This window comes from Macrobrachium nipponense, chromosome 13 (genome assembly GCF_015104395.2).
Source record: "Macrobrachium nipponense isolate FS-2020 chromosome 13, ASM1510439v2, whole genome shotgun sequence".
Lineage (NCBI taxonomy): Eukaryota > Metazoa > Arthropoda > Malacostraca > Decapoda > Palaemonidae > Macrobrachium > Macrobrachium nipponense.
The window spans coordinates 60604782-60659781 of NC_087206.1; the positions used below are offsets into that span (position 1 = coordinate 60604782).

The 55000-nt window shown below is 40.2% G+C and overlaps 2 protein-coding genes and 1 long non-coding RNA gene across 4 annotated transcripts in view; 1 reads left to right on the forward strand and 2 right to left on the reverse strand.

The window, feature by feature from the left end:
* Positions 1–8420: 8420 nt before the first annotated feature.
* LOC135225831 (uncharacterized) lies at positions 8421–34881 on the reverse strand. Of its 2 annotated transcripts, none has more exons than XM_064265360.1 (3): positions 34546–34881; positions 10787–11600; positions 8421–9056 (listed from the first exon to the last, which is right to left on the reverse strand). In XM_064265360.1, coding segments are annotated over exons 1-3 (1266 nt in total). In that variant the 5' UTR covers positions 34547–34881; the 3' UTR covers positions 8421–8605. The 2 variants fall into 2 exon arrangements, with proteins under 2 accessions (XP_064121430.1, XP_064121431.1); XM_064265361.1 differs by lacking the exon at positions 34546–34881 and adding an exon at positions 34316–34515.
* On the forward strand, positions 29174–30427 carry LOC135225830 (uncharacterized). The gene is made up of 2 exons (XR_010317096.1): positions 29174–29318; positions 30055–30427. It is a non-coding gene; the product is annotated as an uncharacterized LOC135225830 (long non-coding RNA).
* Positions 34882–41870: 6989 nt separating the features above from the next.
* Positions 41871–55000, reverse strand: part of LOC135225347 (uncharacterized) — a 65580-nt gene continuing 52450 nt past the window's right edge. The window contains exons 9-10 of the mRNA XM_064264680.1: positions 48744–49557; positions 41871–43075 (exon numbers count right to left, since the gene is read on the reverse strand). Of these exons, the coding sequence (XP_064120750.1) occupies positions 42625–43075; positions 48744–49557 (1265 nt within the window). The 3' untranslated portion in view covers positions 41871–42624. The remainder of the gene's footprint in view (positions 43076–48743; positions 49558–55000) is intronic.

The following is a 55000-nucleotide window of genomic DNA, read 5'->3' on the forward strand; positions in this document are numbered from 1 at the left end:
ACATTTATTCACTTTCAACCATTCCATCGCATTCTCCTGAACATACTGTCGCATACTAGAGGACCCACCCAATTGAATCCCCTTAACACCTAGTTTCCCGAATTCCCAGCCAAACTCATCCTCTTCCACCTACACACACTCACTACATGACCTTCCATTCCACATTCAGCACACTTCGCACACTGTTCTTTACACATCCTAGCATAATGCCCATTCTTTCCACAGTTGCCGCAAACCACGTTTATATGGGTGCCCTGACATCCACTAGCTACGTATATGCCCTACCTGTCCACACCTGTAACATTTAATATCCCTATCTTTCTTACTCACTCACTAAATGGTCCATTTGCCCACACCCAAAGCATGCTCCTAATGCCCACCAGTATTCATTCTTCTCATAGCCTGATTTCCCACATCTATAACACTTCTGCTCTTGCTTACAGCTAACTAACCCTAACCTTCCGACACTTACACCTCTATCTCTCTTAGGTTTCACCACACATACATTACTTGCTCTAATGCTCCTATCAGCCACTCACGCTGCCATTCGCCTTGGCCCTTCTAAAACTGCCTCCCTATAGCTCTTAAACTCGGGCATACCCTCATCCACTTCGGTCCTGACACTGACACTTCTGCTCTCTTTCATACACTTACCTAGCTCCTAATCCCCAACTATCTCTAAAATGTCATTCCACAATTACCTCATATTCGTCCATCTAAATTTTTCCTTACGTTTCAGATTTATAAACTCACATACACTCTCAGGCACATCCAGTAATAACTTCCTCACTAACTCCTTACACTCATTCATTCCTTCACCTCTAAACTTTTTCCTTGCTAATTTCTTCAACCGGCATACATACATACACAATGACTCACCAACATTTATTCTTGCCTCCTCAAAATCATTCTTGCTCCTATACCTAACACTATTCTTTGACCTCCTAGCCTGTTCCATAATCCTAGTTTTAACACTTTCATATGACACATCTCCCACACTCATCATTATCCCATACATACTCAACAAAAATCTCATCAAAAACCAACCTAACTCTCTTGCTCAAACTCTCTTGTTATCCCCATACTTAACCACACAATACTTCTCATACTCTAAAAAAAAGTCCCCTATGTCGCTACTATCATATTCCTCATACTTCTTACATCAGGGTACCTCTCTCATATACACCACCTTTCGCACTTCCTGCTCACTCTCACTCTCACTTTTGCTACTTCCATTCTGACCTTTCTTACCCTCTTCCGAATAAAACGAATCTACTTCCATACTCACATCCACACTTTTAGTCATACCTTTTTTACCTTTCTTCTTCCTACCTACTAATTCCCACTTACCACTATCTAAATCACTCTTATTCTGTTCCTTACTCTCTTCCTTTTTCCCCAACATTCTCAATTCCTTTCCCATCCTGTCTATCATCCTTACTAACTTTCTTTCCCTTATTCTTCTTCTTCTCAAGCCCTTTCTTATCCTTATCCTCCTTCCTATCCTTATCCTGTCTCCTCAGTTTCTTATCCTTACTTACTACAATCATATCACCTTCATCACTTGCACTCTCATCCACTCGCTCTTCCACTTTCTATACCACCCCTGGCCTGTCACAAGACCCAAAAGACCTACCTCCGACAGCTCCCTCTCCAAAAAACCCTGTCATTATTTCCTTCATCATTTCTTGCCCATTACTCATCATCAATCCCAACTTTTCATCCACTTTCTCAACCATCCACTGCTTGGCCTCTTTCACTTCCTCTTTCATTCCCTCTTCCACACTCCTCATCGCTCCTCTCAACCCTTCCAGTTCTCTCTTATACTCCTCATTCTCAATCCTAATCCTTTCGTATATACTCTTCTTCCACTCTTTCCTTACCTTCCTTCAACAACCACAACTCCTCCTTCAGCCTCTCCACTTCAGTCAAACCTTCCATACTTACTTTCCTCACCAATCACTCAACTCACTACATAATCCGTCCTGCAGCTGCCACACCATCAATCCCTGTACAGGCGTCAAAAAAAAATGTGGCGGGATCACAAGCAAAGCAAAGCAAGCATCAAGATCTCCCCACATTTACTTAATCGAACACGGTTGACAAATAGTTCCCCCAGCCACACTTTCCCCTTTATGTTACTAATTATGCAGGACAATTGGCTTAACAAGACACAGAACACAAAAAACACAAACACATTTACTCACCTTAGACTCAAGACACTCAGGGCAAGACGCTGTGCCGTCCATTGGATACAGTTGGCGAGACTACAGCAACTCAGAAACACAACAACTCACTGCACAACAACACCAGCGACATCAAAGGTAACTCGCCAAATCAGTACACAAACAACCGCCAACACTGTATCCAACAAATAACTCACAAACATCAAAACACAAAATCATACACAACAGACACTCTTTACCTCAACAACAACAAGACAGACATGCACAACAACTACACAACATCAAAATCAATCAAATCACACAACAACAACTGACTATCAACAGACTCTGCCTTATCTCTGTCCTCTTCGATTGCTCATCACAGACTGACTCACTGACTGACTCGGCAACCACGCCAGCAGACAACCCAAAGCAATCACCCAGCAAGCAAACCATTGCTAACTATCCATCCACTACTTACGCTTTCTCTCTCTCTCTCTCACATATGCACTTCACTACCATACAGCAACAACAAACACGAACACAACATATCAAACATACGAAAACATTTAAACTCTCAATTATTCCCGACAACTATAAACAACGCAATGACGCTCTCTCTCTCTCTCTCTCTCTCTCTCTCTCTCTCTCTCTCTCTCTCTCTCTCTCTCATGCAACCCTCAAAGACGTTGTCAAATGTAACTACCACATCACTCCTCAATAGAAGAACACCACTACTTATGAGTTTGCTAAGTGGAGTCACAAAATGACACAGTTTGTTGCATGCCCTGAAGATATCAGGAGCAAGAGGATACGTTTCTCCAAAGTTCAACAGAGCAAAGGACAATGTGGACAGGGACGCAGGTCTCTTGGAAATAGCACCTTTTAGATAACACATTGGGAATCCAAATTATTTAGTTATAGGTTTCATAAAAATTAGGAAATTAATATATTTTCAGAAATTTTAGTGGAAGCATAAGTTATGTCAAAATGATTACATTTTGAAAGATTTCAAAGCCCACTTCTCTTTGATTGTATTATGCCCAAATGATAGATCTTCAATAAAAACAAGAACTTTTCTTATTTTGTGTGACACGAAAATGAGAACCTAATTACAATTATTCATGTCTAAATTTTGTCCTTATCTAATAATGAAAAACTGCTTCATGCATTTTTAAAACTTCTCCATATCTGCATTCAACCAATCCAATCTACATTCAGTTTTTCTGCAGGATACGTCAAGAGTAAAATCTATTAATACTGATCAATATTTTGTACTGGAAAGCGTTTCCAAAGATGCTAATTTTAATTTTTATTGAGCGCGGTCAGCGTTTTAGTCTATATAGCTAAATGATGAAATAAGTAATGAAATATGAATATGTAGCATTTAGACTACTGAGCTCTTGTTATTTTGCTGGTACCATAAAAGAAGAAATTGAATAGCTTTAGGAGCAAATTTGTTTAAGGCAATAAAAGTCAAAACCTTTATCATTATCTCTTATATAGGTCACCTGTGTTGCTTTTTGCCCTCCATGACTTTCGTGTGGAGATGTTCGCATTTTCTTCCAATAAATCTTGTGTTATATTCCGCTAAGATTTTAGGGTGCAAAGATTTTCAGCCCAATGGTCTGCGATAGTCTTCAGTGTAATTAGTTTTGAAAATCATGCTTAAATTTTGCTCGTATGAATACATTTGGTCAAGGTAAGAAGAGGAAGAGTAACTATAACAAGTAAAAAATGCACTGAAGTTTCTTCAGAGCGATTGAGTTTTCTGTACAGCGTATAATCAAGGCCACCGAAAATAGATATATTTTTCGATGATCTCGGTATAATGATGTATGAGCCGCACAATCCGGTGGTGGCCTGTCCTATAGCATTGCTAGACCGCGATTATGGCTAACTTTAACCTTATAAAAAAAACCTTAAAAATCAACCACTGAGGCTAGAGGGCTACAATTTGATATGTGTAATAATTATCAACATACCAATTTGCAGCACTCTAGCTTCGCTAGTTTTTAAGATTTAAGGGCAGAAAGAAAATGTGCGGACTGACAGACAAACCCATCCTAATAGATTTCTTTAACACAAAACTAAAATCCCCCAAAAACTATAATATTCTTCTTACATATCACAAACTTGCTCGTCACAGAACTGAGTGTGATGGTTTTTCGTGTTTCTCCAATTTCATACTTTCACAATTTGCTGTAAGACATCTAAGAATTTGCTGTCTCATTGACCTCAAGGACAAGGGAGGGTAAGTGAAAAGACAGGAAGCAGATGTGGAGGCGGTGTAAACAAAGTAAAATGCTGAGACCTTGAATTCATCTCAATTTCCAACACAGTGATGCCCAAGGTCTCATTCTGAATGCATGCTGATGACGCACTCGCAGAGGGACAGTGGCTTCTTGGCTTGTTACTAATCATTCCTGTCCCTTAGTCCGAAACGACAGACTACCAAGAAGTCTGATTATAATCAAAACTATGCATTTTTTCCAACAATAGATTATTTAATTCACTTTTTTATCCTTTTTTGCCTAAGAGCCTCAGTCAAAGATGATAAAAATGTATAAAGGAGAATGTATGCTCAGGCCCGTTCCGAGAGTTTTTTATTGACAGAATAACAGATAAAACTATCATGACCAAAATAAAGCAAAGTCTGATACTTCTTGGAAAATTATTTGAAGACTTCGAATTTTGAAAAAACCTCTAACACCAAAAGCTATTGATAGGTTACCTATCTCATTGCATGGCTTCGGTAAGATGGAATGGTTGTTACTTTCACATTTAGAACCACCAGATGTTACACTGAAACTAACATTTGTCGTTGTTATTGCACCTTACTAGTTGAATGTTCCCTCCATCAGCAAGGTAAACCAGGCCAGCTAAAGAGTAGTGTCTCAGTTTCCGCCTGGATAGATTTAGAACCACATTACTTCACGAGTGAAAACTCAAGGCTTCCCACTAAAAGTATAGCTGAAATGAGCGAGGGAGATTCAGACTCACAAAGGTAAACTCAATCTGCCATTTATCCTATGCTTTTAAAGGAAATACAGCTTATCCATAGGGCTAGCAGCACAAAAGAGAACACATCGGCTGTGAATGGTACATGGTTTAGAGCACCCCTGCAGAGCCAACTTTGTTTCCAATGACGGAAGCTGTTTAGAGTTGCATTGGAAGCCCTCCGACTAATTCAAACTGAACAAGTCAAAACAATATGATAATACCCAAAAATTTAAATTAAAATACAGTTTGTGCAAAGATACCTGAAAGTGTATAATTAGCCCAAATAACCGTAAGCCATGAAATAAGATACTGTCTAGAATTACGAGCAGTGTGCTCATGTTTTCACAACTCATCAAGAATCCTGAAATACTGATATCTATGGAGGGCTGGAAAAACAATTAATTAAATAGTACCAACAGGAAATTCAACAAAAAAGGGTCTCCTGTATCTATATGTTTGTTGTCAAATTACAAGTACGCTCCATCAATCCTGATTGTTCATAGTGTGAAAGCCAGTTAGGACTCTTGGGAACCCCTCCCTCTCCAGTCTTCTTTTATTTTAGATTGTTACAGGTAACCTTTTATAGCAAGGGCACAAAAGAAACAGTAATACTTTTCTCTTTTCTCATTGTATTTCTCCGCACACTATTTTCTTTATCTCAGCTGATCCCAATCTTTGACCAACCTAGGTATATAGTTCTTCATCTAAACTAAGATCCAAGGATAGACTCGAACCTAGTGAGCAAAATATGTGACAAGCTTTAAACAATTCGCAATTTAATTCGAAAGTCCTATTTCTGATCCACTCCTTTCTGTGCAAGGTTTTCGAAAACTAACGTCAGCACTATAAATTGTGCATGCCTCTCATCATTTCTAAGGTTGTCACCGTGTACAACCACGTAACAGCCAGGGAAAACATATCATTAACTGTATCACAGTGGTTAAGCTTAGAATGCAAATAAATGTCTCTCCTATCGTCAAATACTTAATATAACAAGCAGGTAACACAATCTTGCAGAAATACTATTTCACGATGTTTAAAAGTTTAGGCGATTTTTTCTTTCTTTTTTTCCAATGTTATAAACGTTCCTTTTCCACTTAACTCCTTATCAGAACTTTTCACAAGGTCTTTAGAACACGAAATGAATAATAGTAGAGATTTATTACACAATATGTATGCGTGTGAGTGTGTATGTGTGTAATTATTTGTAATTTTAATTTTCTTCACTATGCCATTCTGTAACATAAGTTTATGATAAAGGAACAGGCACGAGACTTGGCTTCCCTCTTTCTCTGTGAGTTTCCGATTCACATCCTCCTTTGTTTTCTTTCTGCTGCTTCTCTCGTTCTTTACAGAAAACAATCCATCGGCCCTAAAATCCAAAAATCGCCGGAGAAAAAAAAACAAAGCTGATAAAAGCAGGCAACTGGAGAGACTCCGCCTCACTCAGTCTCCAGCAGTCAGGTCCGACGCACTCCTCCAGAAGTCCAAGCCGTTCCCTTTGTCGTGCCTTGTGTTCCCACATGACGGCCCACCCTGGACTTAACCTGACGAATTTGGACGAAGTTCCCTCCTCCATTGGTGCCCTTGGGAAGCGGAATTCAGCGACCAAAGTTGCGGTAAAGTACAGATTTAGTTGGCAGTCATCTTTTATCTTTTTCTGTATTTCTTTCTGTTATTTTCCTGTGTCTGTGCTTGTGCCGTTCATAGTTACCCCATGTCAATCCCCACACACCTGTGTTCCCTTCTACTATCAGCAATTTAACTGATGTGGCTGGTTCCCTTTGGATGTGATTTAATATTGCCCAATACTTGATGACTTCCCGGTATTAGCAAATGCTAGGAGATTTTTACTAATGGAAATAACGTAATTCGGTGTCTGTGTTTCACACCTTCCCATTTATTACAATGATGTTCTGTGTAGTACTCCATTCATTCCTTGCCCCACTGAGGAAATTTTAAAAATGTAAGATTTACAACAAGTAAGTATGAGTATTTGGCGGCATCACCGCATGAGTCCAACCCTTCGTGTGTCGTACACGAGTTTATAGAGCATACTGTGTTACAAATATCTTGCCGCATCCATCCCTGCTGTGTGAGGTGGACCGTATAGTCTCACTGCCAAACCTTCTTATGTGTTGACCACCCGAACACGTGTCCCAGTGCTACAAGCAGCTGTTTCCAGTATTAAGTTGGGTCTTGAGGTTCATTAGCACCTTTGCTGGCGCCTTGAATATATAGAGTAATTAGAGTGTGAATAAATCCTCTTTAAATTTGATCCTTAAAGTTTTCCTTACACATTACCCTTGAAATTTAATCTTGGCCCTCAGCCGCAAACTCTTTATAAACCAATCAGTCAGATGCATTTTAATCCCTGGCGAAGCCCCTCGAGCCTCAGATTTATAGAATTGTATATTTATGTCAGAAAAAGAGAAAAAGGCAAAACCATGTAGAAAGTAGAACGCTCAAGTCAAGAACATTACCTGGTAGAAGATTTTTATCGGGATAAAAGTATTCTTCTGTGGTTATTAGATTTACTGATGTTTTGACATTATTTTTATCAGTAAATCTTAGCGTTTAGTTATTTCCACACCCGAAGCTCATTCCGACTTGAGATATTTTTATGAAAATACTACTTTTAATTAGATAATGTATGCTTTATCTTACTTGAATGGCCACCTTAGCTGAGGAATATCAGGTTCCGCTAAGAAATATACTCCGAAGGGAATTAGTACCGTCAGTGCACCTCATGCGGTGCAATGTAGGCATTACTTAAGGTTCTTTGCAGCGTTCCTTCGGTCTCTAGCTGCAACCCATTTCATTCCTTTTACTATACTTCCTTTCATATTCTCTGTCCTCCATCTTACTTTCCACCCTCTCACAGTTCATTCATAGTGCAAATGCGAGGTTTTCCTCCTGTTACACATTTCAAACCTTTTACTGGCCTTTCCTGTTTCAGTACTGTATGACCTCATAGGTCCCAGTGCTTTTCTTTTGGCCTATATTCTATATTAAATTCCATTCAGTTAAGAAATATAGTCGTAAACATAAAATAGTATTAAAATTTAGCCCAGTTTAAAAGGTTGACCAGTGGGGTGAGGGAATCTGTCATTGATACTCACCTCATTTGAAGAATGTAACCCCTGGACAATACCAAAAGTATTTTCAAACAAATAGTATAGTATTTGTCTACGCCCGAATAGGCGCTGTAGTCACGAGTGGGGATATCAGCGTATTCAAAAATTCTCCTGATGGAGGTGATATAGCCCATTTATTCATTCTTCTGGAAAATTCCACAAAAGAGAATTTCTCTTAAAGTATCTTATATATAGTTAGTTAATATTCAAGTATTTATAAGCTCAGCTACTCATATAAAATACAAATAAACAAAAGAAATTAATATTTTGACATTTTAGTCCCAAATGACCTCATATTAGCTAAGAGATCAATCCAATTTCCATAAACTCATCAAATATTGACAGATAACGAGGTTTGCACAAAGGATGCGTGTTGAGCTTATTCAAAGTTATCATCCTAAGTTCTTGCATGAGTTCGTTCAAATCTCTCTCTGAAAGTTCTGGAACATCGTCGGGCTCCATCAGTAAAGCCGGAATGACAGTCAAGGCAAAGGCCAAGCCAGTCTTATTTTTGCCTCGGAATTCTTCCAAGAGCTCCTCTTGGTTGAAGTACATCGGCAGGCCACCCGCTTCCAGCACCCCTTTGTAAGTCGAATGGTAGATGGACATGAAATGGTCGATGTTCGGTCTCCTGACATCCCCAGTCACGCTGGTATACAGGAAGTAATTCAAGTCACAGGCGAGAGATACCTCACGGCATATCTGGAGGTCTACCAGCATGAGATCTACCGGACGCCCTTCGTCGTCATATCTGTAAGAAAGAGCAGCTGTGACAACCCGTTTCTGTACTTGATTAAACATATAATGATATTATCCCACCTGACAAGAGGGTCTGCAGTGATTGCCTGTGCACTCTTGTGAAGATACTTTTATCAGAGGCGGGCACTAAACAAAACTTGGGAACGTATTCTAAACATCTGCACAATGAATGCTGGGTATCAAAGTCTCATCAGTAAATCGTTAACTGTATCAGCAATGATAACGACGCTATATATTTTTGGGAAAAGATAGCAGCAGTGTACTTTACAGAATCTGGAACTAAAACACTCAAATCCCAATGATACTTGTAGATAGATCTTTTGTACTTCCCCTAAATAATTAAGTCAAGGGGAGAGTTGTGGATAAGATTTTTTTGCAATATTGGTAAAGGAAATGAAGTTAAACGATTGAAATATATATATCCTAAAAACAATATATCAGAAACATTAAGACACGTGGGACCATTAACATATTGTTTAATAGAGCCAAGATCCATCAATAATATTGGAAAACGTACTTTCCAGCACGTCACTTAAAATACGTGAAAACTTAAAATTTACGAATAAATTCAATACATATCTGTTCAAAAACAGTTGTGACGCAAAAGAACCCATTATCATAACTATGACGTGTAAAAGACGGATAACGACCCAGTAATCAACTTAGGTAGGGATGATGTGATGATAACTGTACCGGTAAAAGCAGTTTAGCTTTGCATATATCTAGCGTTTCCCTAATATGGTTTCTACTTGACCAGTGAAAGCTTCATGTTTTTACGTTGTTTGTCATTTATCATCTAACGCAAAGACACGTAGCTGCCTTCTTCTACAGTACTTAAACTAAAAATACATTTGATTGCAAGGGGTCAACACTGGAGGTTTTTCACCATCCGTAATGAATCATCTTTAATATCAAACAGATGCCTTGATACTCTATCGCTGAATACGATTTGACAATTAAATGCGAACAAAAGTGGCAGGCAACAGATTTATTTCATTTATTTACAGGACCTCCATTTCAGGGAAAATGACGCCACCGATGACCTTTGCCGTGTCATACACGTTTGTTCGAAAATCATTGATCAGGGAAAGTAGAGTAATGGGCACTTTACCGTTTCATTTGGTTTGGAAACTTTTTCATAAGTATATTAATACTATAACTGAATTTTCTTCTCTTTCGATGGACAGCCTTTCTTCAACTTGTGACGTTATTGCAAATTGATTTCCTTCAATCCTGTTTCACTCCAATTAATTTTTACCATTTTCATTGCCGCTTTTCCCAAGATGTAAATCTTTATTTTTCTCTTTATATATATATATATATATATATATATATATATATATATATATATATATATATATAAAATAATCAAGCGGCACATCTCTCTCTCTCTCTCTCTCTCTCTCTCTCTCTCTCTCTCTCTCTCTCTCTCTCTCTCAAAAGTTGACGCTGAAAGTGGTGAGAGATATGAGTATTTTGTTTATGCTTCCAAGAAAATAGAAAATTTGGGTGCTTTCTTTATATATCCTGCCTTAGGCAGTTTCTTATTGTCCCTTCATCAAGCAGCATTCTTGTGGTACAGACGTGATCATCTTTACAAACAGCAGTTAAAACAAGCACAGAGATTAATACTGAGACTAGAAATTATTATCCCTCAGAATGTTTGGCAAATACGAGATTTGATAAACAGTAAAATAGTAATGCTGATATTCCCAAACTCACTTAAAAAGAATGTTGTTGTTCCAGCAGTCTCCATGGCATATAGTGCTATACCTCTCGCTTTGCATGCCAGTAGAAAAAGCATCTTCTAACTCCATCTTGAAGGGTTTCAGCCATTCAATGGCCTTCTCGTAGCCACCAACTTTTTCCAGCATCATGATACCAGTGTCGACATTAGCTTCAAACAATGGTAGAAACACGTCCTTGGCGTTAGGAAAAAAGTTGAACAAATCTAGAGCAAGGAAGTCATATTTCTCAGAAGCAGGCCTCCCTTCCAAAAACTTATTCCTGAGGAGGTAAGATGCCCCGTGCAGTCTAGCAAGCTCTGCCAAAACAAGAGCGCAGTGGTCCTTGCTCATGCCTTTCCTCCTGTCAAACATCTTGAAACCTCTCGCTCTTAAGTCTTCGAAATAAATCTGCTCTTTCCCTTCTTCCAGTAGGACAAGAAAACACCTGGGAAAGCGTAGACGTTTTTGACCTGCAGCAGTTAGTGCTTCGTTCAACACGGGAACAAGTTGTTCATAAAATTTCCCTTCCTTTGTGAACAGGAATGGTGTCATGTCTGGGAACCCTTCCATCTTCCTTTGTGCATTGAGCTTCACTATGTAAGTCACTTCGCAATCCTCTCCATTCCCTTTAGAAAACTTGACTTCGACGCTTGTCACGAAACAGGCATAGTTGTCTCCTGGTTTGGTGAAGTCAACTACCTTCCAAGATTTCAAGAGGACATCGCTTCCCTTGTCCGTCTCAAGGACTTTCTTCACGCTTTCTTCAGCTATCAGGCTCTGTGGTACGACAGTCTTGTCACTGGCCGCCACTGGAAAATTATCAAGAAAATCATAACTAAAAAAAATAGGCATAATTATATGGGCACAAATTAAGGACTGCACAAATTATGATTTGCTTAAATATTTGCCTTTTTTATTAGCATTACTCACTAATTCTTGTGATATTCTTTATTTCCTACCTAAACTTTACTTATAACCACACCTGATTTCGAGAATTACTTAATTGCAGTACATTAATTAATTTCATTTTACCGTTTAGTGTTTAATGGTACTCTAAACTATCAAAATAAGACCAAAAAAAGTACATATTATATGTTATTATATCAAAATTTGCTCTCAGGTTAAAACTAGACACAAGAAAATATTTTTAGTGATCATTTCATTCTACAAAACAATGGTAAGTAAGAAACGGCCAAAACTAGATTTAATATCGGACCATTATAAACAAAACAAAAGAAGTATAGGTACGCTTAGTACGAAACAACGACTGAACATTATCTTAGAAGTTATTTAGGCAAAGGCCAGTAGATCATTGTTCCTAGTGGATGAGAAGTCGAAGATAAAGTCGTTGGTGATTGTGTTCACCTGTAATGTAATACTGTATTTACGAGTATAATATTCTGTAGGCATCGGTTCGAGATAACCATCTGTTGATGAATGCAGATGATTATGAATCCCCTTTGCTTTCGCCATTTAACTATATATCCATTAAAGTGCAAGCCCCACAGAATCTCCTACTCTCTCTCTCTCTCTCTCTCTCTCATACGCTTCCCACGCATTCTCTTGTTTTCTTCTCTTGTGCTGCCCTCTTCCATATTTTGCAGATAATAAAACGAGTCGACACGCGCAATTCCTCCTCACACATGCACAGCGGGCTGCTCCCCCTTGCTAACGGGCCCACGTGCCCCACGTGGCCAGCATTGGACCCTTACCTGACGCCCTTGGAGAAGTACCTTCCTTCGTCTACGCATTTATGAAGCCATATCTTTCCCCCCTTTCTCGTTACCGTAGCATTTGAGTCGTAATTCATTCATTCTTTGCCCTCTGAGGAATCTTAAGAAAGTAGGATTTATGTTAAGCTCATATCCAACCCCTTGGTGTATCGCACACGTCTGTGTTGCAGGTATATTTTCAGATCCGTGCTGTGAGGTGGATTTTTCCTATCCTTGATAGCTCTGGGCCTATAGGTGTGTTGAAAATCAACCCACGTGTTCCTGAACACGTGTTCATTGCTCCAAGCAATTGGGTCATTAGCACCATTGCTGGTGCCCTGAATTAGCATATTAACATTAGGTGTAAATATTTCCCCTTTGAATTCATCTCTTAAGGTTTCCTTATGATTTTCCCTTGAATGTTATCTAGCCCTCAGCTAACATCTTGTTTTCTATTTGTGATTAAGCACTCGACTGGGCTTCTTCTTTGTAGTAGCCAGAGTAAATAAGCCCGTTGCTCAGCCCATCGAGTCTTAATTTACAAAAGTGGCGACTTTTACCAGAATTTTATCAGTAAAATATCAATACTAGAGTTGATTTCATGAGAGAAAAACGAACCTGAAATCCCAGCGCCATGAGCCCATCAGAGCAAAAGGAAGGAAGAGAAACCCCACAACAAGGTAAGAGTATCTTTTTCAAGTTTAGGTATTTAAGGCCCGGTCACACCGCCCGAACGTTGCTGGAGCGTTCCTTGAATGGTAGGGAGGTGGACCAAATGCTCATCACCGCTCACAAAATGGAAAAAAAAAATCGAAAACACGGGCGATGACCTAGCGGACCCAAGCGTCCACGAACTTGCGTCAAGTGGTGCCAAACTTTCATTGGGCATTGGTGGAGCGGGGGTGAACTTTGCCGGGGCGGAAAATTGTCCCCTTCTCACCGCTCGCAATATTTTGTGCAGCTCAAAACTTTCAGAGCGGTAAGGCCCGGTCACACCGCCCGAACGTTGCTGGAGCGTCCCTGGAGCGGTGAAAATAATTCATCACCGCTTGTAACCGTTCACCGCCGTTAAACATAAGTTAGCCCCGTTAAAGCAAAGCTGTGTATGCTCGGCCACCGCTGATGTTTCTTGAGGGGCCCTCCTACTGCTCCGAAAGTTTTGAGCTGCACAAAATATTGCGAGCGGTGAGAAGGGGAAAATTTTCCGCCCCGGCAAAGTTCACCCCCGCTCCACCAACGCCCAATCAAAGTTTGGCACCGGTAGTCACAAGTTCGTGGACGCTTAGGTACGCTAGGCCAACGCCCGTGTTTTCGATTTTTTTTTTCCATTTTGTGAGCGGTGACGAGCGTTTGGTCCACCTCCCTACCATTCAAGGAACGCTCCAGCAATGTTCGGGCGGTGTGACTGGGCCTGTAGGAGGGCCCCTTGAGAAACATCAGCGGTGGCCAAGCGTATACGGCGTTGCTTTAATGGGAGCCAACTTATGTTTAATGGTGGTGAACGGTTACGAGCGGTGATGAATTTTTTTCACCGATCCAGGGACGCTCCAGCAACGTTCAGGCGGTGTGACCGGGCCTTTATTGTTAGGGCAAACCAATTGTGACTGCCACTTTTTTTAGCTAGAAATAGGAAGGCTAGAATTGCGTGCATGCCATATTTAGCTACGAGAGAGAGAAGTTCCGCTCACTAACCATTAGTTTTCTGTGCCATGCATGAAGCAAGGTAGCTAGGAAAAGTGTTATAATTAACAAAGAACAGCGCCAGGTTCCCTTCTTGCGAAAAATAAATCGCTTAAAATCTCATGTCGCAAGAACATTCCATTAGTTAGGACTACGGTTGCTCCGAGTTGGTTTTACTTTAGCTAGCAAATACAAGTTTGCAGCGTTTAATATTCACCAAGCAAGTTATTCTCTCTCTCTCTCTCTCTCTCTCTCTCTCTCTCTCTCTCTCTCTCATAGTTTTTGCCCCCCGTGGCATGAAATTAGGACTTATAATAGGTACAAAATAGGCAAGAAACGCTTGGCTACTCCTCGAGAACGATAACCTCTTAGGAGGTAATTAGGTAGAACCCCAGTACCTCCCATTCATTCATTTTACCCAGTGAGGTAAATAGGAAACCGAACGCACATATGCATGCACAGACCAGCTGTGTTTGGGTAGGAGCCACCCCTTCCCCCCTCCCGGCCTGTATAGCACTAGCCGTCTGGGCTAGTCCAGACAAAAGAATTAGGGCCGGCTAATCGACAACAAGGACATTTTGTTTGTAAACATAATCACAAGCCATTTCCCCTACAATTATTCCTACTACAAGGCCCGAGCTGGGAGACATGTGACCAAATAACCATTCCTATAAAGAACCACAGAAATTAAGGATTTTTGCATCTTTGTAACGCCATATTCTCATATAATTCGCCTTTGCAAAGTCCATTACCGTCTGTTGACTGGTTGAGTAAATTTTTTCAGTCTACTCACCTGCTTGATATTTTTTTCTTCTGCCGCATTGTTATATGTTATATGTGCATTCCATTACAGTTTACTCGACAGAGCAATATCTTAAAATTTTGCTGCAGCTTATATGAGCTCACAGTACTGGTCGACTGCTTTTTATTTTTCAGTCTGTGGACTGCTTTTATTTTGGAATAGTCCATAATGCCAATGTTATTTTTCCTCCAAATTGTAACGGATACTTTGCTGCATATATATATGTATGCACATTCCATTATAGTTTGCTGGACTCATTGATATTTTTCTAAATCTGCAGCATCTTATATGCGCTTCTCATTACTAATTGACGGCTATTATTTTTTCAGTCCATTGATCCCTTTTGCATTTTGACTGCCCATGAGGCCAATATTTTGTATGCCCTCATGACAAGTATTTTGCCGTATTTATACATAAATGAGCATCTCATTACAGACTGTAGGCTGCTGCTTACATGTTTTCAGTCTCTTGACTGCTATTAAACATAACCATTCATAAGGCTATATTTCCCACCCACGTGACAAATAAGTTTGCTGTGTTTGTATACGCGCATCTCATTGCTGACTGTTGACTGGCTATTACGTTTACAGTCTGTTTGACTGCTTTTATGTTTGATCATACGTGAGGCCATACTTTACGCCCGCGTGACCCATATTTCCACCGCATTGTTATATGCGCATTTCATTACAGGCTGCTGGCGCTGCTGTTATATTTGATTGCCCATGAGGCACATATTTTACATCCACATGGTGAGTATTTCTACTGTACTTGTATATGCATGCCCATTACAGTCTGTTGACTGATTATCTGTGCAGCCACTGTTTTACACCTTTGTGGCCAATATTTAGTCAGTGGCTGCAGTTCCATGGAACCGTTCATTCAGTATTCCTGCCCAATTTATGTCCTTTCTGACAATCTATTCCATTTTGAGAACCCATTCCAGATCACGTGAATCTGTAACTTTTAGCATGCGTTTATGTCGAGTAATTCCACCTCTCTGCTTGCAGAGAACTTGTTTTTTTCCACCTTAGTGGAATTTAATTGTTGTTATTACGTCCTAGGGATGCCATTTCCAGGGCTTAGTGCCTGTGTTACCCCTTAGGAATTTCCCATTCATGCCTCACAACCCCCATTCCTCCAAAAAGGCGAGAAATTCGGCCTTAGAGGAAATTAAGGCCTTTACTGAAGCAGGGAAGGGCGTGGGCCTAAGGGGCCAAAAGTGTACTACTTGTAAAGCCGAGGAGAGGGAAAAAGCAAGAATAGAAAGGGAGAAAGAACGAGAATTCCGGGAGAAAGGAGAAGAGAAGCAGCTGCACAAGAAGAAAAGGAGAAAGAATGCAAAGAAAAGGAGAAAGAAAGAATAGAATGGGAAAAAGAAAGGGAGTTCCAAGAGAGGAAGGAAGCAGCAGAAAGGGCAGAGAAAGCAGCAGAGAGGGCCCACCAACTGGCTATGACCAACACTGGCATACAGCCATGTAGAAAAGGTCCTAGAGAACTTCCAGCCCCCTCCCACCGAAGTAGTCCTCATCTTGGGAAAACATCTCGAAGGAAAGGTGGCCATCGCTTTTCAAGCCCTCCCCATTCACGAGCAAGGAAACCACACTGGCGTACGGGAAACCATTGTCAAAGCCTTCTAAATTACCCCTGACAGGTGGAGACAAAAATGGAGGACAAGGGTGTCCAACACTGTCTCTGTTGATGAGATCCTTAAACTTTTTCAGTTGGAGGTTTTCTTATCGTATGCCCCGCCTGAACTTGCCACTAACTTAGTGGACAAAAATCCAAGGATATTGTGAAGTGCTGTAAGTGGGCGGATAGTTGGGACACCCACCACCCACTACAAAGTTCCCTAAATAAGAAAATTCACCCTGTTGCTCCCCCTCTTGCCAATTCCCACAATGCAATGCCAAAATAATCAGCCACGTAAAACTGTTTGGGTGGTGTAATAAGCCTGGGTATTCCTCTGAACAGTGCTATTCCCAGCCAGCCTCTCAACCGCTGTTCATCAGCCCCTCCTCGACTTGACTGCTGCCGGTCAAGACCCCCTCGCAAGCAGGACTCAGGGCGGAAGGCCAGCCACACCAATGGCAACTGGCGGGACCCCAACCAAATAACGTGCTGAGACTGCTACCTCATGGGTCATAACAGACTCTAAATGTGTCAGAAGGCCTGTTTCAAGGCTGGTACAAACTGTCACCCTCCCTGACGACGTCTGGGTGACGATCCATGGTATGCCTACGGGTAGTCACAGGAGACCGCCCACATGGCTGCAACCGCCTCTTCAGAGTACTTCAAACATTGGTCACCAGCCGACCACTCCTGTTGGGCCAGGATTTGGTCCAGTGGAGGCATACTCAGGTCCCCATCAGGTGCCTAATGGCCCCCTAGCTTGATAAAGCAGCGAAGGGTAGTTTATCCATGGAACCGTTCTCTCCTCTGAATCAAATAGATCTTGGGGAGGTAGAATGGATGAGGAACACCCCAGAATCCACGCCCAACCAGGAACTTTCCCCAACTGCCCCAACTCTCCTTGTCACAGGGGCAGATGCCCAATCCCCCACTTTCAGTTGGGAGGAATTAATAAAGGCTCAATAGCAGGACCCGGCGTTACAGCATTGTGGATCTGGTAAAGGATGGCTACCTCGGGAAGGGAGTTCTGTATCACCTTTCCCGGGACTCTTCGGCACCCGCACATCTCATCAACAGGTGCATCAAGGTGTCTAGGGCCCTCCAGCAGGAGGTCTTACAGCTAGCTCATGATGGCCTCAGAGGACACTTCAGGGTTTCCCGCACAACCCAGGCAGTGGCTAGTATATTCCACTTGCCTGGAATCTGTAAGGCCAAGAACTTGTCAATTAATGCCCAATGTGCCAGATTACGGGGGTGCTCAAACAAGGTCATCCTGAAAGCTCTCCTAAAGAACATTCCATTGGTAGGCATCCCATTCAGACATGTCTGCAAAGACTACTGCTCCCCATTGAAGCGAACAGAGAAGAGGCAGGGGAACCAATACTGTCTCACCATAATCGATTGGTTCACCCGATACCTAGAAGCTATTCCTATCCTCAGTGCCACATTGAGGAATGCCATGAATGACTAAGTGCTACTCTTCTGTCATTTTGGCTTTCCTGAAACAATTCAGACAGATGAGGGTAGCCACTTCATGTCCCAGGAGTTCCGAAGTCATTTAGCCAGCCATGGCATCTGCCACATCCACTCAACACCCTACCACCCAAGGGGTCATGAACAGTTCCACTAAACCTTCAAGAGTCTCTTGGCTAAGCTCTGTGAGTAGGATGGAACTGGCTTGGAAGAGAATCTACCATACGCACTGTTTTCCATACGACAAACGCCCATGGAAACCATAGGCTACAGCCTGTTTGAGCTGCATTACGCCCACTCCACACGGGGCCCCCTTGACATCCTACATGACACCTCGGAAAATCCGGACAAGGCTGATTGGGTAAGGGAGCTTCCGACAATCCAACGCAAACTTTGTGCTGCCTGGGAAGTTGCCCAGGCGAATGACACAGCAACACAGGAGCAGACAAAAATGAAATATTATGAAAGGATCAAGGTCCAACCTTTCAGTGTTGGGGACTAGGTCCTACTCTGCACAGGGACATCGTGCCCTTGGAGACCCAGTTTATGGGCCCCCACACAATCTTGGGTAAGCACAGTGAGCTTAACTATCTGGTGGACTGTGGGAAGCAGAAAGCTAAGTGGCTGCATGTTAACCTGCTGAAGCCATTTCTGGCCTGCAATAATCCACCTACCGAGGAGCCCCATACCCCGGGAAATTTGGTTGGCACTATAACTGTAGCCCCTGTGCCCACCTTGAACTCAGAAGTAATGGCACAGATAGAAGCCATTACACCGGGCCTTGACCCCAAAGACCGGGAGGTAATCCGAAGGTACTAGTATGGAGGAGTAATGATGGTAGTTTAAATTTGACAACGTCTCCAAGGGTTGCGTGAGAGAGAGAGAGAGAGAGAGAGAGAGAGAGAGAGCAAAATTGGTGGAGGAATAAATGGGAGTGGTTTGATGGTGGGCGTAAGCGTATGAGTTGTCTGTTGTGTCGATCACAGAATATACCAGTAGCAGTAGTGTGTTACAGGAGTCATAAGAAGTCAGTAAATTGGAAAAGACAGTCAGATTCAGAAGTAGCCAGTGTTATTTGGTGTTTTCTTGGTTGGTATTGATATTCTGTGGTTGTTGTGATTGTGTCTGTCTGGTGATTGTTGAAGTTGAAGAGGTTGGTTGTGCGATTAGGTGCCTGTGAGTTGGCAGTTGGGTGACAGTGTTGGTGGTTTGTTGTGCTGGGATGGAGTTGGCGTATGATTGGGTGGGTGGTTGTTTTCAAGCTGCTGGTGGTTGTTTGCATGGTGATTGGGATGATGTTTTTTTTTTTTTTTTAGTTCTTGTGCGGTTTTGGTGTTTGTCTGTTTTGTGCTGCGATTCTCGGCGGTGGTTGTGTCTCAGCTAGCCTAGCCTAGCCTATATCCAGTGGACAGCACAATGTAGTATACCCCTGAAGTCAGTCATTGATGGTGAGTATGAGAGTGTGAAGTTGTCTGTAGTTTTCGGTGAACCAGTTGAGTACGAGAGTTTAAAGTTGTCTGTAGTTTTCGGCGAACCAGTTGTCCTGCGAGTAAAAAGTAACGTAAAGGGGAAAGTGTGGCTGTGGGAAATTTTGTCAGCCGATACAATTAAAGTAACTGTGGGGAGCTTGCTTGTTTTCTTTCCTTTGCTTGTGATCCCGCCACACTAGAAGACTATCCCGAGGTCATTCAAGATCAGTTAGGATGTTCTGATGGCGCAGAACACACCAAAAGGGTGCAAAGAGGGTTAAAGCCAATATCCCAAGGGTAATATCGAGGAGCAAGTCAGGATCCAATTAGAACTGGGGCTAATCGAGAAGAACTATGGCGACTGGGCCTCCCCGGTCGTCATAGTCCCCAATGAGGACGAGGGGGATCAGCTCTGTATTGACCACAGGAAAGTGAATGCCATCACCAAGCCTGAATCCTACTCCCTACCAAGAATTGAAGATTAACTTGACAACATCGGCAGTGCCCAGTTCCTCAGCAAAATCGACCTGGAGAAAGGTTGCTGGCAAGTGCCACTCTCAAGAGACATAACACCTTACTGTCTTTATGACCCCCAAGAGTTTTTATCTGTACAAGGTCATGCCATTCAGTCTCCGGAATGCCCCAAGTTGTTTCTAGTGGCTGATGAACAAGGTTCTGGATGGTGTGTGGGGTGGACGTGTTGGAAGTCTCTCTTGTGCTTCTTTACAATAAAGAAAGGTTTTTCGCCCGCGGTGATTATAACTCTTATAGTAGTCAATGTGTTAATAATGTCTCCACATAATACCTGGCAGGAAAGCCGGAAAGTGTTGTGCAATTGCAGATATACTAATATTCTTTCTGCTCCAATCAATGACTTTGGATCTTTCAAATCACAGCTACTCGAGGCCTATTGGTCCTGGGAAATGGGTAGAAGAATGCAGTGTATATGCTAGTGCTTGGCCCTTCCTTTACCACAAAAATGTCATCCGACCAACTTCCAGCCATTGCGCAAGTGACCCTGGCACCTACCGGTGCCTAAGCCCCACACCCAAGTTCCATACTCATGAACAACTGTCTTTACTTTATACAATACCAATCGAACCATTCCGAAATCAGGTCTGCTATACAATCTGTCAGTGATATCTTCTCCAATGAGGAAATTAATGTTGCATATACGAAATGCAAAGATCTGATACCAAAGAACATTCTCAAGGAGTGAGCCACAAAAAACCTGTCCTCTCACAAGAAAACATCATATATCACTAAGTGGCTAAGGACCTGCTCGGTGGAAATCTACGCCGGTGACCCTTACAATCTACCTCCTTAGGGGCCTGCTGACCTAAGCCTACCTGTTGTGTACCCCACGGCAGAAAATGCCTTCCAAACAGCAAAATCACTCTCAGAAATAATTGGACAAAACTTGGAAAAAATCAAGGAGACAAATGATAAATTTTCTAGAATCTGGGATGTGATCAAAATAGTACAGGAATCCATAGACAGTCTTAAAACTATGGAAACAAATAATCTCGCACTGAACTGCGATGCAACCAAAGGAGTGCAGGAATCACGAGTTAAATGCACAGATAGCGACCAGACTCCTTTGAATGTGGCATCCATTTTTTCCTCGCCTCCCAGCAACATGGGAGAAATGAGGGTGCAACATAAAGTCGAGATGGCCATGCCCACCCAGGTGCCAACTGGTCTCTCTCCCTCGGTCAAAGTGCGCCCATCACCTATAGACCATTCTGAGGGGGCCGTTGGTCTCCCAATGTCTTCTCCCTTCCCAGTGCCTCCGGTGGAAGATAGATCTCCAGTGACAATCACCAGCCCTCATGATTCTCCTGACCCTATCTCTCCCCCACCAACACCACTTTGTGATGTGGATGAGAGTGATCATCAGGGTCTGGCGGCTGGCAGACACAAACAAGCAGAAAGAAGAAAAGAACCTCTCATTTGGCCACAGGACCGTAGCCCAACATTCATGCTTCATCTCACCTGAAACCTGAGAAGAGATGTCACGTAATAATTCACCATCTGCGCTCATCGGTGATGCTAGACGCCATAGTGGAGAGAGTCAAGTTTCTCACAGACACTGACACGCTCATCTCTCACGAATGTAAGGTGGCTTGCAGGATTACCTGCTTCTTTCAACACCTCTATGTTAAAGGCGAGACTTTCGGACCTAATACAATAGTTTCAAGATATAACCTAATCCGGGACCAACAACCCCCTTCCCAGGGGAACTTACTGACACCCCAACCAGGGTCACTTCAACACAAGTGCCAGCTAGCCACCCATGGTGAGTGACCGCCCACTCCCCCTGGCTAACCCTCCATCCACCCAAATGATCATGGCATTCATCTCCCATCTTCGTGAGTAGCCATGGATACATTAAACATAATCTCTTGGAATATTTTTGGCCTCAAGAGGAACATTCCTCTCCTAAACATGTTCTGCAAACACTTCAAAGGCATCATTGCATTGCAAGAAATGCTCCTTTGGCCACATGACATTGTCACTGCAATTCAATACATGAAGACTTCAGAACCTTCTCGACTTCATCAATGCAAGTTACAGATCAAATCGTAGCCGGTCACCCAAAAGGGGGGCCTTTCTTTCCTGTGGCACAAATCATTGGACAACATGGTAAATGTGAAGACATACAGGGGTGATAGATTGCTGGGGCTTCAGATGACAGTAGGGGGCTCTAAAATCCTAATAATTAATGTTTATATGCCCTGGGAAAATAACAATAATTTTGATCGATACTGCATGATCCTAGGTGAGCTACACAGTACTATTCACGATTCTCCTTCTGATCATATTTGTATAATTGGGTACCTTAATTCTCATGCCCGAAAACTATTTTATAATGAACTTACTTGCTTCTGTCAAAAAATCATGCTCTCCATATTAGCAATGTAATGCTTTTCCCTCCCTCTTCCTATTTCATATGTACAAAATATAGCGGACACAGTTACAACCTCCTGGCTGGACCATTGCATCACATCTCCACAACTTCATGATTCTATTATCACCTGCAATATTTCCTATGATCTTGCAATCGGCTTCAATCACATCCCATTACAAGTGTCATTCAGTACCCCATCCTTCCCTACCATGAACCCCCAACTGATCACCCACCAGCTGTAAACTGGGATTTTAAAAACCAAAAGAAAACCAGATACTTTAGGGCGACTATGGAAACCAGGTTGCGGTCAATAGTTCAACCAGCAGACACCTTACTTTGCACTAACACAAATTGTAGAAATGACCACCACAGGAGGGATAAGAATGAATTCTATTTGAACATAATTTCCACTATGCTTGCTTCAGGCAGGGCTACCTTTAGATTTAGTCAAGGCGATTCTCGAAATATACCAGGATGGAATGACTTGATTAAAGATCTGTATTCATATTCACGAGAAATATTTCAATTGTGGAGGTAAAGTGGTAGCCCGAGGGAAGGACACTGCATTACTAATGAGACAGGTGACAATATGGTTCTGATTTCCCCATCAGTGCAAGGTTTCCAACAACTCATCGACACTTGTTGCATATTTGCAGAGGAATTTTTTATTCTATGCAACGAAACCAAGACCCAGTGTATGTCGCTGCTCCTGAGATCGCTCAAGCAAATTGCAGAACCACAAATTTTCCTCAGAAATCATCGGCTAGAATTCGTGCACGAATTTCCATATTTGGGTCACTTTATCACAGATGACCTAAAAGATACGGCAGACATAGAACAGAGGCATCATAAACCATGTGCAACTGGCAACATGATTGCAAGGAGGTTCGCCTTCTGTCACTGAGACTTGAAACTGCTGCTCTTCCACTCATATTGCTACAACATCTATGGGTGCTCCCTGTGGACGAACTACACCATTTTGAGATGCCTCACAAACACTCCTCGCCACCACTCTGCTACATAGATGTTCACAGAAAACCACCTGGACAATTTAAAAATCTTTGTAAGGTGAACAGTGTCCAGTCTGATCACCCATCTGTGATACATCAGCAGTTCACTCATACAAAGCATCCTAAGTAGTGAGGCAAGAAGAAAATCTAAATTGTGGGAAAGATGGGAAAAAGAAGCATTTGTTCCCTAAATGATTTAATCTCTGTTTTTGCAAAATGTCATCTGCAGAATCTGTCATTATTATCATATTGCTATGATTATTGTCATTACTGGTATTCTCCTTTTTTCATTATTATTGCGATGATAATCAATAAAGTGTTTACATTCAATTTTTTAACTATTCTCAATCTTAGTACTGTTATGACCATTAGTTTGATTACCATCTTTCATACTAACTCAGTAAGTTTGGATATTGCTGATTAATCTTTGGTTTTTTTATCATGTTATCTTATGTATCTAGACTGTATGATACTGTCTATTCTTTGTATATTCCATGTATATGGCCTTGAACTGAAAATAAATATCATTATTATTATTATTATTACTAGTCTAGACTTCATAAAGGGCAGACGTGCCGACACCTGCTCTGCCTTGTTACACTGGTTCCAATCATTTTTTGGTATGGCTGGTGTCCTGGATCTGTTGGCGCTTCATGGTCTGTGTAATGATCAGCAAAAGTTAGGCGGTTTGCTGGACGCCCTCATTATTTTGTGCCTCCTGAATTGCCAGTAGCAGGAAGATCAGATTTGTCTTTGGGAGCTACACAATCACCTGCCCAGACTACTAGGAGTAAGGGGCGTACCGCCAGTGCTAAGGGTAGGGGCTCGTTGTCATCTCCTGCTTCCCCTGCACCAAATCCGTTGGCCAACTGTGGTGCTTTTCCTTATGGAGATATCATTAACTGTCTGCGAGGATTGCACGAGCAAAATAACAAACTGCTAAATTACCTAGAGTGTATTTCTAGCAAACTTGATACAGTGACCGTGTCTGGTGCTACTGTGATTCACAGTAAGCAGGAGCATGGTGTTGCTTCTCCCATAGAAGCTACATTGGTCTCAGTTAACCAAAAAATTGAGAAATTAGAGCAGCAATAAAATTCGGAAATTTTGATATGTAAGGGGCCAGCGGTTGGTAGTTTGGTCATGGCAGCGACAACTGATTCTCATGTTAATTTTCATGTCTTGAAAAGGAGAAATCTGTAAGTACATTTGTGAAGAGGATGGTGTCGTAATTGATATTAACTGTATACAAGTTAGTGTCTTTGATCGTAACAGGAAGTTATTGACAAAACCTAACCAGGTAATATTCTATAACCTAAGGCCGTTAAAAAAGAAATTTCCAGCTAAGATAAAATCTGTATTTACTCTGGATGGCATTACTCATGTCAGGTTCATTAACAATGGTCGGGTCCGCAGGGTCTCAACCCTAACAAAACTGCGAGATATAGACCAACGAGAAATTCCAATTATGGATGCTGTGGATGATTTGAATGTTAATGTTGAAACACCCAGTGTTGCTGTGTAAGTACTGTATTGTAATCAATGATGGCTTCTATTGATTTTGAAAACGGTGATTACCTTATGCTGACACAGATCTGGATAATTATTCTCCTCCTTTGTGTAATTATCTTGACTGTGAGTTAATATCTAATATGGTAACTGTTACATGTTTTAATATATTACTCTTGAACATACGAAGTTGTAAAAAGAATTTTATTCAATATGTATCACATTTTGCTAACCTGTTATCCCTGTTTTCATGTGTAATCTTTAATGAAACTTGGTCATCTTCTGATAAAGACGTAAATTATGTAATTCCTGGATTTTACTCTCATGATATATATCGAAACCATTATGGTGGAGGAGTGAAGATATTTATAAAATATGGTATAAAGGCGAAAATTTTTTTAAAATTTTCGTTTGTAAATTACCTCTTCGAGGTCTTAACAGTTGTATTCAACTTTAACAGTGTTGATATTGTCTGCTCTACTCTGTACCATCCCCCTACTTCCTCCCCCGAGAATAACAATACGTTTGTCACTAATTACTTATCCTTCTTGAGAGATTTACTTGCAAGGTACAAAAAAGTGATAGCATGCGGTCATTATAATATCAATCTGTTGTATATGTGTAAATTTGGATATATTGATAATTTCATTAATGGTATGTTTGAAATTGGCCTTATGCCACTGGTCACAATACCCACGAAAATAAACAAAGTGTCTTAACAAGGTTCAGCCTGTTTGACCATATTTGGATTTCTAATATTGATAATGTGAATAAGACTTACGTTATCCCTTATGATCTTACAGACCATTTTATTGTTATGGCTTCATTTAAGCCATTTGCTAACCAACTTATAGGTAGGGTTGCTCAAGTGAAGAGATTGTTTAGCAAGAGGAGTTTGACAGCTTTTAAGTTTCTTGCGTCTAATTTTTAACCTTGGTGAGTTTGTTCTTCTTGGTGGTAGTTTTGTTACTGGGTATGATTCTTACTTTGCGGTGTTTTTAAACTTTATGAGAGCTCATTTCCTCTTAAAAATTCTTGCCCAAACTGATCGAGCCAGCTCCATGGATGATACCTATTCTGAAATCTTGTATTGCTAAAAAGTCAAGGTTATATAAATTGTACTTGGAAGGTAAGATTGAGAAATTGTCCTATACTTAATATAGATAACAAAAGGAATTAGACCGGCCAAACGAGTACATTATTATAGTAAATTTTAAGATGCTGGTAATGATACTTCGAAACTTTGGTTAATTATTAATAATCTTATAAAAACTAAGAAAGCTACCAGTCTGGAATATATCCAGACACCTGATGGGACCTTGACTGGCTTGGATTTGGTCAACTATGTCAATAATTTTTTTGTAAATGCTGCTGCCTCCCTTGTGGGTAATTTAGAACCACCGCTTGTAACTACTTACCATACCGCTCCAATAATGACAACATGTTACTTAAGGCCGACTGATCATGTTGAGGTGGCACATGTTATTAGAAGGTTAAAAAACAAAGGTAATAAAATTTTTGACATAACACGTTAATATTGAAGGATAGCTGTAATATATTTGCTTCCCATTATGCAATGCTCTATAACATGTCCATTATGCAACCTGAATTTCCTAGAATTAAGGATGCTAGAGTTACTCCTGTATATGAGTCTGGATTAGAGAGAATCATTGATAATTATAGGCCCATATCAGTTTTACCTGTGGCTTCAAAAATCTTTGAAAGATTAACTCTAGACAGGATGAACAGCTTCATTGAAAAGTACTCTATTCTTAATAATTCTCAATATGGCTTCCGCAAGAACAGAAGTACTACACAGGCCATTATTAAATTTCTCTCTATTGCAACAAAGGCTTATCGAGAGAAGAGTTTCTGTGTCTGCTTCTTCCTTGACTTGAGAAAGGCATTTGACACTGTGTCACACAAGATACTTTTGGATAAACTACAGAATTATGGGTTTCGTGGCCAATTTCATCTATACCTAAGATCATACTTTACTAAAAGAAGGCAGTTTGTCAGCGTAAATGGTATTGATTCTGATGATATGGTGGTTACATGTGGTGTGCCTCAAGGGTCTATACTTGGCCCTCTTTGTTTCAACATATTTATAAATGACCTACCTAATGCAGTGCAGGCCGAAACAATTTTATTTGCGGATGATGCTGCTTTTCTGCTGGTTTCCCATTTCATTTCCCACCGAGCTTATGAATAAAGTTAGGAATTTGTTTGTGAACTTGAGGTATACTTAATAGCAAAAATGCTAACTCCTAATACTAATAAGAGTAAGTTGATTTTATCCTGACCAAGTCTCCCCAAGAACTCCCCGCCCTATCTTTCGCTGATGGCATTATTGAATGGGTAACGGACTTCAAATACTTAGGCTTGACCATCACTGATACCTTGACATATACAAAACACATAAACAATGTCTCACTTAATGTCAGCCATATAACTGGAGCAATTGTTAGTACTCGTGCTTTCTTACCGACTGACATATTGCTTAAAATATATAATGCTCTAGTGCTCTTACTTGAATAACAACCTCTTAATATGGTGTTCTGCAACTGTTACTGTGCTTGAGAGATTGAAGGTACGTGTCAACAACTTGCTAAGAATAATTCTGGGTGTCAAATATGAGGATGGAAGACTGGTGATTGGCACATCGGAGCTTTATACACCTTTACAGATACTAAACATAAGTAGCTTGTATAAACTAAGCTTATTCGGGTTCTTGAGGAAACTGATTATGGGTGAGCTGCCATACTTTTATAATCTTTTGTTACGCCCCAACTTAAGTTCCCGTGAATATGCTACTAGGGGCCGTGGTTATCATACACCTGCCGTACATACAGAGGCTGAAAGGAGATTCCTCCACTATCAGCTGATTGGGCTTAGCAATGAACTCGACAGAAAACTTTTAGAAGACTCCTTTTGTTTCTCTCAGAAATTATAAAAAACTGTTACTTGTGCAACAGTAGGTATTTAAAGTAGTGCTGAACTGTGCCATACTAGCACTCTTCCTGAGTGAGTGTCATAGAATGGCTCGACGCTAACCCAAACTGAACAGTAGTAAGATACATATGGATCCAACCCAATCCGTCATGTCATGTTGACAACTTTCAGAAGGTGAATGTTATACCTGATAGCTGTTAAGATCTTTTATCTTTAATGTCCCTTCAGGGAAAATGCCATTTCATTCCCTTCCCTCCCCCCAATCTTTTATTAGTGTTTGTTTATTATCGACCAAGAGTCAATATTTAGTTCTATCTCTATTTTTATTGTTTGTCTCTGCCCACCTGGCACTGGGCTCGATTTTTATTACGTAACTGCAGGATCCCTAACACCCCTGCAGACGTGCATTTGCAATGCCCCCTCAGGGCAAATTAACTGCATGAAATGTCTTATGCTGAAATACATAGCATTCATATCTGATAGAACTGAGTTTATTATTAACCCTTTTAGAATAAGGTTAGAGTAAGTAAAAATTTAGTATGATGAAATTATCTGCTTACTTAGATTTTACGATTTGTTATTCACTAACTCTTTAAAATAATTATGTTAAATTTATTAGCTAATCTTTGAGAATAACATGCCTGGGCAAGATAATGTTTAAAATAATTTTTTATTTATTACGATTGATTTTCTTTTTTGTGTTCATCTATATGTAAGGGACTTTCCCGAGAGAACTTTAAATAATTGTCAATGTGTAGAAGGCATCTTTTAAGAAGCCCTATGGCAAACTGACATAATTATAACTAGTTGTTGCGAGTCAATGAGGGTAAATGTTTGTGTTAAGTGACCATAACAAATTACATTTGTTCAAGTTCCTCGGAGGAGAGAGAAAAAGAATTATCTCATGGCGTAAGCAAATTTTTCTCCTCCATTTCAATCAGTTTAGGGTTGAAATGACTCCTAAGATGGGGAGGTATTATGAATCCCTTTTGCTTTCTCGCCATTTAACTACATATCCATTAAAGTGCAAGCCCCACAATATCTCTCTCTCTCTCTCTCTCTCTCTCTCTCTCTCTCTCTCTCTCTCTCTCTCGCTTCCAACGCCTCTTGTTTCCTTCTCTTGTGCTGCCCTCTTCCGTAATTTGCAGGTAATAAAACGAGTCGACACACGCAATTCCTCCTCACACACGCGCAGCTCCTAGCTGAGTTCAGGTCTGTCTCGGGCACAACCTCTGACCCAGTGCGGAGCCTCACCTACGGGTTGCTCCCCCTTGCCGGCCTACGTGCCCCACGTGGCTAGCATTGGACCCTTACCTGACGCCCTTGGAGAAGTCCCTTCCTTCATCTGCACGTTTACGGAGCCATATCTCAGCAAGAAAGGTAAAGTACGGAAGTGTGGTGGCAGCAAACTTAATTCATTATATATTTCTGTTGGTGCTTGTGTTGTTGCTCAGTGTTAAACCCTCTTCACTCCTCCACAGCTGTGATCCCCTATCCTAGAAGATACCTTGAATGTGGTTGTGTTCATATTTTCCCCCTTTCTCGTTACCATAAAGTTTGAGTAGTAATTCATTCATTCTTTGCCCTCTGAGGAATCTCTGAGTAAGTAGGATTTATGTTAACCTCATATCCAACCCCTTGGTATATAAGACGTCTGTGTTGCAAGTATATCTGCAGATCCGTGCTGTAAGGTGGCTTCTTCCTATCCTTGAAAGCTCTGGGCCTATAGGTGCCCTGGAAATCAACCCACGTGTTCCCAAAAGCGTGTTCATTGCTCCAAGCAATCAGGTCCAGTAGAGCACAACCTTGGAAGGTCATTAGCGCCCTTTCTGGCGCCCTGAATTATAGCAGATTAACATTACGTGTAAATATATCCCCTGTAAATTTAACCATTAGAGTTTCCTTACGATTTCCCTTGAATGTTATCTGACCCTCAGCCGACATCTTGTTTTCTATTTGTGATTAAGCACTCGATTGGGCTTCTTCTTTGTAGAAGTTAGCATAAATAACCCCGTTGCTCAGCATATCGAGTCTTAGTTTACAAAAGTCAGTTGGAAATCTGAATTCTTAATGACAATTTCTTTTTTTCAATCATCAACTTTTATGCTCGTTACAGGAGGCTCAAGAATGTCTCTATCAATCATTGTGGAGAAAACATTCTGTTTGCGACTATCTGACGACTCGGCTACTACCAAAATGAACCCAGATTGCACAAGCCAGAAACCAATCCGCATATGTTAATTCCGACAGGGAGCTTGGGCTCCACTGGTTGATAATTGTTCATGGACTTGCAACATAATCAACTGAGTAGAAAAAAGAAAATCTTGAAGAGTCGTTGTGCTTTTCTACGACGCAGCCTACACTCCTCTCCAGGATAACTGGTTAGACCCCAAAGACCAGAGATGTCGGACGAAACATCGTTCTCAGTGTATTCGTTCCCCCAAAAGGGCTGACCTCCAGTGCTTTGTATAGAAAAAAAGTGCATTTTACTTGCTGATTGATTATTCTTCAAAACTATGTGCCTACATTTGATCAACTGAGAATTTGTCCCTGTTACTATAGGTTGAGCATTTCTTTACCCTGTCAGCAGTTGTTTCAAGCAAATAAAACTGGCTTGAAATTCATTACAGGACATTCATATATCCAAACATTCAGGATTTGACTCCTTTACGGCATAATATAAAACAATTTGTTTCTTATTAATGACGTTCATCGCATATGGAGCTTTCCTGCTTCTCCAAACCTATGAAAAGGTTACATGAGCAGTTTACTTTACAGGCTGTCGTAAAAGGCACAAAACATTCACGAAGTAGCAACTTAAGGTCTGCAAAAAGAGATATCGATACCACATTCAAACAATACCAGCATTACAATATGCTGGGGTTTTTATTCATGTATCATTTTCCCAGTGAACAAGTTTGTACTCTTTGACCACCTCATCTAAGACCAGAGCAATCTGAAATATGTCCCCATTTGAACTTGAACAGAGGAGTTTTTCTCATTTCTGGCAATAACCCATGATCATTTTTACTCTTTATATTTTGATATGGCTAAGTTAGAAGTTTTCTGGCTGTAGGACGTAATGGAATTCCAACTAAATCTAATCAAGGAGACAATCATTTTCTTTGAGTTCAGCCTCAGAAATACTTGTCAGTTTTGGGTAACGGTAGTGAGCAATTCACTTCCCACAAGGTGCTCCTGTCGATCAGTTCTTTTCAAATTCCTGCACGTTTAAGAACTCAGATCACTGTTGCGTCTCTCGTCAACACCCGTTATCTCCAAGAAAATACACCTTGAAATCAGTTATTGCTGTCTGCAGATTCTTGCTTCCATTCGAAGTTCATGAGGAATTAGTTCACTTTTCGCAATCTTAAAATCATCATTAGCACCTAAAACTCTTCTATAACTTGGTGTAAACAATGTCATTCACGCGCTAGTTAAGAACTAACCTTAATTTATCTCGGCAATGTTTTTTTTTTAAATAGCTGGACATTGCACAAGCGAGTTCTCTCTCTCTCTCTCTCTCTCTCTCTCTCTCTCTCTCTCTCTCTCTCTCTCTCTCTCAAAATTCAAAATTTCGTGATAATACCATAGACCCACGCACTCGTTATTTCTTTATCACAGACTGTCGACAGCAACAGCATATAATCAATAGTGCTCTGATTTCTGATTGGAGTTAGTTTGTTATTGCCGGACAGAGAGTAATCTGGAATCTAGATTACTCTCTGTTTGACAAAAACAAAATAACTCCCATAAAAAAACAAAGCTATTGCACATCAAAGATCCAACGCCTGGAGCCCCTTCCAGTGCTCACTTATATTCTGTAAATTTTCCTCTGCCTTTTACCGTAGTTCAGTCTTATATCTTAATTAGTAAATCTTCAGCCAAATTTGCCCAAAGATTAGTTCTATTTCAATTTTTATCAAATGGTTCATTGGGCACGTCAATTATATATAGCTTGCCTATTCCGTAGGGGGATAGTGCCATCAGTGCACCTCGTGTGGTGCATTGTAGGCTCTACTTAGGGTTCTTTGCAGCATTCCTTCGGGACGTAGTTGCAACCTCTTTCCTTCCTTTTATTCTCTACTCCTTTCATATTCTCTTTCTTCCATCTTACTTTCCACGCTCTCCTAACAATTGATCCATAGTGCAATGCGAGATGTTCCCCCTACTTTGGTCTAAATTCTATATTCAATTCAATTCAATTCAACCTATTGCTTGCCTAAGTTATTAGTCAGGGAGACCTCAGCCACTAATACACGGTATCGTAAGACTCAAAGGGGCAATGGTCACTCCACACCACTGTGAACAATTTTCTTGAGGAATTCCAAGCACTCTGCACAAGCATAGTTTCTCAATATGTCCAGTCACAGAAAGTATTGACGCGACACGAAACAGATTCTTTTGGATTAAGGGAAACACTGTATAAACCATAATATTCATCGTATAACTGAATATACTTAGATACGAATTCGTAAACAGCCCCAAATATTGTTTAATATTCAATTCACAATACTTTGGGAGTAACTTGCGTCAAAGGAGAATTATAAATCATAAGTTTTTCACCAGTGGTAGTCGAACCACTGACTGATTGAGAAAAACAACGACGCACACTGAACCTTCAATGGAAGCTCAGTGGTAAAAAGTCACTGTACACAATTGTTTTCAAACCAGGTAGTGCTATTTAAGGTAATAAGGACAACTATGTGACGAGGGTATCTTGCCAGAGGTCATTTAAGAAGCAGACAGACTTGGTCTAGGATCACTGAGAGCACCAGCAGCAACAACTTCCTCTTGCTGATTGCTTTTACCATGAAGGAGATGAAGTACACAAGTTGCACCACTCAATTTATGAACCTTATCTATGAAATCATAGCGATTACCTAGGTCAAAGGCGGTGCTATGATTAGTTTGGACAAGAATCGAATCCTATCCAAGCTATTCTTGAACATAACTAGTAGATCTCAAAGAGCCTTGCAAGGACCATTTGCATTCTGTAGGTATACCGACTCTCTGGAGGCAATTGCCTGGACAGAACTTACTTACATAAGTAAGTGCTAAGTTCTAAGAACTTAGAAAGGATGAAGATTTGCTTGTTTGCTATATTCCCAACCTATAGAACCCTTTAGAATAAGAACCAAATTACATTTATTAGCTTTTGAAAAGCCAGTTTTTAAGAATAAAACAGATAAATAGTATTCAGGGTCACACTGACCAATTTCAATCTTGTCCTTTTTGTCAATAATTATTGAAACTAAAGCATATCAGTAACTTGTCTATCATCTTATAAAGTTTAATACTTCCACCAGACCGAATCCTTGGAAATTTGTGTTCGTAATGAAAAGAGTTCAGCTTTAGTACGGTATTGAATACAATCCATGATGTTATTTCAAAAGCCATAGAATGGACAGAGATTGTTTGGGGGGGGGGGGGGGGGGGTTGCTGGCGAAAATGAGCAGAACACCTATCAAGAGAAGTACCTCAAGGCAGTGTCCTGTGATCTAAATTATTTAGTATACGCACGTTCTAATAAATTTTGGCTTGTGATAAAATATAAAAGAAGCTTCTATTTTTCACAGATAATAAACAGTCCGATAAAAGGACGTAATAAAGGATATGAAGAGTTGGACGGACCAAAAAAAGGGGGGATTGGTGTTTGGGGAAGGGCGGGGGGCGCTTTAAACGAGGACAGAAACTGAAGACATCGATGGGGTAAAACTAAAACCTAAAACAACTTAATATATAGACTATCATTATACAGAAAAAAAGTGAAGACATCATGAAGGTTAGGGATACTGATAAACGCCTAAATATGGAAGATCTCGTATGGTTAAATGTGACGAAATTACATAACATGAGAGAATATTTAATAAAACTTTCACCAGAAGTCTCTGGAAAACATACAGTAGAAATCCCGGTTTATATATTTGCAATCAGACGATTAAGCTACTGCCTGTTTTTTATGACGTTTGGCAGGTAGCAAATCACATAAGAAAGTACCAGGATTCTATGAGACGGCCATTCTCACAGAACTTCACTGGTTAGTTACCGATTAAATCACGATTAAAATGTAAAATATCGGGTATCCTCAATATTTCAATAGAAAGTATGAAGCTGAAATATCTACTACGCCTTGAGTCATATGTATTACTAACAATAAATTATTTGGCGTCACATTCACCAGGGTCACTTTAGTCGATGACCGATGAGAACTCTTCAAAGAGCAACCGTGAAGGACGGATTGAGTCTAGATAATCGTAACTAGGATCAAACTTCTTTTTCTTCTTCTTCTTGTAACCGCCGATGTGGGCAAGATATGAACTTACATAAGGTTCCCCATCTCTGTCCCCTTTGGTTATAAACAATGTGATACTCACCTTTACGTTCACTTCCAAATGAAACTTCCTTGTGCACTTACTTCATCGATACATTCGACCTTGATATCTACTCACACTGGTGACATTTAGTAGGAGAGAGAGATTGCTTTTGTTAAAAGGGAAAGATTGAAATCTCTCAGACTATCGAGTCTTGATTTTCATGAAAATAGAAAGATTACTGGCGAAACCACATTAATATGAAACTCAACAGTTAGAACTTTGCCTCGTACTTGTAAACAATGACGGAATATTCTAACTCTCTGCACAACAGCTTCAGGAACCCGCTTACAAGCGCACTACTCCCGATGTGAAATGCGCGTCACTGAGTAAGCCGATTGGTCTAACTCGTTCCACAGCCCCGGAAGATGAACTAAAAACAGTGAGAGTGACTTCCTTTTGGTTTTCCTTGGTTGCCGATGCTGAGTTCCTCCACACGACCATACAGAATCACTGAGGAGCTTCTAGTCGCATTTTCAGATGGTTTTCAGTACAGCTGCGTACGTACGTCAAAGCATAACTAGGATGTCGCCTACAAAAAGTCATATGAGTGTCTGCTTGAAATAGCGCGAGGCCACAAATCAAATGATAAGCAAAACATAATCAGTAGCAACAAAATATACGAATGTGCTTATCTACTCTAACGTTAGTTTCATACAATAGTCTATTGAGAGAGGCCTTTAAAAACTGATCCCCGTAGCCTTTCCTTAAATATTTACAAGCACACTCTGGCATGAAAAGCTTTTTGCTCTTAGCTACCTTGCAAGATAATGCAATAGAGTCAGAAGGACACTAACGGAATTCGTCACTTGTCTCGCAGCATATCTCGATAAGTTGGAACTTGCCCTGGGTATGGTCATATGAGACGGAGTCATAGCTATAGATATTGAGGGCCTCTTTATATCTATGCATGGCAGCGTGTGAACCGTCGGACAAACACACGGTCCGTGATCGTACGAACCAGAGCCATTTGGTGCGCTTCGTTTCCGAGAAGATGAAATGAAAAGAATAAATAAGGAAGAGATTTTTTCATGTAAAAACGTATGATGTGCTCTAATTGAGAGTGGGAGTAAGAGCCAGTTGCTTTTACACTCACTATAAATAATTTTGCAACACTTCCAGTAGATTTCGGTCACAGAACAATAACTTATTCCTTTATATATATATAATATTAGATATATATATATATATATATATATATATATGTGGGTGTGTGTGTGTGTGTGTGTGTGTGTGTGTGTGTGTGTGTGTATACATATTTATATATATATATATATATATATATATATATATATATATATATATATATATATATATATCTATATATATATATATATATAATGATAGTTTTCTTATTATTTTGCCATTATGAATCATATCGATTGTAATATAAAAAGAACAGAAAGAAATGAATTCATTTTAAAGAAAAATACGAAACATTTTGAAAAATTCACTTAAAACCTCATTAACTTGAATAGCTCATGTTTCCATAAGCGACATTGCTCGTCAGCTTAGCATCAACAGAACAGCCGTACATGATGAGACTGCGGAATAGGGAATATAAGAACGTGAAAACCTCGCATACAAGTGGGTGATTTCGTTGCATTAGGTGTAAGGGTCGTCAAGATAAGTTTGAATAAACTTCCCGAACCTGCCGTTGCGATCAAGAGAGAAAATAACCTCTTAGGTCGTCCACAAACCATCCTTATATAACATGGTGAGAGAGAGAGAGAGAGAGAGAGAGAGAGAGAGAGAGAGATTTGTTTGACAAGTTTTCTACCTCTGACCTGATGAAGCAATTTTCTTTATTTTACACTGCCGAAAATTTGCATTTATTTAGTAGCGATTGTTTAACCTAAATATCCCAAATCAGTAAGGTTAAATCATTGAACAAATTTAGAAACAATAAATCATTAACTTTTGTACTTTTCGGGGAAATATTTAGTAATAACTTAATGTATGCACCATCTGATGTAAATCACAACAGTAGTTGTCAGGGTGCTCATAAACCGCCATATACAATGACACTTACATCAAAACAGAAACTATCGCAAATACGGATAGACTTCTGTTCAAAGTAACATCCTCTATTTAGTAACATGTAGTATCATAGTGAAAGGATAATAAATGCAAAGGGAAACGGTGGAAATCTCTATAAATACAAAAACCACAACAGTTATGAGTGGTGGCTTCGGGAGTGTACCAATGTTGCCAGTTAGCACTTTTACGGGCTATTGTTTGCAAGGTCCCAGCAAACGTTGCAAAACTTTATTGTATGACTTACCCAGGAAAATACAATTCCCGGCTATCAGTTGCAAGTATTACAGTTTTCTTACTGTACTTTGGTCATAGTTATTAGAATAACAAGGAGCGTTTTCAATAAAGTGATTGAGACCTACCATACTTTAATATCTATGCGAATGAATTGAATGAACTGCCTCCATTTTTTCTCCGTCCATATTAACGCTTGATGCCAGGGAACTATTTGCTTATTCGTGGATAAGTTCTGAATAAGTTTTGTTAATTTTAAAGAATTTCGTCTCAGTGGTTCCGCAATGATCAGCAGTAAATTGCTATGACGGCAGTTGATAGCGTTATCAAATAGTAAGTCAGCATTACTCAGCACAACCTTTGTATCCATCGTTGGCATAATGGCTTTTCTTTGCTCATGCATAGTTGGAGGACTAGATTAATTATCGACTCGAGTGCTTTCCCTTAGTGCGGTAAGAGTTCCAAGAAATTACAGTTGCAACTTATTTTAGAACAAACTTTCATACATTAACATGATTCCACAAAATTATGTGTGTATGAGTCTAATAGTGCCTGGCAGCCGAAATTCTTGATATTTATTTGACCTAGCAGTGAATAAATTTTCATCGTAGATTCAATGTTCCACATCTATTGAAATTATACATCTGTATCTAAAGTCGAGATACTTGATTTGATGAACAAATATACGCTAGATGTTATGCATACGTCCTTTAAGTCATTCTTACTTAAATACTCAAACATCTACGACGAGAATGAAACTATTTTTCATTCCACACTTAAATACCAAGTCCTGTTAGTTGGGGTTTGATGACACTTTTTGTCGAACAGCCACTGACGTGAGAAGACCAGGAGAAACCCTCAAACTCGCAGCTTTCTCGTTCCATGTTGGACTCCGGAAAGAAATGACATTGACCCACCCTCAGGCCTCGGGAGATCCCTAAAACGCTCGCCAGAGGGAAAGGATGTCGCCAAGGTATATAGAATAAGGAAGTCAGGTAGAGTCATTTGTCGGGTTGCGGCTTATCCCCCCAAAGAGCCGCACCTCCTGTAGGACAGGTCAGGGCGAGAAGTCACTCATCTACCGTTTCATTCAAATGTAGATCACAGGTCACTTCAGTCATCTATGTAGTGGTTTCGTTTTATTTTCTACGAATTCAACCATAGTTTTGATTTTTTATACAATTTGAATTATTATTTAAATAATGCCAAACAGCTGCACCGTGTTTGGTTATTCAAATGGTAGAAAAAAGGAGGTATTCTTTTTCTGATTCCCTCGTGATGACGAAACAAGGCAGAAATAGATTCATCGTTGTAAGAGAGAGGACAACTTTAACTCTACTGCTCATTGTAAAAATTTGCAGACAGTGCATATAAAAGGAAATTTCAAGTCTTTGTCGTGCCCCTCATTCAATCAAGGCAGTGAAAGCAATTTTCTTGATTCTGGTTTTGAATTGCAAAATGGAGATATTGTTCTGAGCGGGTGTGTTAGGGAAATTCGCGAAAGAAGTGAAGTGACTTGAAACCCACATATCGCTTAACAGAGAAACATACATGTAACAGGTAGTACGCAACGTATTTATGTGAAGAAAGCAGTGCAGCTTCTTTCGGAAGCATCTAAAGCTTTAGATTTTATGGAAGTCAGGGACTTTTTGGGAAGTACAAGGGACTTTATAGAGCTCGCTCAATCCTGGTTTGATGTGTTCAATTCAAGGTTACCTTATGACACTCTAAGCATGCTTATGGGATAAAACATACAATTGAGAAAGTACACTCAAACCAGTCAATGGAGTATTATACGACTTGGCACACCATATTGACTATTGTGTATCCTTGCCTTTTTTTAGATGTCGGATGTTTTTTTGTTTTTTTTAGGATGAGAGTTCGGATTGGCCAAATTGTATTGAGTAGGCAAAAAATTTAAGAAAAAAAAAGATGCGTAAACTGATTAAATTATGCCGTGACAGTTCTAAAAAAAAATTTCTTTTTGCTAAGTATTTTTCGTGTCCATAATGAAGCCAGATACTGTTTTCTTTTATCTATGTATATTTATGTTAGTTTATTAATGTATTATAAATAAGCCTTTGTAAATAACTGTCAAGTCAAATACTAATAGATTTTTCAAGTCCTATCAAGCATATTAATTTAAGGTTTCTATTATAAATTAGAAAGCCAAACATTATCAATACATGATTTTGTTGTGTACAGTGATCTATATGAATTCAAAAGAACACCAAACGTATACAAGATAATAGAATGAAAAGGACATATGACACTTACAGGCCTAATTCCCAATGCCATCGACCCAAGGTACTTGAGTTGTTCCCAAGGTACTTGCCTTGATCGCTCTCACCCTGTCCTCCAGCCCCATCACGGAAATACCCCACAGTACCGCGACCAAAGTGACTGTGCCTCTCTTCCTTACTCTATATAGTGAGTTTATATATATACCTTGGATGTAGCAGAGAACATCCAACGAAAGTGTCCTGTCAACTTCAGAAGCTAATTTTCCAGGACACCTAACTTTTTTCTTTCATTCTTTTTTGGCGGTGGGAGGTGGTCAGGTCGTGGCCAGGTGGCCCTCGCCTCCCAAAAGACTAGGAGAGAGGAGTCGCCTTGATCATTCGTAAATTGCCACCGACGTGCAAAAATATCTGTATATTTGTAGTTCTTTATAGGTTTATTTACTGAGAGTTACTTTTTTTTTTTTTTTTTTTTGTTACGGCTGAGTATCTCTATTGTTTCCTTCGAGATCAAAGTTTATTCCTGTCCCCTCCCAGGGCTGCATTAAAATATATTATGTTGCCCGTCCCATCGGCCTCTGCACTTGAAAGTCGATAGAATTACAGCCCGCAACAACCAAAAGTAGTAATTCCAGTGTACAAGGATACCTTTCTTTTTCACAAAGATGTCCCGTAATCAGTTCAGTAATCGACAGCTGGCAACCCTCGCCATACCAGCGTAATAAATGAGAGAATCAGCTGAGGAGGAAGGTTGACATCGTCTGTTGTGATTTCACTAATCCTTGGGAACTGAAGGATCTGACTTTTCTTTTTTGCTGTGCCGATAGTGCGTTGACCATCTCTATCCCGAGTCAGTGACTCGAAAACCTTTCTCCTCAGAAACTGTTTTAAGGATACCATTTCCAAGAGTAGTCAAACGCTCATACACAGTAATACTGACATTGAAACATTAGTCTCAAATCGTAATGCCTTCAGATTCCATATAGTAATGACGCGATATATCGTACCTATAAATAGCAATAAATCTAGTCATGTTTCGATACAAGATATTCTTCTCTTATTTACCTTGCGATGACAGAATACATTTTATTATCGCGTTAGATGGTGATTTACAATATTGATTATTCCACTACCCTGCCACCATGGTCCTTCCATGAATCACTTCTGGAGTATAAAGGCGAAATAGTATATACACAGACAATGTGTCGTTCCGGAATCTTGTGATGGCCTGTCGCCAAATGGTTCTCAAACGTCACACGGATCGAAATATTTTCTGCTGTAAATTAGCAACACCTCTCATTTTTTCGAGGGCAGTGCTTAGCCACATTTACCCAGTGCTTAGTTTCAGGTGCAATTGCCAGTCAACTTGCTCGAACCGAGTGAGCTATATGCCATAGGCCTGGCTTATTTCCAAAACTTGAAATTGTTAAGCAATGTCTAGTCATCAAAGGAAATTGTCGTTCCTAAAAAATATATTAAAGTAACGCAACTGTTTAAGGTTTGTAACATTCCAGATCTTTTGGTTACATTTGTATAGTTGTTAGATGAATGCAGGTATTGTACTGACTTCCTTTTGCATTCCTCCTGATTAAACGAAGATGGCGATCTTTGTCTGCAAGATGACGAACGTGACACCCTTCACTTTTACTGCACGTGCTGGCTCTTGGGTAAACTTTGGCATCGTATTCAAAGACATAACTACATTGTACGCCTGTGCCAGTGCATGTGGCTCTCGTCATTTCTACTCTTCATACGGAATGTTTGAATCCATGTGAAGGCTGAGTCTGTTTTCACCGATTTCGCCATCGGACGACTAGGTTTTGTGAAAACAACACGTATCGAAAGATAATTTGGAGTATCAAGTTACACGTAGGTACGACGGGAATGTTTATAAAATCGTGGGGTGGAATCCACCCCATCCCACTGCAGGGATGCGGAATCCATTTCTGCATGACCAGATAACACGAACACAGCAACACTCAAAGGGCGGGGTTTTAATGAGGTCGTGTATGTAATACAATATAATGGCTTCAGTCCCATCCACAGGTATGTGAGAATCTAGTCAAGAATTCGTTGTGGCGTTTACGCTTACGTGATCATGGTGAGTGATCAGCAGATTTTTCTCTCCTTTCAGCCAACAAATAAGCACTTTCGGTCTTAACATACAGAAACTATAAAATGCAGGTCAAGCGAGCGTGAAATAAAGCGAAGGTCAGAGGAAGCGAGAGAGAAAATGAGACCTTGAAGATGGAATTGAGCGTGAGCTTCGACAGGAAATAGCAGAGCGACCACGCATCAATAGCAGCCTCAAAATGACGGTCACGAATACGGGGAACCTTTGGAAGCACTGGGAAAACTTGGAAGTGGGGGACCCCTGGGGGAGTGAGGGAGGTGGCTGACTGGCTGTGGGGTCGGGGTGCAGGGTGATGGATGCCGCCTTTGCCTCATTCCATACTCTGCGGTAGATTGATGTCAGTAGAAACAAGTGAAAAATGCAATCGAGTTGGCTGTACAGCGTATAATCAAGACCACCGATATAATCCACCGGTATAATCCTCCAAGTATGAGCCGCGTCCCATGACTCTTTCAGCTGGCAAAGGTGGCCTGTATTGTTGCCTTGCCAGATGCACGATTATGGCTAACGTTAACCTTAAATAAAAAATAAGTACTACTAAGGTTAGAGGGCTGCAATGTGGTATGTTTAATTAGTGGAGGGTGGATAATCAACATGCCAATTTGCAGCCCTCTAGCCTCAGTAGTTTTTCAGATCTAAGGGCGGACAGAAAAAGTGTGGACGAACAGTCAAAGCCATCTCAATAGTTTTCTTTTACAGAAAACTAAAATGCAGGTAAAAACTACACATATATAAATGCAGTTTTCATTGCTACATAATCATGACTATTCAAAAATTGAGAAAAAATTAGATCCAAATTCTAGCAGAAAGTACAATCCATTTTCTGAAGCCTTATTTAAAGATAATGAAAGTCTCGTGAATGTTCAGTGACTCCTTTTTTGATAAATAATTTTATGAATATCTGATAACACTGTTAACAACACGATTTAATTACTTTAGTTCTAAGATTACATACATCAAAGACTTCAGATATTTACTAATAGAGTATAAAAAAATTTTCCATTGTTTACAGATTTGGGAAAACAAATTTCAAAGGCATATTTATCATTCTTAAATTTATCCGAAAAAGATATGTTCATCACCGATGCAACGATATACCAAGATTATGACATCATGGAATATTCATAGCACAGTCTAAACCATGGTTGCAAATAAAATTTTAACACTTTATAAAAGAGAATCTTTCATATCTTTAGTTAAACAATTCTAAGCAAATTTACAATCAACTTTGTAGACTTATAAACTAGACCCCATGCATCACTAAGAAATGCTTAAACAGTGCTACCACGTGCGCTAAAGTATGTATATTATTGAATATTACATTTTTCCTTTAGGCTAAGATTTCTTAATATAAAAATATACTATTTCTGGCAATTATAAGTGTTTCTGAATAAAATGGTTTTACATAAAGAGAAGTTCAAGCGAAGATGCAATACATTACTACCCTAGTACTATTCTCCTCGCATTTTCATTCATTTTTCTAAACGTTAATTCATTTCTTTTTGGAATTTTCTAATGAACACCAAATTCTTTGCGAGCTTGAATTTTAAGTCAGTGGCCGCGGTGGGCTTGTTCCATATGAATAGGTTTCATCTTCTGAATATTAATAATAATAATGTCATCAAAACTGATCTATGAAGAAATATCCCTAACATATTTACCCGTTTTTAGGATATTAGTCCCGTTTCCTTGAGTTCATCAAGAACTGACAGAAAACGATGTTTAAACAAGGGATTCGTGTTCAGTTTATCGAGAGCTATCGCTCTGAATTCTAGCGCAAGAGTTTCCATGTCTTTGTCAGTGAATTCAGGAACCTCGCTCGGTTCCATCAGCAAAGCCGGCAAGATCATGAAGACGAAAAGCAGACCATATTTATTCTTGCATCGAAATTCTCTCTTGAGATCCTCTTGGGTAAAGTACATCTGCAAGTGACCTCCTTCGAGAACTTCTTTGTAGGAGGAATGGTAAACAGACATGAAGTCATCTAAATGAGGTTTCCTCACGTCTCCGGTCAAGCTGGTATAAAGGAAGTAACTCAGGTCAGTTCCTATGGATGCCTCACGACACAGCTGAAGGTCCACTAACATGACTTCTGTAGGATGACCTTCAGCATCGTATCTGAAAGATTTATTAAGGAATGTAATGGCTCCATTTTTTCTTCTTGTTTTTGGAAATTAGCTAGTTTGTGAGTGTCTTTTAAACAAGAGTAAGAACTGCAGAAAAGATACAATAACGTAATTTCAATATGTTCTTTATCAGAAAAAAAATATTAAACACAACTGATAATAAAACATACAGTTCATTTCAATAATTAATAATTCCCAAGGAACAGCTTACTCGGAACGCATTTAAGATTTTCCCCTCACGCATAAGTTGTAAACATTATATTCCAAGCTTTTAACACATTAAAAACATGCTAAAATCTATGGTTAAATAGAGCCTTGTTTCTCTAACGAAAATTAAAAGAAATATGCTATATTCTATTAGAAATAATCTTTCTGCACTATTCAACATGCACATTATTCATTTTTTACATTTTCATTCTGATAAATAAATCACAAATTTCCTTTCCTAAAATTCCTGTATCTTTAGCTCAAAGCAAAACACCTTTTTCAGACCTTTTTAGGCTCTTCCATAAGCCTTTCCTACTCCCCCAACAAGAACAACAACGACGACAGCACAGTAGTTTGTAGGCTTACTCCCGGAGCAAGCAACAATAACTCCTACAGGCATACCAGGTTCAGTGCCGATTTGTCATGTGCAAAAGTCATTGAGAAATTAACTCCCCTCATTGTAAAGTTTTTTTTCATATTTAGTCAGTTATTTTAGTTTTGTCTGAACTCAGTGATGAACGACACTATCCTTTAAAAGAATATAAGTTTTGGAGTCACAAATACGTTGAGGTATGAAGATGATTTAATCCCAAGCAGTGTGGGAAAAGAAGTGGAGGAATGCTTGGATTGCTGCTTTTATTACAGCTATATAGCTATCTTAGAGCTGGCTGCTGCCTCTTTTCCCTCAGTCCAGCAGCATGACTGAAGCCACCAGAGAAACAGTGGCACTACCTTGGTGCTGAGAGATCTTGCCTCCTATGAGTAAAAAACAATTCCATTCATTCGATTAATCAAAACATGCAGCGGTCAATTATTGTGAGATCAATTCCTGTTTTCCCACACAAATGAAAAATAAGAGTGTAGGATTCGATATCAAACAGAACAGACATCTTTACAGAAGCAAGCTTAACCATTAAAACGATATGATCATTCCGAGATCATGATTTGGAACATGTAAAATGTTCAAAAGCTGAACTTCATCAGCATCAAATCGGAGAATTAGGTCTCAGGGAAATGATGAAAGAGATGGGAGAATCTACCACCGAAAAAGTTATGGGGCCTCCATCCAACTATGCTGTCAAAAGCGGAGTCAATCTAGAAGGAAACCGCAGAAGGAAGAAAATCCTACTTGGTGGAGGCAGCATTGCTTAACATGCAAAACATAACATGATCAGCAAAGTTGCACTCATAGATAAAAAAGCAGACTGAAAATGGGCGTCACCAAAGGAGGATATAAAGAACGTCAGAAAGGAGGACCGTGAAGAACACTGCTACTTATGAGTTTTCTAAGTGGAGTTACAAAATGACACAGTTCCTTGCATGGCCTGGAGATATCAGGAGCAAGAGGATAAGATTCCCCAGAGTTCAGCAGAGCAAAAGACAATGTGGACAAGGACACAGGTCTCTTGGACATAGTGCCTTTTAGATAACACATTGGAAATCCAAATGATTTAGTTATAGGTTTCTTAAGAATTAGGAAATTAATATATTTCCAGAAATTTTAGTGGAAGCATAAGTTACGTCAAAATTATTACATTTTGAAAGATTTGAAAGCCTACTTCTCCGTTGATTGTGTTGAACCTGTGTGGACTGCACTGAGACAAGAAAAACTCTCTTACTGGCTTTATTGTACTGAGACAGCTTTATATAAGGGACTGTGCGGATGGAGACATAGTGCCATCACGCACACACATACAAAAGGGATGGAGGCCCTACTGAGATTGTGCTTTCTCGCAACTATAAATATACATATAACTGAGTGTGGAGAATAGATTTTTTGTGATATACATATCAGCGGCTAGGCCATGAATTACTCTACATGTTGATATATGAAAAAAGGACATATACAAAAAAAGGAAGGAGACTTTGGTTAAAATGTCGTCCTTATAAATACTTCCCCTTCCCCCCTCCCCCCCACAAGACAATGATGAGGTAATAATCGTTAGCTGATGATCAGCGGTATCTTGCTGGAGGCTGGAGGAGTCCGCAGGTGCGTGATGCCATCTGTCAGGGGACGTCCTCAGGCTCTTCGCCTTCTGGCGAGTCAGACAGCAGGATTCCGCTTCTGGTAATGGAGCTGGGGGGATCAACTGCTGTCCTTGGGCAACCTCGGTGATGTCTGGGGGAGCTGACAGGCACCAGCGGGGTTTTGTTCCAAGGCAGGGTCCTGCAGGAGCTTTCTGCGGGGACATCTTCGTCAGGAACGAAAGCAGGCTTCAGCCAGTCTATTGACACCCAGTCCTCGCGGCCGTTGATCAAGGAGAGGAACGCCTTCTCCGCTCAGCGGATGACTTGATGCTGTCCTCGGTAGGGTCTCATTAGGGGCAGGCAAGTGGCATCATTTCTTATGAAGACGTATTTGCAGGAGTCCAGAGCTCTCGGTTGAAACTGCTTCCTTCTTTCAGAGAAGGTCTCCCAGCAAGAGATGAATTTCTGGGCAGCTGCGCGGAGTCTTGACAGGGGAACGTCGAAGTCATTGTTGTCAGCCAGGAAAAAAACTTCTGGCTCTGTCAAAGTCTCCCCGTAGACCTTCTCCACTGGTGAGGGGTCGCCGTTGGCTCTTGGGGTGGTGCAGAGGCCGAGAAGGTCCCACGGTAATTGTGCCTTCCTGCGGGACCCGTGTAGTGTGCCATAAGGGAGGCCTTGAGGGAGCGGTGGGTTCTCACCACCATGCCATTGGCTGTAGGGTAGTAGGCCGTGGTGGTGTGGTGTTTCATCCCCATCAGGCTTGCCAGGGCGGTTCAGAGTTCCAAGGTGAAAGCGGTTCCCCGGTTGGTCGTGATGTCATCAGGCACTCCCAAGCAGCTGATCCAACTGGATAGGAGAGCTCCGGTGCAAGCGACTGCTGTGGTTCCTGACATCAGGGAGGCCTCTGGCCACCTGGTGGACTGGTCGATCACCATCAGGAGGTATCTGGCACCATCAAATGGGGGGAAGGGTGCCAAAGACGTCCACATGTATGTGCCCAAATCTCCGCCTGGGTTGATGAAAGGTGCCTACTCCCAATTCGGTGAGCCTTCCTGTCTTGATGCTTTGGCACACAATGCAGTTCCTGGCCCATTCCCCGGAGTCCCTCTTGATGCCGTGCCACACGAACTTCTCTGTCATGAGTCTGAATGTCGTGCAGGGTGACGGGTGCAAGAGGCCGTGTATCACGTCAAATACCAGCTTTCGCTGGGAGGCTGGGATCAAGGGGCGTGGGCGGCCAGTGCTGGTGTCACAAAGTAGCATTGTCTTGGAAGGACCAAAGGGAATGTCTTCCCACCAGAGGGCTGTGATGGCGGTGCAGTAGGCTGGTACTTCGGGGTCAGCGGCTTGCTCTCGTCCTAGGGCATCATAGTCAACGCCAAGGTGCAGGAAGTTTATTTCAATCCTCAAGAAGGCGTCGGCTACAGGGTTCCTCCCACCCGGAACTTACTCGATGGAGTACCTGAACTCGGAGACGGCTGCAAGGTGTGGTTGCTGTCTTGCGGACCAAGCGTCTCCAGCCTTGACGAAGGCATGGACCAGCAGCTGGTGGAAGGAGCAGGGGTGCTCGCACTTCCTTGCCTCACTCCCAAACTTCTGTTGGAAGTAACACAAGCCAGTGTCCTGGCAGGGCTGCAGGGCTCTCCTCCTCTGGAAGGCTGCATTGATCCCGGCCTCCTTGGGCCCTTCCTGCAGCAGGCTGTTGGCTGACGGTGGGGAGGCAAGTTTCACGTCCCGGGTGGTGATGTACAGGCTATAAGCCTACCCCACCAGACTCGTCATGTCTAGGTCATCCACGTCAGGGATCTGACTGCGTACCTGAGGGGTGAGTTGGAGGAGGAAGAACTATTTCAGGAGCTTACCTCCTTCCTGCGGCCTTGAGGGTCCACCTCCAGCAACAGTACCAGGGCCTGGAGCTTGCACCAGGCTACCCTCGTGTCCTTAATGATCATGGGGTTGCCCACCAGGTCGAAGATGTGGGCGGGAGGGAGAAGGCCTGGATCAGCTGCGCCTTCAGGTCCTCGTACGGCAGTGCTCTGGGTTGGCTGGCCATCCATGGGGCGTGGCAGTTGAAGACGTTCTCCAGGAAGGCTGTGGCAATCATGTCTGACATGGTTTCCTCTATGATGATTCCATGGAGCCGTAACAGGATTTCCGCATGGTAGAGCCAGGCTGCGATGTTCTGTTGGGAGAAGGGTAGCAGTTTGACGGAGTGACACTCCAACAGCGCAGTCTGCCATCCCACTCTTACGGTCGACAGATGTCGTAAATGGTGGGCCAAACCGTGAAGAAGAATGCCAAAATACTCCTGTAGGGAACGTGCCGTTTTAAGTCCACTAATGGTGTTTGGTTCGACCGCGGATAGGAGCTCCAGAGAACCTAGACTGAGCGCCGTAGTGAGTCTGTTAGTTTTCTGGGGTAGGAGGCCTGAGCTGCTACCATCCTAATCCGGAAGGTCACCAGTTGTGAGGACTGGGCTGAGATAAGGAAAAATTCTTACTGTCTTTATTATACAGAGACAGCTTTATATAAGGGGCTGTGCGGATGGAGACGTAGTGTCCATCACGCACGTATATATAAAAGGGCGGAGCCCCTACTGAGATTGTACTTTCTCGCACCTATAAATATACATATAATTGAGAGTGGAGAATACATTTTTTTGTGATATATATATATATATATATATATATATATATATATATATATATATATATATATATATATATCGGCAGAAATGCCGTGAATTACTCTACATTTTGATATATGATAAAAGGATATATACAAAAGAAGGACGGACACTTTGGTTAAAATGTTGTTCTTACAAACCTAAGAATATTATGAAGAAAACAGTATTATGTACAAATGATAGATCCTCAATAAAAGCAAGCACTTTTTTTATTTTTTTATATGACATCAACACAAGAAAATATTTGATAGAGGGCAAAAGCGCACAATTCAGGACACTGAAGTCACTTGCTTTTTCACATTCCAAGAGCAAGCTGTAAATCCACCTGGAGAAAACAATAAGGTGCAGTTGCAAAAGTAGTTAAAAATCTTGCTTCATTTATTCATAATTTTCGATAAGATGAAAGATCAAGATCCATTTCATCATTAATAAAAAAATTTCTATAGAAGAGGTGGTCCCGCCCACCCTGCCCCTCCCCCCCCCCCCCCCCCCCCCACACACAAACACAAAAATTAAGCAATTTAATTTCAGAGGTATGAGTAGCAGCAGAGGGAGAGACTTTGAATTACTGATGTTCTTTTTTCATTCACTAGATAAACAAAGGTCAGGAACAGCCAAAGTATGAAGAGAAATACAGTTCTATCTGCATGGTTTGTTACCGGGAGATTTTGTCACCACAGGCTAATCTAGTAATAACTAAAGAGTTTTGTCACCTTGGGCTTCTAGTACCTAAATAACATTCATGCGTAAAGACTCAAAGAAGATAATATCTCCTAAGATTCAACACATTTTTACTTACCTAAAGAGAATGTTGTTGTTCCAGCAGTCCCCATGGCATATGGTGTTGAATATCTCACTTAGCATTTGAGGACCAAGAACATCCTCTACTTCATTTTTAAATGATTTCAACCAGTCAATGGTAGTCTCATATCCACCTACTTTTTCCAACATCATTACCCCAGTATCAACCTCCTTTTGAAACATCGGTACAAACAATTCTTTAGCACTGGGGGTAAAGTTTAACCAGTCTTTTGAAAGAAATTCATATTTTGCCGTGACAGTGTCCCCTTCCTTACACGTTCTCATCAAGAGATATGAGGCACTATGTAGTCTAGCAATTTCCTTCAAAACAAGGACAACGTGATCTTTATCCATACCTTTCCTTCTTTCAAACATTTTGAAACCTCTCGCTCTTAAATCTTCAAAATAAATTTGCTCTTTATCAGGTCCCAGGAAGACATGGAAACATTTAGGAAGATGGAGGGGTTCTTGCCCTGAAGAAAGTAATGCTGCATTTAACGCTGGTAAAATTTCTTGATAAAACCTTCCTTCTTTCTCAAACATGACCGTCGTTAATTCCGGAAAACCTTCAAGATTCCTGAGGCTATTGAGTTTGACGACATAACTGACTTCACATTCTTCGTTGTTCTTTAGGTATTTGACTTCTACACTCGTCACTATGCAAGCATAATTATCTCCTGGCTTAGTGAAGTCAACAACCTCCCAGGATTTCAGAAGAGCGTCACCTCCTTTGTCGGATTTAAGGGCCTCCTGAACATGCTCTTCGGTGATCAGGCTTTGAGGTGTGATCGTCTCCTTCTCAGGGGATGCCACTGGAAGGTTAGAAACAAACATTTAGTTTCAGTATTATAGAATAATTCAGAATTCCTCATAATAAATGATCTATTTTTAGGAATTCTAAATGCTCCATCGATACCTAAGAAAACACATAAGGAAAATAATCTTGTGAGGACAAAATTCCTATAAAAGCAAAGTTTAAACTCCTTATCGATAAACTAGCTGGTTTTCTACATCATGGTGACGTCATCGAATGGAAAATATTTTCACAATTTACCACCAAAACTCTCCATACCAAAATCAATTCATTCTTATAAATCTAAATATATGGTCAAGGATATGCTTGCTCGTACAAAAGAAAAACTAAGTAGCTCACATAAAACCTACGTTTGTACACTGAAACTATTGCTCTAAAGGTCATTAATACCTAGATAATGTTGTTCAGGAAATCCATTTTTTGAAATAATGTCCTGTCAATAATGTTCTGGGAACAGTCACTAAATAATTTGAAGATATAGTGTCATAAAAACACCATAGTGCTTTCATAATGCAGAATTCCATCTGGAATGATAATATTCTCAGTGACCATACAATAAAAGCAACTAACTGGTTTTCATTTCATCAGAAGTGAGATTAATCCCTAGAAGTTGCTTATACCTATGGTTTTCCATAGGTAAATAGATGCATATGTGTCAGAGGGCATCATTCGTCTTAGTTGATATGTTGCAATGACAGTTAACAGCTTTTCGTATTGCTACCATACTGCAGCAACAAAGAACCAATAATTATTGATCCTTTGTTGCTGCAGTGCGGTAGCAATATGCTTTGTTTTGGTAAGCTTCACCATGTTATACACGCATTTAATTGCAATCATACCACCATATGCAGGCTACGAAAATAAGCATATTCTACACTAAATCGCTATGAAAAGGGCAAATCTTGAGTCACAGTATGCTGTGAGGCACGAGAATGATGACCTAAATAAACTTTTGTATTACAAAGGACGAAAGCAAGGAAACAACTTACAGGAAGGAACCAACAATAGTAGGTAGAAGTGGCCTTTATCATACATGAGAATATGAGTTAGTGTAAACCCTGGTAAGGATTAAAGAAACTGCGCAAGTCAAGAGTTTCCATCCAGACCAAGGGTAGAATTGTAATTACATATACACATAGCCTAAATAGAACAATTTTAAGAGATAGGTATATGCATTCTCTCTCTCTCTCTCTCTCTCTCTCTCTCACACACACACACACACACACACACATAATTACCTAATCATATAATTCTCCATCTTAGTTATCTTATTCTCCCATTATGTAGGGGAACATCTTGTACGTATGCAAGCACGAATTCACTCACAAGACACTCCCAAACAAATGATGTCATGGATTCGTCACAAGTTCATCTCACTGGAAGAATGTGACGTCATATACAGATCATATTCACACCCATAAAATCTACTCAAAACCAGATTCAAAGAGCATATCTACTTCCGCTCATGCATGGACACAGGACGTGGTCTGTTCTGCTTAGGCGGCGACCTTCAACATCGTGCCACCCAAGGAGGTTGCGTCAACATTTTCGGAGCTAATACTGAATCTGCCCTTTTAAGACCTCTATAATTTTAAAGAACGTCATTGCTCATCACATCCGCTCATCAACCATCGGTCAACAATTTAAATATATATATTATATATATATATATATATATAATATATATATATATAGATATATATATTAAGTATATATATTACATGTGTGTACTGTTAGTGAATCACATATCATGTCTTGCTTGGAGACAGACTAAGTTGTAGGGGTAGCTTTCTTGAATGAAGGAATTTGATACGTAAGCATTTTAATCGGGAGACTGCTCGTCCTGACGTCAAGGCAGTTTGGGGTGTGTCAAGTATGTACATTCGTTTGTATGGATGTTACAGGTCTAATCGACCAAGGCACTTGCGAGAGCCACATTACTTTTGTGAGAAGAAAGAGGTCGGTTTGGTACAGACCAGGTGTCGGAAGAAAACACCCCATCTTAAAGGTATGGCACATATTTTGTAGGACTTAGAAAACTGTTACCTTTGAAAAGAGAGAGAAGTGTAAAATACATTCTTTTACTTATGATTACTTTTGAAAGGAGAGAGAAGTGTGAAATACATTCTTTTACTTAAGATTACTTTGAAAAGAGTGATGTGTGAAGTGTATCTTTTATCCAATATTATCTTTATTACAGATGGGTTCTATTCCATGGTATTAGAGACGGAATTCTCTAACCTGACTAATATAATGAAAAGATTGACATTCTGGGTTTGGGAGTGACTTCTTAGCCTGGAGGGTAGAATGATAACTTACTAGTTTTCTTTGTGGGCAGACTTGAGTTTTCATCACTATGACTTATTTATCATTTTGTTCTATTCTATATTCATTTGCTTTGGGTAATAAATAGTATATTTTTGTACTTACGTGATCTTAATAGCCTAATGACATGTTTGCAGACAGAGGGCACCATTGACAACAGGTAAGTGTTTCCAATTTGTGTAGTTTTAATAAAAGGGTGGTTAGATATATATATATATATATATATATAATATATATATATATATATATATATATATACATAAGTTGAGAAGAGTTTTAAAAGCATTTCTTGAAATATTTCTCACCTGTTCAATGTTTATTATAAATAGAGTTTAAAACTATATCGATCGTTTCCTTGATAGGAACGTTTGTGAAAAGGGAGGTGATGTCAAAGCTTGCTAGCACCGCACCTTCGGGTACCTATTTCATAAGAATTGATGATGTTCTTGAACTCATACGTATTTTTTAAAGTATACTGATTTTCTGTCAAAGGCTGTAGAAAACTTATTAAAAATTTCGCTAGTTTGTAGGATGGTGCTTTAAAGGCAGACAGAATGGGTCTCAATGGTATTCCACTTTTATGAACTTTTGGTAGTCCGTACAATATTGATGGTGAACTCCCACTTACAAACAACTTGTTATATTCTTCTTCACTGATCGAATCATTCTTTCTGAGCTTTCTTAGTTGGTAATTGATCTTGTCTTCTGTATTCAAGTTTGTTTTATATATATCTTCTTGAGGACACTTCATAAATTTTGAACTGTCAGAGAGAACAGTTTCCATCTTTTCAACATAATCGGCTCTGTTTAATATGACAATGCCGTTACCCTTATCGGGCCTAGATATCACAATGTTTTTATTTATTTTCAATTTCTTAAGTATAACCATATCCCTAGTGGAAATGGTGTTAAACGAATAACGAAAAAACTTGGGAATTTTAGTGATAATGCTTCTTACATTATTCACAGTGGAGAACAGCAGAGCGGCAGAGTGGAAGCAGAGACAAAAAAAGGGAGAACAGGAGAGAAAAAGAACCAGAGGTGAGGAAAAAGTGAGAAATGTGGTGTGTGAATAGACAGTGATAAGAGACAAAATTGTACTCAGTAAAATTCCCTCGTGCCTAATAGACATGCAAACGAAACAAAGTGCCTTCAAAATATTTTGTCTCGGTCCAAGCGCCCAGAAACAGAAAGGTGGAATTATTATAAGATTTAGTACAAGAATAAATACATATAAGAACACATCAATTTAATTTTTCCCAAAAATATAATTTTAAGATAAACCAGTTAGATAACATTCTGCAAGTTGCAATTAATTATATAATTACTACCAAACCAATTCCAGCCCCCAACTCAGGCCGAACGCTACCTTAGGGCTGTAGCCACACACATAGCCCCGGCTACATATGTGTGATCTCTTGTAAATTATCCATGTGAGAGATTATGATTTTGTTTTGTGTGTTTTTCCTTGTCTGTGTTCTCTGCGAGTTTGTAAAAAATGCTCTTTGCTTTATGTATGGCTTTTTCTATTATGTGCTTGGGGTATTTTAACAAGATAAGTTGATTTCTGATTGTTTCCTGTTCTTTGTTAAGAAAATCTGGCGAGCAAATTCACAGTGCTCTAAGAAATAAGTTACTTGCTATGCCGAGTTTAACTGAAATGTCATGATAGCTGTAAAAATGTATGTATGAAAGTGAGAATGTTGCTTTCCTGAAGATAGTGAATTTGTAGTTGTTATTAGTTATGATGATAGACATCTAAAAAGGGGATTTGGTTATTGTTTTCCCATTCCACTTTAAATTTTATTAACGTTCCTCAATAATAAACTTGAGCCATTTGCTGACCACTTCCCCATAGAATTGAGTAAAATCATGCAACTTGTAGAGCTCTGTGTCATTAATAATGTCTTTTCCTTTGGTGATAACTTTTACGGTAAAAAATTTGGCGGCAGTATCGGGAGCCCGCTTTGTCCTGTGTTAGCAAACTTATAGATGAAGTATTTCAAAACAGTAATTATAAACCCTTTCAACCCTGCAGATATGATCTGGCTTTGTTATGTAGACGGCATCTTAACATACTGGAAAAGTGAGTTGGGCAATTCTGATGTCTTTCTACAAAAATTAAATTCCTTGGACCAAGGAATTTAATTTTTGTAGTAAGACATCAGAATTGTCCAACTCACTTTTCCAGTATGTTAAGATGTCGTCTACATAACAAAGCCAGATCATATCTGCAGGCTTGAAAGAGTTTATAATTACTGTTTTGAAATACTTCATCTATAAGTTTGCTAACACAGGACAAAGCGGGCTCCCCATACAGCTAAGTTCTATTTAAGTTAACAGGTTCCCCTTAAGTGAACCAAGTAACCTCCGAGTTAATCAAGTAATCCTGATAAATCATGCTACCATTAAGTGAACTAGGTGCTACTGAGTTTTCAGGTCATTAACCCGAACCTCATTAATTATAAAATGCATCCTGTTCAGTTAGTCTTTAACAGCCGAATCAGGATACAGTATGGTAATACACTGATGAGAAGCTGAAGTCATTCTAAGGGACCCCATTCACTCTCAGACACTGTCTTAAGACTTGTAAAAAAGTGGGCGGAGCGTTGGACGTCGGTACGTGAATACGGTTGTTTTTAGTCAGTACAGACAATTGCACAGATAAAGGACTTGTTTAAAATGAGGTATAAATAGCCCATTCGGTGTGAGACAATTGTATTATAGTGGAAATATATGTCCGTGTTTGAAAGAATGAAGGTTACTTCGACGCAGACCTGTATTTATCAATTTGATAATACTCAGTGTCGTCTGCAACACGTAACTTCGGGAAATTCTTGAACTTTGGCAGAATTATGGTTTATATGTCATTTTGGATTGACTGGAGTGCTTTATTTAAATCACATGACAATGGAATATGAAATCCAAATGTTATTCAGACAGAAATTGGGAAAATATTGCTTACGATATTTTAATAAACAAGCTAAAGGTTAGATATCCAGATGCCACCAAGAAAATAGACATTAGAAGTGCTTTCTGGTGTAATATTCCGAATCCAGGTAAAAATGTAGCAGAAAAGAAAAGTCACGGGAAAAAAGTCACATTAATCTTTCATA

Coding starts and splice junctions, on each gene's coding strand:
- LOC135225831 (XM_064265360.1), bottom strand. Junction 9,057..10,786: donor AACAACAACATTCTTTTTAA/GTGAGTTTGGGA, acceptor TCTTTCTTACAG/ATATGACGACGAAGGGCGTC.